At 42.3% G+C, this 72,089-nt stretch overlaps 1 protein-coding gene across 2 annotated transcripts; it reads right to left on the bottom strand.

Annotated features, from left to right (window-relative positions):
- Positions 1-37,671: 37,671 nt before the first annotated feature.
- LOC147628326 (zinc finger CCCH domain-containing protein 28-like) lies at positions 37,672-66,602 on the bottom strand. 2 transcript variants are annotated; one of them, XM_086813416.1, is made up of 12 exons: positions 66,205-66,602; positions 65,697-65,789; positions 65,163-65,226; positions 64,964-65,065; positions 55,048-55,146; positions 54,857-54,946; positions 54,641-54,739; positions 46,944-46,985; positions 46,602-46,704; positions 39,432-39,529; positions 39,149-39,338; positions 37,672-38,961 (listed from the first exon to the last, which is right to left on the bottom strand). In XM_086813416.1, the coding sequence occupies exons 1-11, from the start codon at positions 66,474-66,476 to the stop codon at positions 39,156-39,158; spliced, it is 1,245 nt and encodes a 414-aa protein (XP_086669542.1). In that variant the 5' UTR covers positions 66,477-66,602; the 3' UTR covers positions 37,672-38,961; positions 39,149-39,155. The 2 variants fall into 2 exon arrangements, with proteins under 2 accessions (XP_086669542.1, XP_086669541.1); XM_086813415.1 differs by having other exon boundaries at positions 37,672-38,958; positions 66,205-66,601.
- Positions 66,603-72,089: the final 5,487 nt, after the last annotated feature.

The following is a 72,089-nucleotide window of genomic DNA, read 5'->3' as shown; positions in this document are numbered from 1 at the left end:
ACAACCCATTGGGTAGTTTATGGGTGTTTTTTGACTTTGTAAAGCGCATGGATATTGGACAACAATGGTGGACAACCCATTTGTGTAAGAGTTATAGAAAATTGCAATTGTAGACTTTAAAGTGCAAGACACTAATTCCCAAACCATATTTTGGGAACTGCTTAACCCAAGTCGTGGAAGAGTACCCCAAGGTTGAAGTTAGGGGATTTATGGTCGAGGCCCAAAAAAATTGGCTTACAGTTAGGACATTATTTAATGATAGTACAAATTGAGGGAAAAGAAAGGCCATGCTTGTTTCATCAGGAGAAAAACAGACATGTAAGTAAGTGTGTTCCTCCACAATGGTAAGAGGAGTTCAAGATGCTATGCCAAAAATGGAAAAATACTCCATACCATGAGACTGCAAAGATGGAATGAAGAGCTAGTGTATATGGTTTTAAAAATGGACATCATGCAAAGAAGGCAGACATTCTTTTGTTTGAAACATGGATAGTTTGGTGATATGCACATGAGTAGTACACTAGGGATAATATATGATAAAAGTATGTTCTATTTTATTACTAGTAATTATTGTTTTAATGGATGTTCAATTGATAATTTTCTCTAATAGAGGCAATGGAGACTAGTGACAAGTATTTAATAGCTAAATCTCTCAGAATCAGTGCATGGAAGTTGGTTGGCATCTAAAAATGTTGTAAAGTATACCATTGACATGAAAATCTCTTTACTTCACAGTGCCAAATATCATGAATTTGAAAGAGAGATATTTGGAGTGCAATCCAAGTTCCAATGGAAGATGTAAATGATTTCTTAACATAAATGGAACTAAACCTATACACTAGACGATGAACGGATAGGTGTTATTTTGCTTGCTTCTTGGGAAGTAGGGAGCTCCTCATCTCACTCTCTAGAGAATGGATGCATAAGTGAAGTGCAACTGGCGACACGCTCTAAAAAACTTTAGCGCATCACCAAGCACTTGCACATTAGATGCCACCTCTATATCTAGGCCCACCACCAAGGTACATGCTAAGTCCATCATTTGACTCCAATAGGTCTGTCTCCTTAGCAATATAACGTCGCCATTAACAATCAAAACTAGTCAGAGGGTTATCTGATAGGATTGGGAACTGCTAATGGTCTACATGTTAGCTCTGAGGACTCTTACACGTCAAAGAGAATCGGCTAGGATCAGCTAAGGCCAATAGGGGTCAGGAGTGGTTTTGGTCTCTTTGTGTTGAAGAGGAAAGTTTTGAGTCAAGTCTAACAGTCACAGTTGTGAGCAGTCAGGAAGTATCGAAGGGAAAAGTATTTCTGAGTCAAAAGACCATCTCACAATAGCCGTTACACAAATGTGAGTATAGGGAGTTGAGTCCTAGTGGGGTTTGAATGTTGTGAGAGTCAGGGAAGGTCAGAGGACACGGAGTGAAGAATTCTGATCTAGTTGGGTCTATTGGGTCAGTTTGGGTGGAACAATCAAAATACAGTCTGTGGGAGTCAGTAGAGAGTCTTTGGTGTGGTATCTCTTTGAGATTGGAGCAGCTTGAGAGTCAGGGAAGGTCAGAGGACTGAGTGAAGATTTTTGCTTCAATTGAGAGAGTTGGGTCAGTCGGGTCCGTTTTGGACATCTAGGTCTATCTTAGCCAATTCAATCAGAAAGGTGTCTATTGTGTGTCACCGACAAGGAGTCTGGGAAGGCCCTGGGGTCGTGGATATAAGGTTAGCTGATGTTGGAGGGCTATAGAGGATCCTGGAGGACACATTTTGGAAGGAAGTGAACGTCAGCATTCAAAAGGAGGTATACAGTCAACATCTGATCTGTTTGTGTCAATTGAGATTATTTTTGGTCAGTTGATATAGTTAGCTATGGTCAAGTCAAGGTTATCAGGGAAGATCAGGGCCATTGGAGATTAGAGCTGACCTAGGAGGACGTCTGGAAGAGAGCCATACATTTTGAGGAGTTTTGGAGTGTGTTCAAGTGTCCGCTTGTGTCAGCCAGAGATCAGGGAACGTCATGTGAGTGTACTAGTGCCTTCATTTGGTGTTGTTTGCTAGTGTTGTGGTGCTGGTGTGGTAGTTCCCTCCTCACGGTGGTGTGTTTCGGATGGGCTATAGAGGCAGGTCTCCCTAACACATCATTGTTTTGGTTCCCCCACTGAGGAGGGCTTTGAAGCACTCTTTTAGTTTATTTGCAGGTCTAAAAGTTCTCAGTAGTGCAGATGGCAGCCATGATGACATATTCGGTGTTCCATGGATATGTTGGAGAGGATCCAGAGGATTTTTTTGCGGGGATGGAGTTGGAAGCTTTTACCTTTGGGAAGGATAGAGATGAGAACAAGTTGACATTATTGTCCATGTTGCTGAAGAGAGATGCCAAATGGTGGCTACATCAGATATGAAGAGCTCAGCTAAATCTAGGTCAGGCATATGAAGACATCAAAGGGGCCTTGGTGTGTAGCATTACAAACAGGGTGAATCCCCATATGCTTTGTGGCAAGCAATTCACAAACTGGAAGCATAATTTATCTAATTTGTTTGACAGATTTGTGGACCATTTTGAAGACTTGTGGGTAAGATGGGACACTGCTTTGGGAACAAAGTATCTGCCTGTTCTTCTTAAGAAAGATATGTTTATCTAGTCTCTTCATGCAGATTTGAAGGAGAAAGTGGAGTTGAAGAGACTCAGAAATTTTGAAGAGGATTTGAGGATAGCGGGAGAGAAGGAGTGGAAGCTATAGAGGTTGGCTTAAAAACAGCAAATTCTGAGGCATAGCCACCATTGATTCTTGGAAGGCCATGGCTGATTGTCGTGAGGGTAGGGCAGGACTAGCGGCTTAAAAACAGTAAATTTTGAGGCATGCCTATTGATTCTTAGAAGGCCATGGCTAATTGCCATGAGGGCATAGCAGGGCTAGTGGAGAGGACATCTAATTTTAGGTTTGGACCAGAGCTAGTGAGAAGACAGATCACATATGACATGGCTAAAGGAAGGGTGTTAATTCCAGAGAGTAGTACATCAGACAAGGAAGATGAAGAGACTAGCTCTACAGAGGATTTAGAAACAGAGGAGGTTAGTTCAGAGGATGATGGGGAAGAGGTCCAGCTGCTATGATTCTGACCTTATGTGTATGTTAGTACAGTTATGTACAAAGAAAGGGGAGAAGCTGATTTCTTAAGATGAAGTACAGTCAAGTGGAGAGGAAATCTTACAAAAGATGCTGACCAAGGATCTAACTGAGGCTCAGAGAAGGGAGTATATAAGTATGTTGCAGCAATTTCTAGACCTATTCATCTCCTCTTATACACAATTTAGGGGAGTGTCTATAGTGTAGCATCAGAGCCAGAGGCTAAGCCATGTGTACAGAGGTTGATAAGATTGAAGGTTGTACAATAGCAAGTGTTGAGAGAGGAAGTGGATAAATTGCTTTTTAAAGCAAGATTTATATATTCAGATGATATTCCTGAATGGGCTTCTCTAGTAGTGATCACCCCAAAGAAAAATGAGAAATGGAGAGTCTATGTTGATTTTAAACCTTTGAATGCAGTAACCAAAAGAGATCATTACCCCCACTGCCATTTCAAGATGAGATCCTCGATAGTGTGGCTAAATATAGTGTATGTGATGGGTGGTTATTCAGGATACTTTCACATCTCAATTGCTCCAGAGGATGAGAGGAAGATAAAAACCCTAGATTATCAAAGGAGATAGCTTGTTGGTCATTAGACAGCTTCAAGCTGTTTGGAAAGCTAAAAACCCTAGATTGAAAGAATGGAATTTTCAAATAAAAAGGATGCTACCCAAATTTCACGAAGTGCAGATACATGTGAAGAGGGAGCAAAATCAAGCTACATATGCATTAGCAAAGGAGGGTTGGGCAAGAACTTGGATATATATGCCATCACAGTACCCCATCCTATAAGTTGGAAGAGAGAATTTACAAAAAATTGAAGATTTTCTACACACATTCTTTGCTGTTATGGCCTCCTACCATGAAGGGGTCTATGGAAGGAATTTCACCCTGAATCTGACACTAAGAAAGATTTTAACAGCTGGATATGTATGGCCCAGTTTGAGAAGAGATGTGTATCACTGGTGCAAGAGCTGTGAGCCTTGTCAAAAACAAGGCAGAAAGGTTTTGCAATATGAATTGAGGAAAAGTATTGTATCATATGGGGCTTTTGAGAAATGGGGATTCAATGTAATTGGTCCTCTTCCCACAACTGCTAGGGGCAAGACCTATATTTTGACTGGAGTGGATTATCTGACCAGATGGACTAAAGTTAGATGTGTGAAAATGGTAACTACTAAAGAAGTGGTCAAATTTGTATTTGAAGACATATGTACTAGATTTGGCATTCCATTGGAGCTCTTGACAGACCAAGGGCCTAGATTCAGAGGAGAGGTTGTACAGAAGCTCATGGAGAAGTTACATATCACACATAGGTTCTCTACTCCTTATTATCCACAACGCAATGGGCTTGTAGAAAGATTCAATGGTGGAGAGTTGTGCACTATGCTGACTAAGTGTCTAGAGGAGCATCCCAAGCAATGGGATTTTCATGTTTCCTTAGCACTGTGGGCTTAGAGGATAGCTATCAAATCAGCTTACTAAGTTTTCACCATACCATCTTGTTTTTGGGAAAGAAGCTATGATGCCCATTGAAGTTGAGACTCCCAGTTTACAATTTCTTCTGAAGCATCAAGATAGTGGTATGGATGAATATAAAGAGAGATTTGCTAGATCTACAAGAGTTGTAGTTAGTCAGAGAAGAAGCCTTGGACCATTATATTCAGCTAAGCAATAAAAGAGCTGAGCATTTCAATGAGACTATCAAGGACAAATGTATCAAAGAAGGACATCTGGTGCTCAGATATGATAACAAGCTGGACAACAGCTTTCAGAATAAGTTCCAGATCAAGTGGGAGAGTCCCTTTTCAAGATTGTACATATATATGAAAATGGTACTTATCAGCTAGCTGACTTGGATGACCAATTGTATTCCAAGAGAGTCAATGGATATAGAATAAAACCATATTGGTGCATAATAAAGACAGTTCAAAAAGATTTAAAGATGTTAAATACAAGCATGCGTGTGGTGCTGATACAGAGGTTCCAATTAATGCAGCAGATACACTTGTTAGGATTTGGATGTACTTTTCTTTGAGGATTGTCTTAGGGAGACAATAGCATGTGGTTGAGCATGAATCCTCTAACCATGGGGATTGGGTAGACTATGATACGTTTTTTTGTGCCCACCAATAGATATGTCCACCCCACCCCAAGAAATCAAAATAAATCTTTGATGTATGGTTAGAAACCTTAGGAAAGGATAATAGGCAATTAGTTCCACTGTTTCTAGCTTGTCCTTCCTCATGGACAGCTATGCTTGTGCCATACCTTGAGTAATTAATTAGACCGTGGTTTCACCCCCCAAAAAAAAAATGTGTGTGTGTGTGTGTGTGTGTGTGTGTGTGTGTGTGTGTGTGAGTGAGTGAGAGAGAGAGAGAGAGAGAGAGAGAGAGAGAGAGAGAGAGAGAGAGAGAGAGAGAGAGAGAACGAAAGTAATATTAACGTCTACTACGAAAGACCCAAGGTCTATGAAACAATAAGTAATACAATGGTACCTATTAGCATATATCATCTCCTATTGGTGGCTTTTTTGGTGTTTACGTGGCCATTTCTATGCTCAAGCACTCCCCATATTTTCCCTTATTTTTCCCCTATTTTATAGGCCTTTGATGTGGGTTGCCCACCCTTTTATGGAGTTTGTCACCTATTTTTAGGTTGTCTGATAGGATTGGGCATTGCTAATGGTCTACATGTTAGCTGAGGACTATTAGAGGTCAGAAGGGAATCAGCTAAGATCAGTTGAGGCCCAATAGGGGTCAAGAGTGGTTTTGGTCTCTTTATGTTAAAGAGGAAAGTTTTGAGTCGGTTCTGACAGTCAACTGTTAGCAATCAAGTAGTATCAAAGGGAAAGGTATTCCTGAGTCAGAATACCGTCTCGCAGTAGTTGTCAAGCTATGAGTATAGGGAGTTGAGTCCTAGTGGGGTTTGAATGTTTTGAGAGTCAAGGAAGGTCAGAGGACATAAAAGTGACTTATGATTCAGTTTGGTTTGTTGGGTCAATTTGGGCAAAACATTCAGAATACAGTCGATGGGAGTCAACAAACAGTCTTTGGTGTGGTCTCTCTTTGATATTGAAGCAGCTTGAGAGTCAGGAAAGGTCAAAAGACCCGTGAGTGAAGATTTCTGCTTTTCAATTGAAACAATTGGGTCAGTCGGGTCTGTTTCGAGCAGTTAAGTCTGTCTCAGCCAATTCAGTCAGAAGGGTGTCTTCTGTGTGTCGGCGGGCAAGGAGTCCAGGAAGTTCCTAGGGTTGTGGATATAAGGTTAGCTAATGCTGGAGGATTGTAGAGGATCCTAGAGGACACATTTTAGAAGGAAGTGAACATTAGTATATTCGGAAGGTATACAGTCAACGCTGATCTGTCCTTGTCCAATTAAGAATATTTCTGGTAAGTTGTTGGTAGTCAGTTGAGGTCGGCTCAAGGGTTATAAGGGAAGATCAGGGCCATTGGAGATTAGAGCTGACCTAGGAGGACGTTTGGAAGATGCAATGATACAGTTTGAGGAGTTTTGGAATGTGTTTAAGTGTCTGTGTGTGTCAGCCGGAGATCAGGGGACATCATCTGAGTGTACTGGTGCCTTCATTTGGTGTTTTCTGCTAGTGTTATGGTGTTGGTGGTAGTTCCCTCCTCATGGTGGTGTGTTTCGTGGTGTGTTTCGGATGGGCTATAGAGGCAGATCTCCTCAACACATCATTGTTTTAGTGCCCCCACTGAGGAGGGATTTGAAGCACTCTTTTAGTTTGTTTGCAAGTCTGAAAGTTCTCAATAAAGCAAATGGCAGCCATGATGACATATACGGTGTTCCATGGACATGCTAGAGAGGATCCATAGGATTTTTTGTGGGGATGGAGTTGGAAGCTTTTACCTTTGGAAAGGACAGAGATGAGAACAAGTTGACATTATTGCCCATGTAGCTGGAGGGAGATGCCAAACGGTGGTTGTAGACATGGAGATGTCAACTAAATCTAGGTAATGCCTATGAAGACATCAAAGGGACCTTGGTGTAGCATTATAAACAGGGTGAATCCTCAAATGCTTTGTGGCAGGAAATTCAAAAGTTGAAGCATAATCTGTCTGATGTATTTGACACATTTGTGGACCGTTTTGAAGACCTGTGGGGTAAGATGGGACACTGCTTTGGAAACAGAGCATCCTTTTCTTCTTCTAAAGAAAGACATGTATATCTAGTCTCTTCATGCAGATATGAAGGAGAAATATGAAGGAGAAAGTGGATTTGAAGAGACCCAAAAATTTTGAAGAGGCTTTGAGGATAGCTACAGAGAAGGAGTGTGTTAACCCATGACGGACATTGAGACGTACTATGTTTTACGTCATTTATTTAAATATTCTGAGTCATGGGCCGGGCTTGTCGGTACCATATGTTAAGGATAAAGGGATTGGGTGATCGCCGATGAGAGGCGCACCTTGAATATCAGCAGGGTAAGGGTTAGGATCGGCCAGCCATGTATGGGCGCCCAAGTGTGAAGGGCCAAGTCACCTATAAGAGTCAAATGTAACCCTAAAATCCTCATTCTCATGTGTTGTGAATACAAGAGTGCTCTTGCCTTATCTCCTTGGTTTCCTTCTCTTGCGTGTGTGAGAGAGAGAGAGAGAGAGTGTGAGTGAGCGATCGAGCACTGTAGCGGCACGGCGGCGGCGGAGAGGCGGTAGAGCGGCGACGGCGGCTCCTTCTTCACTGCGACACAGGAATCCTTCAAGGCGGCGGTTGAGCGGTGAGTGACACACCCTTTGCATTCTGTTTGAGCTTCCTTCCCTGGTTGTATGCTTGCAGCCATTTGGGGCTCGCATACGGTGTCCGTCCAGCTACGACCTGTGCGGCAAAAGTGCACATTTTTGGCGCCGCTGCCGGGGAGTTGCCCTGCACCAAGCTCCAGTTTGCAGCTCAGGCTGCTGCTGCGTGAAGTTTAATTTACACTGTTGGAAAGCGACTGTGTGTTTGTTGTTGAGGTGTTTCCGTGTTTTGCAACCTGTTTCTGCAATTTGTCTTCTGCATTTCTGTTATTTTTTCACTCCGCGTGTGGGCGTGCGTTTTGCTATCTGGTTTTCTGCGTGCGAGGGGGATTTCTGAACCCATAGACCTGTGCTGTGTGCGAACTGCGCCGCAGCCAAGGCTGAAACCTAGAAAGAAACCCTAGAAAACTTTTCTCAAAAAATAAAAATAAAAAATAAAAAAATCTAAAAAAGTAAAAAATAAATAAAAAATAATAAAATTTTATTTTCAAAGAAAAAAAAACAAACGTGTGGAGAGGAAAGATTTTTTAATTGGAGAAAAAAATTTTGAAAAGAAAAAACCCCAGTTGACCCACGACCCCGGCCTCGGTCTCGTCTCGGTCTTTTGATATATATATATAGGAGAGTGAGCCTCCATAGCTTTCTTTCAAGTGGGAGCTTATGGGAAGTCATGCCCTATATGTAGCCTACTTCCCAAGGAGTAAAGTGAGCATGTGGGATAAAGCCCTCACCCTTTCCTCCACAAGCAAATAGGCTTTCGCCCCTTCCCCCATAGGAAAACGACTGTTTTGAGGACCACGAGAGCTCCGGATAGGCAAACACGGTGCTGTAAAGCACGCTAGGACTCTTTGAACGATACGCTCGTTTTGAGCTATCACACGCCCTAGTCCAAGTTCGACTGTAAGTAAGGGGGTCAAAAACGAGTCAAAAACAATCTAAAAACAATCTAAAAACAATCTAAAAACGAGGTGCGAAATACCCAAGAAACCACTTGTGTGGGCTTCAAGGGTAGTTACCAACGCACGTGGGGTAACCACGTCACATGCATCTACGCTCTGGTCGGGTGCTAGAGTCTGAGCCACTAGAAAGTGTTTCAGTTTACGCAGGCTCACACCATCCCTCCACGTTAGCGTCTTGGCCTTCGGCTGGAACCCAAGGGAGTGCAACCCAAGATCCACGAATAGTGGATAGTGACTCGTCCTCTGAGAAGCCATGGAAGGGCACCCTACCAAGAACCCTGAGGAGACAAGCCAAAACATGCCAGTTTGGGCCCCACAACCCGGATCTAGCATGTTTAGTCGTCTAATAGAGACCTTTAGTAGAGCTACACGCTCTGAACATGTGACAAGCGAAGTAAATGAAGAAGGAGGGGTAGTGGATTCGCCATTCACATCTTATCTAGACCCTACCCTCCCAAAGAGTGTCCATGTGGATATTCTACCCACTTCGTTTAATGAGGGCCCTACTGAGCTACCACCTTCCGATGCTCTTCCTAAAGTGGAGGTCCCTAGAAGCCAATCCATAAGAGGTGACATTGCGTCCACTTCAAGAGAACCGTTTGGCACACCAAGTCTGGATGGGATATTTCTCAATGAAAATTGGGAATATGATCTACACACAGAGACTCTAACGGACCTATACACGGGTTACACATACCATGTAGGTTGGTTAGAAGTCCTACGATCTACATCTAGCGCCACTAATCTAGAAGAGCAATAGCAAATGATATGTGAGGTTATTCATAGAATTATCCAAATTGAGAGGCAAAATAGGGGAGTGAACTTAGGTTCCACTGGCCCTATGAGATTTTTGGATACAGGCAAGGCCAAACAACCAACCCTGTCACAATTGGAGACTCCCTCGGTGAGTCCCATAGACCCTTCATATGTTGTTTCGCCTGGAGTCTCAATGCAGGTTGAGCCCACGAGTAGTAACTTTAGCTTCCCAACCTTGGCTCAACTTTCCATTAAGGAATCCACAATGCCTACCCCAATGATGAGCATAACGGAAAGTGCACCTGTTACCGCTGTAGTTAGTACGATGCCGCTACCTAGTGGAACAGTGCACCTGTTACCGCTGTAGTTAGTACGATGCCGCTACCTAGTGGAACAGTGCACCTGTTACCGCTGTAGTTAGTATGACGCCGCTACCTAGTGGAACAGTACATACAACAGTGCGCGCCAGTGCCTATCAACCATATGTACCTATCGCTACTCATGCTCATGTAGCTCCTACGCCTCTTAGTATGCCAATGGCGTATGCTCCACGACCGCCTTATCACAACCCTTATCCAAGAGGAGCTAGGCCTAGTCACATATCATATCCTACGTCATTTGCCAACATACTCAGACCAACGCTAACTCCTATCAACCAGGCTATCCCAGAAATGCCTCCACCAGCTATGCCTGCTCACCTAGGTGATCTCGCAGCGTTTGCTCAGACGATCGGACGATCTGTTGCGAAAAACATGCGGGGCATACCTGAGAGAGAACCTAGAAGCAAGGCAGTACAAGTGGCTAAGCTCACTCAAAACTTCAGTGGTAACGAGGATGTTAGAAAGCACATTGAAGTCTTTGAACACGTGTGTGATTCCTTGGAAGAGCACAATGAGCTGCATAAGTGTAAAGCTTTAGGCTTAACCTTGAGTGGGAAGGCCGGAGATTGGTATCGAACCTTAAGGGTTGAAGAGCGCACTCACTACCCCACTCTCAAGAGGTTGTTCTTGAAAGAATACATACGTGAGGGTGTGCTTTGGGGGGTAGCATCTCAACTCCAAAAAGCTGAACGCGAGGAAGGGGAGTCAGTGAGAGACTTTATAAGTCGATTGAAGTATCTAAATTCTCGCTGCACTCCCGATGAACGCTTCAATAACAACCAACTCCTCGATAGATTCATCCAAGGATTGCGCCACGAGGACATTTACAATGGCCTAGTCATTAGAGGTCTTACAACGTGGGAAGCAGTCACTGCCAATGCAAACCAGTTAGAAGACAACTTGATGATTGCAGGTAAAAAGGTGTCTTCGGAAACAAAATCCGTTAGTTCGCAAGTATTTGGGCACGAGCCAATGACGGTGAAACCTATTGCCAAGGAGCCCAAGATATCTGAAATGTTTGTGATGACCGACCTTACTAAGGCTCTCCAAGAATACTTTAGGGGTAATCGAGCTCCTCAGAATAGCCATATGTACCCAAGAAGAGAGCAACAATGGTGTTCGGTGTGCTTAGGACCACATAGCACGAGTGAATGTCCCACATTCAGAGTCAAATTCAATGGAAATTGCAATGCATGTGGTAAGTACGGCCATCAATCTAAGGATTGCCTAGTACTTAAGCGAATGTTGGCAAATCAGACACCACTAGCCTGGTCAAACACACCTCAAGTACCCACACTGATGCCTGCACAACCTGTCGAGCAACCGTCTCACAGCACATAGTTCCAAGGAATCCAAATGTAGTCCAGTCTGTGCCGTTACCACCGCCAGTGCTAGGACCACAACCTCCACATCCAAGGATTACCCCAATAAACCAGATGGGTTGTGAGTCACATAGTGCGTGTGGGGATTATGAAGAGGAGATAGACCCCACTGCTCCATATGGGATTGATACGTTTGAAATGATTCCCCAGTACTACATGGAGGATCATTTCGGGCAAGTCAAGCCTGTATATCAAGCGGCTGCTCTCGCCACAAGAGGGCAAAACCTTAATACCTTGGCGAGGAGACCACCTCTTCAATGCTACGAGTGTGGTGGACCGCATCGTGTAGCGGAGTGTCCTAATAGGCTACAGAAGATCGCTACTCAGATGCAACCAAATCAAGGGAGCACATCGGGAATGCCGGTACTTACATGTAATCGTTGTGGCATAGATCATTTGATTGCTCAATGTCCACATAATCCTAATGCACCCAAGATTACGACATTGAATTTGGTTGAGGTCACCAACCAAGCACGAGGAACCACACCCGTTCTACCTGCAAATGTAGTTACACAGTCAATGCTTCAAAATCAAAACTACATTCTTGAAGAGAGGGATACTGCGCTCAGGCAAAGAAAAAGAAAACACGGCGGAAGAGATCGCTTAATGCCACGAGCTCCAAGCCCAGTTCAAAGACCAACATAGGGACAGGAGACGACCCGTGTATATGAATGATCCTGAAGATGATTCCGATTCAATAGAAACCATGGGGACCAAAGCCACTACCTTAAGGGAGGAACCCACTCGGGAGCTCAATGAAGGAGAATCAAGCGAGTACATAAATAAAGGGAAACAGAAGGAAACTTCCTCGGCCCCACAACCAAGTCAGTTAATGCCCTCTCGACCACCCAAATTGACTGAGACTCCCCAAGACAAGCCACGTGCACCAAAAACCCTCAAGAAAAAGATTGGAACTTACCCGAATCCAGTTGAGGAAATTGAACAAGTGCAACACTTAAGGGGTTTGGTGGAAGAAACACAAAGGGAATTGGAGCCAGCAGACCCTAGAAGAATCAAAATTCCAGACACAGTGTTTCCTACGCAAGTTCAGCCTCACAGGAACCATAAACCGTTAGCTATACCTAGTATCATTCGGGAGGAAAGTGAGGATAGGACATCCGAAGTGGGAAAACACCCTTCTTGCTGGAAAGAATGTTTAGTGAGGGAATGCCTGACCCCATCGAAGAGGAAGTGATTCCATCTTCACCAGTCCCTAGTCAAGGGGCGATGTCTCGAAAAGCACCGTTGAATGTGTCTAAGCTAATGGATTTCATGTCCTCTGAGATCAGAACCACGATCATATCCAAATTATACGGAGATCCTGAGCTATTCTTAGCTCTTCGGGCATTTCTCAATGGAGAACTAAAGGCGGGGCTACCACAATTTGCAAATATGGATAGACCCGACACGCTTCAAGATGAAGGGGGACATTGGGATCTACAACCCAACCTAGATGAAGACTCGGTCGTTGAAATACCTGTGAACAAGTTGGGACAGTACTTTGAAGGGGACGAATCTAATGCCACCCTCCCCATTACTACCAAGGGATTAACTCTAAAGGGAATCCTTGATGGTGGTGCTGGAGTGAGCATTGTGACTAAAAACTGTTGGGAATCTATGGGAAGACCTCACCTGGAAGTCACAAACATAGTGGTTAAAATGGCAAACGAAACTATTGCTAAACCTATTGGAATGTTAAAAGACCTTAAGATCAAGGTTCTGGGGTACAAGGTAAGACATACCTTCATTGTAATGGATTTCTCCAAGCATTCTATGTCATATCAAATGATCTTAGGACGTCCTTTCATGAGGGAAGCACAAATGGTGCATGACTGGTCGAAAAACCATGTCTACCTATAATTCCAGGACTCTGTCATTCGAGTTGATCTTGAGAATGGTCGTGCACATCCTTTAGGAATCAAGGTTATTATTGATAATCGATCGGATACCACTATTCACTCCGCCCCATTAAGGTATTGCTATATATGCAAAAAAGAGACTGATGATGGGAAAGATTCTCCTTATATGGATGTCCTACCGAGTATGACTGAGTCGGATAACGTGGATTGGGTACACCTAGCGGCAACCATAGACACATGGGAAAATAGAGGCATAGAGATATGCCACCGTTAGTGCCAATAAACATGATAGGTGTTATGCGCTTGACTCCTGATGGCGAGAAAGTGGCAAACTCCCTTGACAATGACAGTAGCGAAGACTCTGACCAATGCAACTCTGAGTCGTCTGAATCTCAAGAAGAAACTGACTCGGAGCCTGATGGGAGGGATGAATCAAATATTCACCCAAATGTGGAAGCAAAATGCTCAAGGCCTAGGACAATGACCTCCTACAGTTCATCCGAAAGTGAGGGGGGCACAAGTGAAGATCGACCAAGTGAGTTTGAATCTGACAAAAACAAAAATCAAAAACTTGGTAAGAAGAAAACGAGACATAAGCGCCAACGCTATCGAGCTAATGTACGCACTGCAATAAACAAGGAGAGATCCACCGCAGAATGGCTTAGTTATGTAGGAGCTATTGACGCTCATCGGAAGTTAGCAGATAATTGGGGACAATACCTCCAAAGTGTCATGTGGTGTATTCCGCAACCTCATGATGTCGCCCAATTAGAAATCGAAGAGAAGCCGAACTAAGTCGTACTGCAAGAAGGCGGCAAAACCAAGAGTTGGCTCAGCAACAAAAGGAAGCGGAATTGAAAGAAAAAAGCCTAGCACAACAAGAACCAGTAGACTTACACCCTGCACCCGAGCATTTCAAATCATTTACCACAGGGGAACATAAAGTGGTCTACACAAAAGCCCAACGAACGCCTACCAATGGGAGTAGCGGTGTCTACGATGGCCCTGCCGGTAGTTAAGGAGATAGACTTAGCAGATCCAGGTGAGGAGTCTAAACCAGTTTTTATTGCTCAAGACCTCACCAAGGCGGAAGAAGCTGCACTTACGAAGCTTCTTAAAGAATTCAAGGACATATTTGCTTGGACATAACATGATATGAAGGGTGTTCCACCCTCTGTGGTGCAACACACGATTCCAATGATTAGCACTGCTAAACCAGTCCAGCAACGTCCCTACCCAATGAATCCTAAGTACGCAAAGATTGTACAAGAGGAAATTGAAAAGCTTGTAAAATGTGGATTCATATACCCTATTGAGCACTCAGAATGGGTTTCTCCGATAGTCATCGTACCAAAGAAGAATGGGAAACTCAGAGTGTGCGTTGATCTCAAAAAGGTTAATGCAGCCACCAAAAGGGATCATTACCCCTTGCCATATTCTGAACATGTTCTTGAAAGAGTGGCAGGCAAGGAGGCATATAGCTTTTTAGATGGGTACTCGGGTTACAATCAGATCACAATTGCAGTCGAGGACCAAGCTAAAACAGCATTTATCATCACGGAGTTTGGAGTGTTTGCCTTTCGCGTCATGGCTTTTGGCTTGACCAATGCACCTGCAACATTCCAATGATTGATAAACACGGCCTTTAAGGAATATCTAAGGGACTTCTGTGAAGCTTTCTTAGATGATCTTTGTGTTCATTCCTCTTGGGATGAGCACTTGATGTGTTTACGAAAAATATTTGAAAGGTGTAGATTATATCGCATCTCCTTAAATCCTTTCAAATGCCAATTCTGGGTTAAACATGGAGTTATCTTAGGGCATATAGTGTCCAAAAATGGGATTTCCACTGACGAGAGTAAAATCAAGGTCATTCTGGAGTTGCCCCCACCTACCAACTATAAGGGAGTCCAACGGTTTATGGGCCATGTTGGTTATTATCGAAGGTTTATCCTATTCTTCGCCGAGATAGCTCGACCATTGTATAAGCTTCTCATTGAGTTTATTTGGACCGAAGAATGTGACCGTGCCTATGAGCTATTAAAGAAGGCCTTGGCGAGTGCTCCAATCTTGAGAATGCCTAACTGGGATTTAATCTTCCATGTGCATATTGATGCATCAAACTTTGCTATTGGGTGTGTGTTAACTCAACCTGGAGAACACAAATTAGACTACCCCATTAGCTTTGCCAGTCGCCAGTTGAACGATGCTGAGATGAACTACACCACTACGGAGCGAGAAGGGTTGGCAAAATGATATATGCAGTAAGGAAATTTCGTTATTACCTCTTGCCACCAAGTTTGTTTTCTATGTGGATCATCAAGCATTGTTGTATCTGGTAAACAAACCATGCTCCACAGGAAGAATCACACGATGGCTATTGATTCTTCTTGAATTTGATTTCACTGTTGTTGTGAGACCTGGCAAAAAACATGTTATGGCTGATCATTTGTCTCACATACCTAATGGTGAGGCTCCTACAGGGGTTGATGATGACTTACCTGACACTTCCCTGTTCATGGTGGAGAAAATGCCTGAATGGAGTGAGAAGATTGTTAACTTTTTGGTTAATGGCTTTCCACCCAAGGAGCTTCGTAAAGATCTAGCTCGAAAGCTGATCAAAGAATGTGAACCTTATTGCCTGATAGCCGGGACTCTTTATAAAAGAGGAAAGGATGACGTTCTTAGGCGTTGTGCCCAAGAGGATGAGTATCTATACATTTTGCAAGAGGCACATATGGGCGTAGCCGGTGGTCACTTCTCAAGAGACTTAACTGCGCGAAAGATATTACAATCAGGGTATTGGTGGCCCACTATGTTCCAAGATGCATCACTCTTTGTGAAGGGTTGCGATGAATGCCAACGATACAAGAAACCCCAGAGGAAAGATCAGATGCCCCTACATCCAATCAAAGTAAACCAACCATTTGAAAAGTGGGGTTTAGACTTTGTAGGACCAATTAGCCCAGCGGCCCGCAACACACAATCTCGCTATATTATTATGGCCACTGACTATATGACCAAATGGGCTGAAGCGAAAGTGACACGTAAGGCAGATGCAAGGACAACAGCCAAGTTCCTGTTTGAAAATATAATCACACGCTTCGGTTGTCCTTTTGAACTTGTGAGCGACAATGGTACGCATTTTATAAATGAAGTGATTAAGGAGCTCACAACAAATTTCATGATATCCCATCATAAATCTACTCCTTACTATCCGCAACAAGCGAATGGCCAAGCTGAGAGTACCAACAAGACCTTAATCTCTGTTTTGACAAAGACAGTTGAAGCTCATCGCACGGATTGGGATCTGAAGCTTACAACAGCTTTATGGGCCTATCGTACTGCGTACAAAGTGGCTATTAATTGCACACCATTCAAAATGGTATATGGCCAAGAAGCAGTCATGCCGTGGAAATTTGTCATTCCTAGTTCTTCGTGTTGCTACTCAAGAGGTTTGGGATGGTAATCCCTTAGTAGAGCATCTATATATCCTTGAGCGGCTAAACAAAGAAAGACAATTGGCTGTATACAATGCCCTTGTGGAGAAGGATAGAAGGAAAAAATGGTTTGATCGCCACCTCAAGGACAAGGACATCAAGGTTGGGGATAAAGTCCTGATGTATGGAGTGCGTAACGAAAAGAAGAAGCTCAAATATGCTGGTAAGGGACCGTATAGAGTATGTGAAATTACCCCGCAAGGTACCATCAGAGTGGAGACTCTCGACGGAGTTGAAACCATTGGATTCCTTAATGGGAGTAAATTCAAAAGATACTATGACCCCCTGAGCCAAGAGGAGTTACATGCAATCCATCAAAAGAAGGCAGCTAAAGAACAAGCTGAGCTTAAAAAGATACAAGCGAGAGTTGAAGCCAAAGAACGTCAACAGCGTGCTAGGCGACAACGAGAAGCCAACTTGGGAATTACGCAAGTATTTTTCGAGGAAGAAGAGGAGGATGCACTGGAATCTGACCCGCCTCTAAGATACCCAATTGAGTTACAGAGTCCTTACGGGGAGGTGCTGTATAATGCATTATTGGATACAGGAGCTCAACACAATTTGCTATCATATGGCGTGTGGTGTCAACTGGGAAAACCACCTTTATCCACAAGAGTTCTATCCAAGTTCAAGGAATCAACAAGAAGAAAACCCCTGTCTCAGGAATTATGCACACTCCGGTTGCCTATGACAAGGGGACCGTAATTCAAAGCTTTTTGGTTATGCTTGCTGGTACCATGGAAGGGACTGTAAACTTAGGGCGCAAATGGATGATGGCCACCAAGTGCAATATCGATTGGGTAACTAGACGAGTCACAACGCAAGAACCAACACTAGGTCTGACCGCTCAAAATCCCGCTCCTAAGCCATCGACTCTGGACAAAATGTTGGATAACGAAAAATCACAAAGTCCAGTGGCAAAACCATCTTTGATTGTTTGCCACCCCTCTAACGCTTCAACGCCAAGAGTGGAAACATGCAAGGTGGTCTCTAAGGTTCTGCTTACTATGCCAAAGAGTATATACAAATGGGTCCCAAAAGCTTCGTTAACAGCTATTTCCCCTACTCAATCTCATTCAGACAAGAAGCCTCGTAGAAGGAAAGCAGCTACCCACCCAAGAAAGGGCAATGTAACATCACGATGGATCCCTAAAAAATTATTAGTAGCCCAAGGGTACTACGAGGGGAATGACCAGATTTTGGTCCCTAAACATAAGCTGAATCCCTCTACATCACCTGTAAAACCTTGCAAACCAATTGTTGCCACCCCAACGACAATTCAAGACCGTGGTAAGGGAAAGGTAATAGAGTGCTCCGCACCACTTCTTCCAGAGTTAGTTTGGATTCCCAAACGATATCGATCATTACCACCTAGCTCAGGAAGGGGGGAGCCACATGAAGCTTCTAGCTCCTCATGCCAGCAGGCACACACTCATATAGAAGTTTCTACATGCTCTACACCTACTCTTGTCAACACCCAACAAAAAACCGATGAGTCTACGTCTCCCCTTGTAGTAGTATCGTCGGAAACCATTTCCTCCATTCGTCAATGGAAGCGTACACTACCATCTCTGCAATTGGATGTGGCCACAAGGGTCATAAAAAGCTATCTGCCCACATCACAACCTATGACCCACTAGACAAATTGGTTCCAAGAGACTGCAACATCATTGCAAATAATATGATTTACCCAAAGAAAGGGGGAGCATGTACTCACGCTCGACAATCTAATGCTTGCTCCTTATAACCTTCTCCCCTGACCATGTAATTGCCAAATTCAAGGGAATGTATATATATAGCTTCATACATAGAAAAGCAAAGAAAAGAAAAACAAAAAATAGTAAAAAGAGCAAGAGCACAAAAACAAGAGAAATATCCGTATACAATCAAGAACTAGATTGACCTGTCATAAGCCTAATGATGCTATATCTGTGTTTGCAGATATGGCAGATGCACGATCATCATACACTTCATCCACTCCCACCTTTGGTGAGAGGTATCATCTATACCTTTCTCAGATATTTCACATGTGCTATCCTGTTATTGAAACTGAATGGGATCATATAGATATACTAGCCAGAGAGGAAAATGTTGAGGGAGCTAATTCGCCTATTGACCATGACTAACCGCTAGAGGACATATCCCCGATAGCCCAATGCTTTCCTTTTCCACAAGATGACTATCCTCGCATGGTTACATTCTTGATGAGTTTATGTGGATGGGAAAAGGAAAAGGAAATATCTGACAATGATGAATGGCCGGATGAAACTCATGGCACTACTGAGGTTGACTTTATTTGTTTGGATGATGCGGATAGAGGCTTAGCCTTAGGGCTAGAGCCAGGACTCTACAACATCCTCTTACCGTATCCTCAGTAGTAGTGTGGTGACTGGTAGGTAGGTTAGTGTTTTCAAGTTTTTTCTAGTTTGGATTCCTTAAACGAGTCTTTAATTTTTCACACTGATGTGCCTCTCGAGGTATAGTGCTTGTTAGTTGATTGTACAGGTTAAAAAGTTTGAGGTGGGTTCGCTTTCAAGTCCTGAGACTGCCGCAACGTTCATCAAAATATATCTACATCAAATTGCAAGCTGTCTCATCAAATCAAGGAGATCTCCAATGACAGGTGTAATTCTTCCATACCCACTCTCTTTCGTTTTTACTGTTCAATTAATTTTATAAACTATAAGGCATGACCACATGGAAATTGTCAATGTACTACTTAGTTTTTGAAGTTGCTTGCATGCTAGTGTAAATCATTAATGAGCTTAACTTTATTGGAAATATTCCTAGGCAGCATGACGTCTTTAGTTAACCTTGGAATACGATTGTCTTAGGTCTAGGGTCAAACCATCTTAATGTTTGGCACCTGGCCATGTGTGTGTTGACCTCTAGGACATAGCTATTACCCCTTTGTCGAAAGGATGCAAGACAAATTATAGTTCAGGAGCGAAGATCAAAAGAAATAGATTTTTTTTTTAAAAAAAGCCTACAATAAATGGCAATACAAGTCTACAATAAATGGCAATACAAGTCTATGATGTGCTTTAATGTTGGCAAAAAAAAGCCTACAATAAATGGCAATACAAGTCTATGATGTGCTTTAATGTTGGCCTATCGCCTTATTGATCCTTATTGATACTTGGTAGGCGAGGAGTATTCTACTCCAGACCGATGCCTTGGTTGGTAGGGGGTAGCCTTGCCTAAAGTGAGCTAATAGATTCCTGGAAAATGCCTTGTGTTAAACATGGTACCAGGATCGATGTTAGTTTTGCCTTAGGAAGGTCGCCATTGTGTGTAAAAATTGTCACGTGCATAAAAAAATAAAGGCAAAAGGCTCCTGTAACTCTGATATTTCTTGTGTCCCTAGGCTCGTGGTATTAACTTGTTCTTAGAGTAGACACAGTGTGGTCATCTATTTATTTATTAAGCTTGGTTATTTTCCTTGACTTAGGCCAGTTATAAACCTTGATTAACCTTTGACACCTTGCTAACTCTTGATTTACTTTCAATAATTTTAAACTCCTGTTAATTTGCTACACTAGCCCATTCATGTAACCCTTAAACTAAGTTCTCATAGTAGCAACATCCATTGTGGTCTAACATGCTTGAATTTATACACTTTATATCTTTTGAATTCCAGCATACTTTCACTCTACTTCCCTGTTTTGCAGACGGTCCACCACAACAACCCTATCGAGCTTACCATACCATAGCTTCCGAGGACGGAATCTACATCAGGAAGGGGGGCATGTTAACCCATGACGGACATTGAGACGTACTATGTTTTACGTCATTTATTTAAATATTCTGAGTCATGGGCCGGGCTTGTCGGCACCATATGTTAAGGATAAAGGGATTGGGTGATCGCCGATGAGAGGCGCACCTTGAATATCAGCAGGGTAAGGGTTAGGATCGGCCGGCCATGTATGGGCGCCCAAGTGTGAACGGCCAAGTCACCTATAAGAGTCAAATGTAACCCTAAAATCCTCATTCTCATGTGTTGTGAATACAAGAGTGCTCTTGCCTTATCTCCTTGGTTTCCTTCTCCTGCGTGAGAGAGAGAGAGAGAGAGAGAGTGAGTGAGCGATCGAGCATTGTGTAGCGGCACGGCGGCGCGGCGGAGAGGCGGTAGAGCGACGACGGCGGCTCCTTCTTCATTGCGACGCGGGAATCCTTCAAGGCGGCGGTTGAGCGGTGAGTGACACACCCTTTGCATTCTGTTTGAGCTTGCAGCCATTCGGGGCTCACATACGGTGTCCGACCTGTGCGGCAAAAGCACACAGAGTGGAAGCTACAGAGGCTTTGATGAGGATAGCTAGAGAGAAGGAGTGGAAGCTACAGAGGTTGGCTCAAAAACAAAGGAAAGTTTAGACGGAAGGAAGGTCAACTATGCTTGGGGAGAGAAGAGTACAAGGAGCTGCTCCAATGGCCCCAGTTGTTTCTGATTAGCTGATGCAGGGTATCAACCATCAGACTCTGTAGATGGAAAATTTGAATCTGAATCTGTTGCAAGGGGACAGAAATGCTTCTGGGATAGGAGACAGAGATATTAGTAGAGGCAGGGGAAGAGGAGACCAAAACATGAATGTGTAGTGTTTTAACTATATGGAAAGGGGGCATATATCTCCTCAGTGCCCATATCCCAGAAGGATGGGAGGTGATGTGTATCCTCTGGCACCTAGGAGGGAGGAGAGGCAGGATGTCAGGAGGGTAGAGGAGATGCCTAATCAGCCTATGCCACAAGTTTAGCAACAACTAGTATATGGAACTAGGCAAGGAGAAGTAAATTTGATTGGAGTGGATGAAGAAAAAGAAATTTTAGCAATAAAAGAACTAGAGGGGCACGGAGAAGTAAATTTGATTGGAGTGGATGAAGAAACATACATTTTAGCCAATTAACGAACTAGAGGGGCAAAAGTGGAGGATAAACCAGGTCCATCTAGGAGGAAGAAAGGAAAGCAAGTAGAAGATCAGCCCAAGGATGGTAAGAAGAAGACCAGGTTCAAAAGACAAATTTGCATGCGGGATTTTCCTTTGGGTGTCCAAGAGAAAGAGTATGACTTGATAAAAGACCTTCAGCAAAAAGGTCCTAATCTAACATGGCCCTAACTTTTTTAATTGTGCCCCAAACTTAGAAGGACATGGAGCAAGTTGGTCAGCACAAGACGTCCCAGAAAAGAGAAGAAGGGAGGTCATATTAATATAGTGCATGTGAAGGGAGACAATGATTATTTGCCAGATATGGATGCTTGGGTAAACAAACACATAATCCCCAAAGTATATAATGATGGTGGTGCACAAGTTTGTGTAATGACCCAACAGACAATGGAGGCATTAAGACTAAAGGTTGGAGCCGCATCAAAATTTAGAGTTAGAATGGCAAATAGTGCTAAAATCAGATGTTTGGGAATTGTAAAGAATATGCAGGTAAATATTTTGGGATTTGGAGCAGAATTAGATGTTCATATGATGCCACCAAAGTCTAAGGTATACCCATTGACTCTTGGAATCCATGGCTGATTGCCATGAGGGCAGTGCAAGATTGGTGGAGAGGACATCTAATTTTGGGTCTGGACCAGCTGAGAAGACAAAGTCACATATGACCTGGCTGAAGGAAGGGAGTTAACTCCAAAGAGTAGTACATTAGAAGAGGAAGATGAAGAGACTAGAGGATTCAGAAACAGAGGAGGTTAGTTCAGAGGATGATGGGGAAGAGGTCCATCTACTGTAGCCTTATTCTGACCTTATGTGTATGTCAATACAATTATGTACAAAGGAAGGGGAGAAGATGAAGTACAGTCAGATGGAGAGGAAGTCTTAAAAAAGATGCTAGCCAAGGATCTAACTAAGGCTGAGAAAAGGGAGTATATAAGTATGTTGCAGCAGTTTCCAGACCTGTTCACCTCTTATACACATGTTAGGGGAGTGTCTGCAGTAGTGTAGCATAAGATCCGGCTGAAGCTAGAGGCTAAGCCATGTGTACAGAGGTTAAGAAGATTGAAGGTTGTACAATAGCAAGTGTTGAGAGAGGAAGTGGATAAACTGCTGAAAGTAGGATTTATATATCCAGTTGATAATTCTGAATGGGCTTTGCCAGTAGTGGTCACCCCAAAGAAAAATGGGAAATGGAGAGTCTATGTGTTGATTTTAAACCTCTGAATGCAGTAACCAAAAGAGATCATTACCCACTGCCTTTTCAAGATGAGATCTTGGATAGGGTGGATGGACATGAAAGATATAGTGTATGTGATGGTTATTCAGGATACTTTCATATCTCAATTGCTCTAGAGGATCAGAGGTGTTTTTCTTACAAGGTTATGTCCTTTGGGGCTAACAAATGCCCCTGCAACCTTTCAAGGGTTTATGAATTTGGTGTTTGAGCCCTACCTAGGGTCCTTCATCAGAGGATTTATTGATGACTTTTGTATATACAATGGCAGATGGATCCACTATGAGAAGCTAAGGTTGGCTTTGAAGAGATGGATGATCTAGGTGGTCAGTTAAATCTTGATAAATGACATTTGGCTCAAGCCAAAGTGACTCTTCTTGGTCATGTGGTTTCAGAGAATGGGATTGAAGCAGATCCTGAAAGGGTGAAAGCTTTGCTTTTATTAGAAGCTCCTCAAGATGTGAAGCAGTTGACTTTTATCCTCAAGGTAAGATATCTTGCCAGGTTCATCTTTCTTTTGTCTCAAGTTTTATATCCATTACAACAAGCATCTCAAAAGGATCCTTTCAGTTGCCAAGACAAGTAGGAAGAAGACTTTATATAGGTGAAGGAGATCCTCATGCCTCCTGAATGGAGCAGAGAATTTCAATGAAAGTAGCCCAAAATCTTGCTTCCATAAGGTCCCAATGGCAAAGGAAGAGGGAAAGATATAAACCATCCTCTCCTAGATACTTCTTATAAGAAAACACATTAGGAAAAGCACGACCAACACAATACAAAGCAGTGAATTGCATAAGGAAGTGGAGAGTAAACAATATTACTACTTGCAAACTTTGATTACAAACTAATGGCTATTTCACCCACACGTTGATAGGTTTTTTTTGTGCCCAAAGAAAATGCCCAATTGACATGTCCACCCAACCCCAAAAAAACAAAATAAATCATTAATGTATAGTTAGAAACCTTGGGAAAAGATAACTCCTGCGTGGCCACTTTCCAAAAATTAAAATTAGTCGTTGTTGCCACCCAAGCCAAAAGAAGGAAAGAACAGTTGTATGCAGTAGAGGAGGGGAGATTGCGAAGAGAAAGGCAAAAGATGCGAGAAGCGGTGGAGAGAAGATTGGAATTGGAGATTCTTGGAAAAAAAAAGTGTAGAAAGAGGAGATTGGATTGTGTGTGAGGTAGAAGTCGAGAAGAGAGTCAAGAAGAGGGTCGAAAGGAGCATAGAAAAAGAAGAGAGTCGAATGTGAGTCGTGAAGAAGCAAAGAGATGCTTGGATGAAGTAGTTTGATGGAAGTTTGTTGCGGACTGCTTTGTTTGAGAAGAAGACGCTCCACATGTTTTATTTGAGTAGACTTGAGCCTAACCACCAGGGTAGAGGTTGCAAAGGTGAGAGGGTCTTGTAGGAGGTCGGTTCCCTAGGACCTTTGAGCCTACAAATCTATTGGAACTTGGACCAACTCAAAGTCTTATTCAATTATTCTCTGCACTGTTTGTTGGTGGCTATCTGTAGAGTGTAGCTGTAGCTATGGTTGTTGTTTTTGGTTCTTTTTAAACTTGAGAATACATGGTTTTGTTGGGATAATCGTGTGGAAGTCCCTTGGTTTTGTGGTGTTTCTCTCTTTTCACTCTTTGGTGATTTTTGGTGTAGCTTTCCCATCCAATAGCCACTTCAACCATTTAGGATATGGCCCCTTATGTTGTGTTGCAGACTTCTCTTCTGAATTAAAAGTTGGTAATGCCACTACTGGCTATGCTTATTGAGCTACTTCTTTGTTGAAAAATAGTGTAGATGTAGCCTTCTCCTCCACTTGATGAGGCTATCCCTCAAACACCACATCATGGGGGCTGACAATTATCTTCTTTGCCTCTAACTCTTTGACTCCATATTGTACTCCAAGAAGATACACTTCCTACTCTTGGAATCTCACTTAATCACACGGATGAGTATGCAACACCATGCACAATAGTCACATCAAAATGCCCTGAATATGTAATAATTGAAGGTTTCACCAGAATAAGATTCCTGAGGTGTCATGCCCTTCATCACTGCCTTTGTGTAACTCCTATTAAGGATGTGCACTATAGTGTTAACTACCTTGACACAAAAAAATGTATTCCTTTTCCTTTGAGCATACTCATCACCATCTCCACAACTGTGTAATTCTTGCACTCTATAACACTATTTTATCGTGGAGTATGAACAATTGTCAAATCTCTCTTGATCCCATTCTCCTTGTAGTAGGCATTGAATTGACTTGGTGTCAATTCTCCTCCTCAATCTGTTCAAAATGTCTTCAACCTATTTCCTCTATCACTCTCTACCAAGCTATGCCATATTTTGAATTCTCCTCCTTGATCTATTTGAAACTTCTACAACCCCTTTCATGTCTCATTCTCAACCAAAGATATGCCATATTTTGAATTCCCTAAAGCTTCAACCTTATCTTGAAGAAAATATACCCACATATTCCTACTAAAGTCATCCATTAGTAACTAAGAAGTAGAAAGAACTATCTAATGCAGTGGTTGGCAATTTATCGCCAATATCTTCATATACAAGCTCTAGAGAAGCCTTTGCACAATTCTTACTATCTTATGGAAATGCATGTCGGTGTTGCTTAACAATTGTGTAATTCTTTCACTCTACAACACTATTTTATAGCAAAGTATGAGCAACTGTCAAATCTCTCTTGATCCTATGCACCTTGTAGTAGGCATTGAATTGTCTTCATATGAATTCTCCTACTCAATTTATTTGAAACTTCTTTTAGCATCTTTCGTATCTCACTCTCTACCAAGCTATGCCATATTTTGAATTCTCTTCCTTGATCTATTCAAAACTTCTTCAACCTCTTTCATGTCTTATTCACTACTAAGATATGTCATATTTTGAATTTCCCAAAAGCTTCAACCTTATCCCAAAAAATATATACACATCTTCTTACTAAAGTCATCAATCAGTAATAAGAACTAGAAAGAAGCACCTAATTCAATGACATGTACAAATATCTACATGCATAAGCTCTAGAGAATCCTTCACATGATTCTTACTTTCTTGTAGAAATGTATGCCGATGCTACTTGTATTGCAGCATGCAAGCTTCGCACACATCTAAGATCTCTAAAAATACTATTAGATTTGCCACAATCCTAGACCTTTACATCTCTTTTAAGAATAGAAAGCTCAGATGCCCAAATCTCACATGCCATAGCTTGCTTTCTCAAGACATGGGCTCGGGTTGTAAAGCCTGACAGCTTATACAAGTTGTTACATTGGATTCCTCTCCTAACACATTGCCGCCCGCTAGCATCTATGATAACATAGAGAATCTTTAAGTCATGATCACATGGCCATAACCGATAACAGATTCCTCGATGTCTGGCATATAAAGAACATCGAACAACTTCTTGATATCACCATTACTAGAAACAAAAGAAATGGTACTTAAACCCATGGTTAGGCATTTGGCATCGTTTATGACTACTACTAGGATGGACTCCCCCACAACCTTGAGGGAGGTATACTAGCCATTTTGACTAGACATATGTCAAGATCCTCCACTATCGATGATCTATGAACCATCAACAGATGTTGAGAAATATTCTACCTTTGCACATATTTCTTCTATTACTACAAAACAGCTCCAATTTTGCTTTAGCACTAGTCGTAGACTCCTAAGGCTTCCAATGCCATTCTTCTCATCTTCTTGCTTTAGTCTACATGATTTGACCACATGACTAGGCTTGTCACACTATAAAGGCCTTTGATTTCTTCTTCTTCTTAGAAGCATTTAGGTTACCAAGGCTTTTTCTATTTTCAGAGAATGTACCATCTCTGTCTTTAAAATGAATTTTCTCCTCCACCACCAACTCCTCAAAAGTCAGAGGTTGATTGTGTACTTGCATGTTTAGTGAGGTCACCAAACTATCATACTTTAGGGGTAACACTCTAATGCATCTTCATGTTAGTTCTTCCCTAGTCTTAGTGATCCCCACCACCGCCATCCGATCTTGCAAATTCTTTATCGCGATGTGAATTTCTCGGCTACTTAACCTTTTGAATTCCTTTCTATAGCAGCAGATAGGTAGCAAGTTGATTCTTAAGGTTTTAAATCCTTGTTTGATTCCTCATCTCATACTGGATCTTTAAAACTTACCATGCTTCACAACCTAGTAGTATGTTAAATCAAGGTCATCTCATGAAATCAGTGATGTTGTTGATGATGGCACATAACATATTTGCATTCCATGACCTCTATGCCAAAGCAAAAACATGATCTAGTGGTATGGTCTATAATAGGATCCGGTTTTGCATTAGCCCCTGTTTTACGACTTTTCACAACTCATATGAATCAAGAATAGACCTAACCTTGAATTTCTAGAGAGTGTAATTTGTCTCATATTTTCCATCACCAAATGGTGGAGGATGGGCATGAGCAATTACGTTATTTACAGGTTGAGCCATCCCTCCCAATTTGCCTTGGAATAGTAAACTACTAAAACAAGCTTTGTTTAGAGCCTATGCTTTGATACCAGGTAAGAAAACCCCATAGTGAAATCAAGATGAACACAATACAAAGCACTGAATTATAGAAAAAGAGTCCTAAAAGATATAAGAAAGCGAAGATGTGATATATGAATAGAACAAAAGATAAAAATAGAGTAAAAAACCAATAGATATAAATAGAGAAAAAATATATAAATCTTAAAAAATTTAGGGTTTTGAAGAAGAAGAGAGGAGAGGGAAGAAACAACAAAGAAAAGAGAAAGGAGAGGATAGGAAAATGAATATATACAGAGTGAGAGAGAGGAAAAAAGATAGAGAGACAAAGAGAGTGAAGGAAGGGTTGGTCAGTGAGAGAGAGGCAGGGAGAACCATGAGAGAGAGGAAGAGAGTCTCTGAGAGAGAGGGAGAGAGGGAGGAAGGGGTTGTCATTTTAGTTGAGGAAGGGGGGGAGAGACAATGCGTGAGGCGTTCACATTCAGGGGGGGGAGACGCTTTCGCGTTTAAGGGGCGAAGAGGGAAGCGGTTTGTGTTTAGCATTTAAGGAGGAGGGAGAGACGTTCGCATTTAAGAGGGAGGGAGACATTTTGTTTAAGCGTGAGGTGTTCGCGTTTAACGAGGGGACGAGCGCATTTGCGTTTTGGAGGGGAGGGTAAGTTGTTGTCCGCCCCCCACTAAGGGTAACGGTCGCCCTTAGTGGGGGGTGGGGGGGTGTGCCACCTCACCCTCACTAAGGGCGACCATTTCCCTTAGTGAGGGCAAGCCTCGCCCTACCAAGTAAGGAAAACGGTCGCCCCCCTTAGTGGGGGGTGGGACACCCAAACTAAGGGTGACATTCACCCTTAGTGAGGAGAAGGCTAAGGCCCTTAGTTGGGGGGGGGGTGCCACCCCTCACCCTCACTAATGTTAAATTTGCAGCAATGTGATGAGCTATGGTGGATCAAATGCTAGAATCAACATCATTGACAAAGAGATTAGATGATGATTAAGATGTGATTAGTGAGCAATTAACTGATAGCTTAATGTAGGCATGGATAATCAAAAACCAGCAAATTCTCATTAGGCCAATGCCTCAATTTATAGAGTTTACATCCAAGCATCTAATCCCACTGATCTCTCCTTGATTCACTCCACCTCTTTTGCTTGATTCTCTCCACCTCTTCCCAAAATATCTCCACACATCCTAAATCTTCTCATGCTACCCTTTATTCTCTCCCAGTAGATACCTCTCACCTTTTCACAGCTTCTCACTCATTTACAGATTCTCTTTTACAGCCTCTTGCTAAGGGCTTGTTCCCGCACACACCCTATTCACTTGTATATTTCAACACCTCCCCTCAAGTGAATAGTCCTAGCACACCTGGACCCTATACCAAGTTTCCCCCTTACTTGGTAGTCCGTGACCAGTGCCTCAAGTCCCTAAACTCATAGTCCTTGACACACTCTCTCTCCTCTCTCTCTGTCCAAGGCTACTACAAGTGCCCGTGACCTTGACTAAAGTGGTCACACATACATCTACCACATGGCCTACATCATCGGTGGCTCAAAGGTGGTTTTTCTCTATTGGGGCAGGTTACATTGGGTTGTGGGGTTCTCTCTCTCTCTCTCTCTCTCTCTCTCTCTCTCTCTCTCTCTCTCTCTCTCTCTCTCAGAAAAGATGATCTGACTTCACTTCCTTAGGAGCCTCCATGAAGTTTGCCGATGTCATTCCTTCTCCACCATTGGGTTTGTTGTAGCAGTCTCTTGCCATGTGTCTTGGCTTTCCACAGTTGTGGTTAGTGAAGGTCCTTCCTCCTACTTTGCCTCTTCCTCGTCCTCATCCTCGTGAGAATCCTCCTTGGGTGAAGAATGCTTTTTCCTCTCCAGTTGTTGAGTCCAGCCATTTCTTCTCCTTGACCTTGGTCTCTTGCTCCTTCTATCTCATGCAGTTTCAGTTCAGGTATATTCTTTGAGGTTGCTACAATGTTTTCATATTCACCTTTGTCCACACTCTTTAGAAGCACTGCAAGTGCCTCATCATCTTCTACCTTCTTGCCAATGGCTGCCAGTTGTTGCTTAATGCTTTTGTATTTATTCAAGTGTGTGATTAAAGGTTCACTTTTCTTCATATCAAGTTTGTAGATTTACATTAACAGATTTATCTTCGAATTTTTTGCTTGAGTGCCAAATAATTTATTAAGTTCATTCCATGCATCTTTTGCCCATTGTATCCCTGTGATGTGATGAATGATTTCATCATTTAAACTGAGTGCGATGAGTCCTAATGCTTTCTCATTCCTGCTCTTCCACTCATTTTCCCCACTCACCTCTGGGCATTCATCTCTTCCCTCAACTAGCCCCCATAGATTTTTCCTCATGAGCAAATGCATGGTTTTTGTTTGCCATGTATAAAACTGCTCCCCATTAAATTTTGCTATCTCTTGTGCCATGCTCATGAATGATGTGAAGGGGGTCTTACCTCTTGATCCAATTTCAAGATTCAAGGGCAGTGTCTACCCTTTTGCAACTCAATTTGGTGTTTAGGTGATGATTACAACAGATTTATCAGCATAAATTCACCAAAAATTACATAAAGCCAAGGGTAACAAATATGTACTAAATGGTTGGAGTATCAAACCATCCAAAATACAATGATTAGTATTGATTAATCACTAATTAGCAAAATAATCCTCTATTTTGTGTGCAAAAAATAGAGTGCGAGGAGGCCGGATCTGGGACCTTAGAGTTCAAATGAGCTCAACTTCTTTCAAAGCCATCAATAGCAGTTAGTCTAGTCTAGTAGAGGATTAAGCCAAGAAATACAAGATTTGACCAAACATTGAATGCTTAATCTCTGTTTTACCAAAGTTACCTGTAAATTTGATGATGCAGAGCTTGATTCCACTTCTCCTTGAGGAATTTCACAAATCTGACATCACCAGCATGTAGAGCACCCTTGAAAACCCTTGGGACCAAGAGGAATAAGACCAATTATATATGTGGAAGAGAAGATCTCAATTTTGCTTCCAGAAACAAGCGCTTGAGAAATCGCAATTTTCAGCAGAGCAGTCGACGGTTTGACGATTTGAGTAGACGGGCTGGTGCGTGGGAGGCTTGGCTAGGTGGGGCTTGAAAGGTTTGGGCCAATGTTATGGCAAGAGGGAGATCAAGCCCCTCCACCAGCTGGGGGTACAGAGGCTTGAAAAAGGAGCTAAAAACTTGATTATTTTCTAATCCTAATTAACTAGGTGATTATAGCAAGATAATGAGCTCATAGATTTGATGGATTCTAAGCTAGGCTCTAATACCATGTTAAATTTGCAGAGCAATGTGATGAGCTATGGTGGATCAAATGCTAGAATCAATATCATTAACAAAGAGATTAGATGATAATTAAGATATGATTAGTGAGCAATTAACTGATAGCTTAATGTAGGCATGGATAATCAAAAACCAGCAAATTCTCATTAGGCCAATGCCTCAATTTATAGAGTTTACATCCAAGCATCTAATCCCACTGATCTCTCCTTGATTCACTCCACCTCTTTTGCTTGATTCTCTCCATCTCTTCCTAGAATATCTCCACACATCCTAAATCTTCTCATGCTACCCTTTATTCTCTCCCAGTAGATACCTCTCACCTTTTCACAGCTTCTCACTCATTTACAGATTCTCTTTTATAGCCTCTTGCTAAGGGCTTGTTCCCGTACACACACCCTATTCACTTGTATATTTCAACATCTAAGGGGGCGACTGTCACCCTTAGTGAGGGCAAGGCTAAGGTCACCCTTCGTTGGGGCGATGTTCCACCCCTTAGCCTCAATAAGGGAGACCATCGTCCTTAGTGAGGAACCTCACTAAGGTCCCTTACTTAGTGAGGACCCTCACTAAGAGCGACGGTCGCCCTTAATGAGGATGAGGGGTGGCACCCCCCCTGTCACACATTTTATCTTAGTGGAGAAGTGTTAGAGATACTCTTAAATCTAATCACCTATCCTCTTCATTCCACTTTAAGTAATTCTCTTCATTGGGTGTGTTATTGGCCTGCTCTCTCTTTATCTTCTCTTTTTTATTTAATTACCTCTTCAGTAGTATAAAAGTAAACTTAGCAATGTAGAAAATTAGACTAGTAATGGACACTTAAAAACTACACAAGGGTCTATACTCTTTACTTGGGATTAAAACGAATGGATTAAATACTATACAAAGATACAAAGAATTAAAACGGATCAATTAAGAACTCTAATTGGGGGTGGGACATGTCACTTCGGGTTAAGATCAATGGTTGAAGAACTATACAAGGGCATGTACTCTTTACTTGAAATAAAAATGGATGGAATCATAAAAAGAAAATATCATTAAATGGGAGTTAGTTATGGAATAATCATTAAATGGGATTGAAGAATATTTTATGTTTGTCAAAATATTAATGACACTATTTATAATGATTGAAGAATGTTTTTATGTTTGTCATAATAATTTCTGAAGAGACGGAGGAGCCCCTACGAGAGGAGTTAAAGAATAGAGTAGCCCAAAAAACCGCATAGATATAGGAACAATACTTAATTTCAGTAGCCCTTATAAGTACATAGTTGTCTTTAGCCCAAGATGATGATGTAATAACTTTTATGGAATTAAGTGGTCTCAACTATAGATCGCCTTGTCTTTTGTATTAATTACCTTGTCAAATTTTTTATTTTTTATTGTTTTGATTAATTAAATAAAATTTTCGATTTGTTGTCATGATTTGAATACCAATTATGATAGAAGAGTTGTATTTCAAAGTTGTATGTGAATGAGCTTGGTTTTGTTTGTAATTAAAATCGTTATTTTTTATCCTAAGGATTTAATGTCGTCATGTTCTTCTCTCTCTCACTCCCTCTCGTTGTCTCTCTCCCTCTTCTTGTCAAATAATTATGCCATGATCCCAATCATAATTGAAAAATTATTGACCTTAATAAATTTACATTCTTCATTGTTTCTTATGAAAACAATACGCAAGACATACTAGATATCATGCCTAGAATGAAATTATCTTGTATGTATAATTGTACTATTTCTTATGAAACAATACGCAAGGCATACTAGATATCATGCCTAAAATAAAATAATCTTGTATGTATAATTTTATACATTATTCACCTTGTCAATTGTACTCGCATGCAAAGGTCACATGAAAAGGCTTCAAATGAGATACAATCACATGCAACACTATGCAAATGACATGCAACACTATGCAAAGGGCAAGAAGTACCATCATGCAATGACATGCACACATAATAACATCCAGATGCAATGCCATGCCATGCCATGCCATGCAATGTATTGTAATGGCACATACGTGCATTGACATACAAAAGGATAATAAAAGAGAAGGCAATGTCATGAAAATGCAAAATAATAAATGTAGAAAACTAAACTCACATGCAATGCTATGCAAAGTGTCATGTGAACTGAGAGAGAGAGAGAGAGAGAGAGAGAGAGAGAGACGAGGTGAAAGAGAGACAGGGGAGCAAAGGGAAGGAAGAAGAGATTATGCATCGGAAGGGCGGGACAAGGAGAGAGAGAAAGAGGGAAAATAGTGGGAGAGGAGAGAGGGAGGGTGGGAGAGTGAAATGGAGGAAGGGAGAGCGAAATGAACGAGAGAGGGAGAGGGGGAGAGGGGGGGGAGGGAAGAGGGTGAGAGGAGAAAAAGGGAGGATGGGAGAGTGAAAGGGAGAGAGGGAGAGGGTGATAAAGGAGAGAGGGGGGGGGAGGGGGGTAGGGCCAAAGAGAGCAAAGGATATAGAGAGAGTTAGCAAAGAGAAGAATAGAGAGAGTGAGAGAGTGATAGAGAGACAGAGAGAGCGAGAGCCAAGATAGAGTGAGTAAAAATAAGGATAGAGAGAGTGAAAGGGAGGGAGGGAGAGGGAGATGAAGGAGAAGGAGAGAGGAAGAATAGAGAGAGTGAGTAAAGAGAAGGATAGAGAGAGTGACAGGGGGAGAGTGAAAGGGAGAAGGGAGGGAGAGGGAGATGAAGAAGAGTAAGAGAGGGGGAGGGAAAGGGTGGGAGAAGGATAGAGAGAGGGAGGGTGGGAGAGTGAAAGGGAGTGAGGGAGAGGAAGGGACGGTGGTAATATTAGATAGAGAGAGAAAGGAAGGTGGGAGAGCAAAAGGGAGCAAGGGAGAGGTAATAGATAGAGAGAGAAAGGAAGGTGGGAGAGCGAAAGGGAGCAAGGGAGCAAGGGAGCAAGGGAGAGGAAGGGATGATGGTAATAGATAGAGAGAAAAAGGAAGGAGCAAGGTTGGTGCTGTGGGCTAGGCTGGGCGCTGGTGGCAATAGTTAGAGAGATATTTTTCAAGTAGAGAGAGAGGGCAGCCAAGAAAAGCTCTCCAAAGCTCCCTCAAAAATCACACTTTAGCTTGTACAAAGAACAAGCTATCTCTGTATAGAAAAAATAAAACCTACCAGTAGCCAACATGGCCCATGAATCTTTAGACTCCCTTGTAGTTTTTTGGTAGGGGTAATTCCAAAATAAGTTTGTCCTTGCTCTGATCATTGAAAGTCCCATTCTTGGACACTATATGTCCAAGAATCACTCCGTGTTTTACCCATAATTAGCACTTGTAAGGGTTTAAGGATATTCGATAAAGTTTGCATCATTCAAATATCTTATGTAAGCAAGATATCTTATGTAAGCAAGATAAGTGCTCCTTTCCATGACAAATCACACAAGTCATCTAAGAAAGCTTCAAGAAATATCCTTAGAAAATCTTTAAAGGCAATGTTCATAAACCGTTGGAATGTGGCTCTGGTGCATTTGTCAAGCCAAATGGCATAACTCTATGAGCGTAAACTTTGTGTTTTGTAACAAAAGCAGTTTTAGCTTAATCCTCCAAAGCAATTGAAATTTGGTTATATCCTAAATACCCATTTAAGAAGTTGTATGCTTTCTTGCCAACTACTGTTCTAAATACAGCAAGGGATAATGATCTTGTCTTATTATTGTATTAAACTTTTTGAGATCAACATATACTCATAATTTTCCATTCTTTTTTGGCACAACCACAATAGGTGACACCCAGTTTGAATTTTCAATATCATAGATGAATCCACAATAGGTGACACCCAGTTTGAATTTGGTTATATCCACAAGTCATCCACAATAGGTGACACCCAGTTTGAATTTGGTTATATCCACAAGTCATCCACAATAGGTGACACCCAGTTTGAATTTGGTTATATCCACAAGTCATCTTATGTAAGCAAGATAAGTGCTCCTTTCCATGACAAATCACACAGCTTATTTGTCTCTTCTTTAATAATTTTAGCATACTTTGGATTCATTGGATAAGGTTGCTGATGGGAATAGGTTTAGCATTTGGTACCATGGCGATTGTGTGATGTACAACGTTAGCAGGTAATCCCTTCATATCTTGGTAAGTCCATTCAAAGCAATCCTTATATTCCTCAAGGAGGTCAATGAGTTCGGCTTTCTAACTCTGGGTGAGATCTTTTGCTCTATAAAGACTAGTTTAGGGTGAGGTCTTTTGCTCTATAAAGACTAGTTTAGGGTCTTCTACTTCTTTGACTTTTGTGGGTCCATTCATAGACTTCTCCACCCTCACTATCATGTTTGGAGTTTTCAAACACTAACTCGTGATCTCAAACCATGTAAGACATAATGTTCAGGTGTTAGACACAAGTCAGATTCTGGTTCCTTTTCTTCATCTGCCTTGGTTGTTGCATCCTTAGCCTCTCTCTCTTTTTGTGCTAGCCCATAGTTTCATTTGCTTCTCGTGCCAAATGACTAAGTGTTGGTTCATCGACGACTTTCACTTGGGCTATATCAATCGAGGGTGGTCTACAATACATGACCTTTTGTAACTCTTCTCCACCACAATCATCTATAACCTTTTGATGAGCGTCCACTATCCCAATATATTGTAGTCATTGGACCGTGGTTGTTCTTCCATTCAATCTCTAGTGTCTGTTTGTCTTATAATGTTTTCTTTTCCTCTATTTTCTCAATGATCTCATGCTTCGTTGTTTGAGAAACTTCCTCTTTTGGTTTTGTTTTAGTTTCAGTTGTGGTAGTTTCAACCTCCAATGTTTGTTGTGGTCTCATTTTGGTCTCACTTTCAAACTCCTCATCGAAGATGTACTAATTAGAGGTGGTTGAATCAAAGTCTTCCTCCAAGCTTACTATACTCCCTAATTTCCTTAGTGCTTGGGTGTATGGCACTCATCATTCACAATGGACAACCTTAGGAAGTTCCTTACCATCAGGAGGAGTCACCCATGTTGTTCCTCGCTTATCCCACGTGTCTAATGTGGCCATCATTTGAATCAATCCAAATTATCTCCCTCATCTATGGCGTGTGGCTTGTAGGTTGAATCTTTCTATAGACTTGTGTGCCATTATTCTTTTTGCAAGTGAAGTAGCATTGCAATGGAACAGAATGGATTATGGTATCAGATTGATTTCTAAAAATCCTACCAGGGATATATATGGCCAATCACAAGATCTACTCTAAGTATTGTGAGTCATCAAATTGCAAGTAGACCATCTTAGCTTCACGCATAAAAGGTCATCCACCACTACCCATAGGATGTACATGGCGAATCACAAGATCTACTCTAAGGATTGTGACTACTACTACTACTAAGGTAGCTTGGAGTAGATCTTTTGATTTCTGCTACCAAGTAGCTTGGGCTTCTATGTTCTCTTCTACAATTGGTATGTTTTGAGCCCCATAAGTCTTGTTATTGCATTTACATACGGGTTAGGTTCCTTAAGATTGTTTTCTGAGTTTGGCTTCTCACCACAATCATGTTGAGGGGCATGATGCTGGGACCATTTTGCTCATCTTCAATGACTATCCTCATTCGGCAATCCTTGATCATCTATGCCACAATGATTCATGCTAGAAGACGCAACTTGAGGGACTATTGTGTGCTTGTTAGGACATTCAATGATTCTGTGTGGTCCTTGACAATGATACAATTAAAAAGGAATTCTCTTAGTGGTAGTGTTGATGTCTCGGCCTCTTCCTAACACACAGCTAGCTGATACACTGGTTTGACTGCTCCTCCTAGCATCAACTACATAGTCAAGGTAAAGATGGGATATTTTTTATTGAATCAATCATCCACACTCTAGTTATAGATTATTGATTAAAGATGGGATTAAGCAAAATGCTCCGTGTTAAGCCAAATGATTAAAGATGGGTTGGTAGTGATGGTTTGAAGCCCAAATGATTGAGTTGTCCTTGTTGCCACATATAAATCTCTTTCCTTCATGTATGCAAGAAAGTTGTTGCTTATTAGATAGCCTATACGTAAGATGCTCTCTCCCTACTTCTTTTTGTAAGCATTTTCAGCCAACTTTAAGCCTTTGGAATCATCTTTAGGTGGTTGTCCACATTTCTATATGTTTTGGACAACCTTGTCTTTTCCCTTATGCATGCTAGGATCGATTTTGTTACCAATGAATGTGCAAGTTCTCGATGGCAAGAGCGAAGTTTGTCAATTGTGACAGTGTGCTATATGAGCATAATTGTCTATCATTCATTGAAATCATTTATCCACTAAAGTTAGCAAGGCTTTTAACAATTTTAAATTGATATTTATTCAGAACCATTTTGTTTAATGCTTCAAATTAAAGTCAAGGCCTCTGAGCCTTAGTAACATATTCAAATTAAGTTTAAATTTTTTAATTGTGAACAGTTACTGGAACTATATGCCGTATAGGTACGTCAAACCCATTATCTCCTTGTGGGGTAAGGAAACTACCACTAAGAAGCTAAAACGAATTCGTTGCTATTTTTAGTCCAATAAAACTATTACTGTTAAATTATACCTAATTAAATGCAACTCACTTAAGTCTTTAATCAATCTCTATCGTAGGTCCAAGAATTTACTGAATGGAGCTTACCCTGTGTATTTTATTGTCCACCAGCTAGCCTAAATCCAAATCTTGCAGACATAGCCAAGGCTTCTTGAACCTTATAAATGTTAGCACCACAGAATAATTTCCAACCAAGAAATTGGCTACGTAATCACAGAGCCATTATATCATAACAAGAGCATGAAAATATCCTTACAAACTCGAGCATCAGCAAGGACTTTTGGACTACACATGGTAATGTGGACGAGAAGGAAAATTTGAATATTTAAATCATAAATTCACATGTTTGAGCACAAAAACACACTCAAAGAAGACAGAAACCCTTAAAGGGGAGAGAGAGCGAGACTTTAGGTTCTTTCTCATTTGGTGTAAATACTAACATCTATGAACAAAAAACAATCACAAATTTTCTGACCAGGGCAACAAAAGAATTTTCAAGCCATCTCAAAGTTGTGGAGTACAAGGAACAGTTGTCCATTCCATTTACTTCATCACTCATTTATCATCACAACACAATCATTTTGGGTAAATATCAACTAGTACGTGAGGATAAATGAGTGTTTTTTGTGGCATGATGTAAATGGAATAGTGGTCCATTCCATTTACATCCCACAAAAATCATTTATCCTATCACTTCGGGGAAATATCAACTAGTAAGTTTGCCCCTACTAGGATTGTCTCTCTGGATGGGTGCCATTTAACCCTAAGAAACTGGAGACACCTCATTACACCCAGCTGCATTAAGGTTCTGTGTGGTGTCAGATAATACAATGCTTGCATCATGCCAGCCATTCATGGCAAGGAAGCCAATTATAATCATATACAAAAGAAAGAAACCATTTTAACTGGCGGAGGTAAACCAAGAGCAAATCCTCTCTCCAGTCAGAAACACAATCATGACCAGCAAAGCTAGCAATCAAACGCTGTCAGCAAAGGGGCTTTACACAAAACCCCCACCTGTTAAAAGGGGAGATCTCGCCAACCCATCTAGGATGGGCGGGGGATCACCCCAGCCCGGGAAGGAGAAATGCCTGGCTTTACACACATAACCCCGACCACTTAAAGGGGAAGAGCTCTCCTGTCTTTCTTTCTTCTTCTTCTTTTTTGGGGGAAGAGGGGGGGCATCCAAGCTCCACGCTATGGGCAGGGGTAATGTTTGTAAAGACTTTAAAGAGCATATAGATGTATGTATTGCCTCTGCAGACCACCCACACATTTATACACACCTCCTGCATCGGTCTCATACTTGACCTACTGGAAACCTAAAGATTGTAAAGACTAACTTCATCAAATGCCACTACTATCATTAAGTCCAGACTTCCAAGCAACTTGAAAGGAGATGGGCGTAAGCAATAGCCAGAGCAGTCTTTCATCTAAAATGCTGTGTATTTACCACATCAACAAAAACACAATCTGTGCCGCGCATTTAGCAGCTGCATTTGCCAAAGCTAGCCATGCAAAACAAGGGCAACCTTGTACTAGCAAGAAAACCCCAACCAAAAAAAAACCTAATGTCTGCCTTGTATCCGACTTGCAATGGGCAAAGCATGGCTGCAAGCTGTGCAGGCACCTAACTCTATCATCCATCAGCAGCAACACAAAACCAGAGCAACCTCTGGATCTCAGCAGCTCGTCCCCGGCAGCAACACAGGAAACCAATCAAGCAGATTGCGCAGTATAAGATGGCAGCAGCCTGCTGTAGCAAATACGCAGCCAAGAGCAAGTAAAAAGCTACTTACCTTAGAAAGAAAAAAAACAAGAGTAATGCAGCATAAGAGCAAGGCCTTAAGCACAGGCCATCAAGACCTAAAACAGGATAGCAAACCACTCTGCTAGCCCTACCTGCAAAAGCACGTAAACAGCAAAGATAGAAAACCATATACCTGCCAATCAAGTGTCCGGAGATGACGCTTCGGAATTCTCCCAGTTCTCTGTGCTTTGAGGGCTCATATTCCCAGTACCATTTTTCAACTGAGAAGCACGTTTACTAGGTGGGTGATAAAAACGGCACCGCTCCCGATTGCAATGTCCTCGCACGGAGTCCCGACACACAGTAACATAATTATCCACCACCTACAAATCTCACATATCTCAGTACACGAATGAACAAGCATAGGGAAAACCCCTGTATGGCATAAATAAGATGTGTAAATATTCTGCTCTTACCTGTACTTGAGAATCGGGATGAATGAATCGGCACGAGGCTGCTCGAGAGCAGTTGCCTCTCAGATGAAAGTCTCTACACACAGGTAGCCTGTCCTCATCTGCATAAGGTGTAACCCGCACACTAAGTTCTAGCACAAAGAACATAGTCGATAACTTAAGAACCAAATCAACACACTCACCTCAATTGGATTATACACCTACAGTCATGGAACTAAGCATATGTTGCATCACTGCTCACTTGTATCTTTAACCAGTTTACTAGTGATGTGACCTCCCCACCAGCTACCCAGCTTATAGCCTGCCTACCCATCTTATAGCCTGCCAATGAACTTGCATTTGACCTAGACTTGTGCACCCATCGCCTGCTGGTCACCATGGCCCATGAGTGACCAAGCCCTGCGCTGAGTTCCTCTCTCGCCATAAGCCTGTCGCCTTCTAGTCACCATGGCCTACATACGTTTGACCTAGGCTTGTGCACACATCACCTGTTGATCACCAAGGCTGCACACCCGTCGCGTGCTGGTCACCATGGCCAGTCCTGTGTGATAGAATGTGCAGCGGAAGAAGGAAAAGTGGAAACGAGAGAGAGAGAGAGAGAGAGAGAGAGAGAGAGAGAGGAAACATAGGTGAGAACCTGCTCTCAATATCATCATCCAAAGGAATACATGTCCCGGGCAAGAGGGGAGAAAACCTCGTATGTGAGGGACTGCAGCAAACAATGCTAAGCAAGCAGTGAAGAATGAGGGAGGCAAGCCAACTATATATATGCCCATATGTAGACAGCCGACTAGGGAATAAATCCTCCACGACTGTGGAAATATACCCAAGACTCCATAAAATGGGGAATAATATGGGAAAACATATGTGAGGGGTGACCAGCCCCTCTAGCTAACATGGTCAGCCCTAGAGGCTCAAATAGGACACCAAACAGGAAGCCAGCAAGAAGGGGATGATGTCTAACACCCCCTCTCAGCACCAGATGCTGAGTGAACTCCAAGAAGCCAAAGACGCCGTCCTCGATCAAAGATAAAAGAGTGTAGAAACAAGTACCAAGAAAGCTCCACAAGCAATCTCCTCAGCAACTCACCTACAAAAGCAACAGAACAAGCTGCCAGGTACACCGCTCCTCTGGATGAAAGCAACCATATAGGCTACGACGTGCTGCTCCAAATAATGGTTCCAAACCCAAGTGTAAGAACACTCCCCGAAGTCGAATGTCGTGTATCCAGCTTGGAGAAGGTATAAAAAACCTCGTAACCAACCAAGATCAGATCCTGTAGATAATCTATCCTCGGAGAAGCAAGATGCTCCTCACTAGAACCCTCAAAAGAAAGAGTCAATATACGCCAACTCTGTACCAAGACTCAAGAGTAACCCAATGTTGTACAAAAGCATCCTCTGAAAAGGTCAGCATCACAAGATGTAAAGACTCTATAGAAAAGATGGGGTCCATCTGCTCAAACTCCATACCATGAGTTGCCCAATGCTGTACATAAGTACATGCCACTGAGGTGGGCATCGCAAGATGAAAGGACCCCACATCCCCCTCTGAAAACAGATGTCGTCGAGCTAGTACAAGACCAACCTGATTCTGATCCAAATCCAAAAAACTATGGAAGTACCACTGTGCCCCAGGCATGGTTAGCAACCACAGATCCAAAGCATCCCACTGGGTCCTAAAATCCATCCTCCAAAACAACAAACCTGCAGAACTGGCAAGGAGAGGGGCATCCATCACAAAGAGAGGTAGAGATAGACTCCTCACAATGAGGAAGGGAAGTAGGAATATAAACTGTAGTGGTAACAAAGTCCTCAAAAGTATCACTGATAGCATAAGACTGTTCCATAAGTAGAATCAGATCCCAAGAATCAACAACAAATAAATGATCCATGTGAAAGAATCACACCTCAAGGGCAAAACACCCTCCTTGTCCTACAAACATTGCAAAGAACACAGGCTCAGACAAAATAAACTCTGCTCAAGATCTCAGAAAAGATCACTACTCTTCTCCAAAATCTGTAAACTCCTGTCACAGAAGAAAGTCTCCACATAAACAAAACAACTCCCGAAACTGATCCTCAAGTGAAGTAGCTGGAGATGTAGAAAACTCCTTTGGGAAGCAAAACGCAGCCAAAACACTGCTGTCTAGCAAAAAACAGCACTCCACCACCAACAGAAGGCAAAGAACCTGAAGAAACTGGGAAACCATGTAGGCCAGGAACAAAACACAAGTATAGATGCTCCAAAATCAGCAAAACGCTAACTGAAATCAGAAATTCAGTATCCTCCTCAAGTACCAAACTGCCTCCAAAGCCACAATCCAAACAAGAAACCCCCTCTGCAAGTAATCTGTGTCCACTGGAGAAGAAAACGCAGCCAAAGAAGAGGCTACAAAATTGAAAAATCAGGCCAACCAATGTCCACACCTCCTATGAGGAAAAACGCTGAAGAGAAGATACCCAAGTGAAGGTAGAGCTACCAACAAAAATCAGTCCAGAAAAACGCAGCAACCATGGCTGCAAATCTGAAAACGCAGAGATATTCGGAGCAGTAGAAAGGGCTGAATCTGGAAAAGCAAAAGAAATAGGTACACCCAAGCCTCAGATCAGCAAATCAGCATCAGAAACCTGTAGAAGAAAAAAACACAGAAAATATGTTGTTGCTGGCCTGTACAAAACAGGCGACCAGCACTAAGGGGGGGTATGAATGCTGAGAACTGCTGCAAATTGGTGTAGACAGCCACTTGTAGAAAAACGCAGCAAACTATGTGCTGCTGCCCTGAAAACAGTGCAGAAAACAGGTGTTCTCAGAGGTCAAACTGATGAAGAAAGACCACGGGCTGCTGAGAAGAAACGCCTCGAAGAGGCAGGCGACCAGTAGCAACTTCTGAGAAAAAACACAAGATCTGTCCACCTTGCTGAAAACGCAAAAACACAAAAACACAAGAGGGAGAGGAGGAAGCATCCAACACTGAAGATCACCGGCGCTCTGATACCATGATAGAATGTGCAACCGAAGAAGGAAAAGTGGAAACTCAGGAGAGAGTGAGAGAGAGAGAGAGATGGAGAGGAAACACAGGTGAGAACCTGCTCTCAATATCATCATCCAAAGGAATACATGTCCCGAGCAAGAGGGGAGAAAACCTCATATGTGAGGGACTGCAGCAAACAATGCTCAGCAAGCAATGAAGAATGAGGGAGGCAAGCCAGCTATATATATGCCCATATGTAGGCAGCCGATTAGGGAATAAATCCTCCACGACTGGGAAAAATACTCGAGACTCCATAAAATGGGAAATAATATGGGAAAACATTTTAGGGGTGACCAGCCCCTCTAGCTAACATGGTCAGTCCTAGAGGCTCAAATAGGACACCAAACAAGAAGCCAGCAAGAAGGGGATGATGTCTAACTCTGTGCACACTGCCCACACACCCCCCCCCTCTCGCTTGCTTGAGTTTGTCTCTCTCACGCCATAAACATGCATGCTGCCCCTCTTCCTTCTTGTGTTGCGCCCTGGGCTCCCGCCTGAGCCTCAATGTTGATTTTTCCAACCTGCCTGCTATTTTTCTCTAATTTTCTTCTTCACATACCCATTCTTAGATTTGGCCAAGAACAAAGAAAAACCAAGAAATTGATTAACACAATCTTGTTTCCTTACCATTTTTCTTGCAACCACCCCCCCCCCAAAAAAAAAAAATCAAAACATTTAAAAAAGCAAAGGCAAGTCTAATCTCTCTCTCTCTCTCTCTCTCTCTCTCTCTCTCTGTATAAAATACTAGGAATGCTGAGAGCCCCACCTGTACACCATGCTGAAACAGTGTTACATGGAATGGATACACATCTCAAGAGACCAAGAGTGTATCGACCCTCATTCCGAAGCTTTTCACAGGAATAACACCACCGAGCGACATCCTCAAGCAACAAGAGAAAATAGACACAATGAGGCAAGACTACAAGATGCAAGCCCAAATGTAGAAAGAAGCCACATGGAAGGTGTTAGAAAAAGCAAATAACCATCCATGTTGTGAGGGTGAGCCAGGGTCCTCAGTTTTTGGTCATGTTATTTGTCTCACATGGGAGTCTTTTGATGTAACTGTTTGGTGCCTATATACAGGCCACTTTTCTAACGGAGAAGTGACTAAGTCTTTTGGTCATTTGCATATGATGTGCAACTCTCTCTCTCTCTCTCTCTCTCTCTCTCTCTCTCTCTCGTGTTAATCACATCATCATTAGTGTTAATTATCTTATTAATCATGTTGCTTTGTCTTCACTACCATCCACCTTAGCTTTTGCAACTCTAATTTTGACATGGTATCAAAGCCATGTCCATCCTAACCTAGTCCTCTCTATGAATCATAGGCATCACTAACCTTATCATTAAGCTTTTCTTAATATCATATTAACATAAGCTTCTTATTAAGCCCTCTTCTTCCCTTTCACAAAAAATGTAGCTTTCAGCTCATTGTCATTAACCAGGTGCTTATCACTAATTACCTTGAGGTTTTTTAGTGTTTCAAGCTTCAAATCATAAGTACATGAGTAGTTATTATATGCCAAATTACTTTTTTGCAAAAGTCCCTTGATTTTGATGCATGATCCAAAAACAACTAGTTTTCTGCCCATCTTTTAAGAGGGAGATATGCACTAATCTTGATTAAGGTGCATCATTAAGCATTAATCACTATTGTCAAAGGATTAGGCACTACCCTACTAAGCATAACCAAAGGGTAAGACCTTCCTCCATATCAAGAATGCCGGCCACATTACTATCACTATGCCCGTGCTATGGGCCTTTTGGAGTTCTTAAGCTCCAATATGCACCTCTGCGGTGAAGGAATAAGAAGAACACAACCCAACAAAAGGAGTTGGGTACCATGAGCATTCAAAGCAAAGACATCATGTCCTTGGCCATTGAGCTTAAGGAAAAGAACCAAACAAAGGTCAACAACGCAAGTCTACATCAACAAATGAAGTTGTGAAGTTCACTAAGAGGAATTCGACCCACTCACATGGGTGATAAAGTATGAGGATCAAAGATGCCTGAGCATGAGCTTGATGGAGCTCAAGCAACACACTCATCAATAGCTCATCATGGCATATCTCATTGATCATCTATTGATTACATGTACATACAATTTTTCTTTCAATTTTCCATGGCTCTATATATCCATGGTACCATTGTATCACTTTTTGTCTGATAGACCCTTGGGATCTTTTGTAGATGTTAATCTCTCTCTCTCTCTCTCTCTCTCTCTCTCTCTCTCTCTCTCTCTCTCTCTCTACACACACAACCACAAACATACGAGACCAAAAAGAGTGTCAATGGCATGGCCTTCCGCACAAAACACCCCCCCCCCAAGAACACCCCATTCTTCATCCTCTTGTTAGAAACTGCGTGCGCGCCCTTGGAGAGAGCCTCAAGGATGTCACACTAAAGTTACTGCCTATTGACCATACTCGCATGCAACGGAAACGGCAACAGAAACGGATGATGTACCTAATGGCCTGAAACTAGGTATGCCTAGGAAATGGCGTGTCTTTTAACATTTTTTAGTAGATGTAAATAGAAATGATGAAAAAGTTGACAGAAATAGAGAAGAGACTTACATCATAATTTTAAAGAGAGAACAAAGAAAATTGGCAAAAACTTAGCAGGTCCTAACGTGAGATTAGGAAACAATAAACGGAAACGAAAACGAAAACGGAAACATAAACGGCACCTCTGAGAAACAAAGTTTTTGCAATTTTGGCTAGGAAAAAAGTTTCATGTTACTATGCTACTGACAGATTGCCAAGGAGCACACTCCAAACCACAAAAAACCATCAAAAGCAAGCTGCTAACATCACAATGGATTCAGGGCATACGCGCTTGGTTCAAAATATTAGAATGCAGAAAGGTTACTAGACCAACTATGAAGTTGTAAGTTCTATAACTCCATCTGCATGTCCTCTTGCTCCATCTGCATGTCCTCTTGCAAAGTAGAGTCAAAGATTGAATACTTTGGTACACAGACATCTTACATAGGGGGCGCTTGTGAATGAGCACACCTTAAAACAACAATCCTTCCGCATGCATCACTTGATTCACATTAGATCTCACCATCTTGAGTTTGGAGTTGAGCCTAGAGGGGAGGCACAGGGAAATAGACACTGCACACTGCATGATATGCAGGAAATGGAGACTGAGGAACACACACTCCTTGTTTCCTCAGGTTATGCAAAAATCATACAAAAGTTCACAGAGGTTTTGGAGGGATTGTCACTTTGCCCGATATGTTCAGCAACCAAAAACATGTAGCAGCTATGGGCTCTTACTTTTCCCACTCACATCAACTCGATTCACATTAAATTTCACTGCACACTGCATGATACGAAGGAAATGGAGACTGAGTAACACACCTCAGGTTTCCTCAGGCTATGCAAACATCATACAGAAGTTCACACAGGTTTTGGAGGGATTCTCACTTTGCCCGATATATTTAGCAACCTAGCAGCTATGGGCTCTTCCTTTTCCCACACACTCAACCTCATCAAGACAGCCTGCATTAACATGGCTCAAATCAGACGTGAAATTTGGCCAGCCAAACACATGCTCGTAATTTGTACACTCTGCAACCCATGTGTATAACAAAAACCTTTGGTACTGCTGCACAGGTCCCATAACACCATATCTTTGTCTCCAAATAACTGTAATGCAATCATCTCATCTCATCAAATTAGTCTTTTGAACCATCAGTCCGGTGCTGTGGTTTTTTAAAAACCATAAGCAGGCTAGATCATGCCCATCACATGATTACGCTTGTGTTTACAAAAATCAACCCATTGTCCAGACTTTTTCATAAAGAGAAACCCACGCATATTTTCTACTATCTCCTCAAAGCTTTTCCATTTGTCTGCTTGACTGCTTGATGCATTCAGATTCTCACTCGTACAAGGTTCATTAACACTAATAATTCCGTGAGTGTAAGCTTTCAGAGCAGCTAAAACTAAATCTTCTCTGAGAGCCGGGCAGGCCAAATATCTTGTAAACTTAAACAAAAGCAAGAGAGTCTTACAACGAGCAGTGTATACAAAAAAGAATCATGAAATTAAACAAATTGACTCTGTTTAACATTAAAGAGAGGTGACTGTGCACTGTATCAAAGAGACATGGAAGGCATGAAACATACCCTTCAAGGCTCGTGGGGGAGGTGACGGCATAACTGCAGGTAGTCGTGCTGGTGGTAAGGGTGTAGGTTGATACAAGGATGCCCCTTGCCCTTGACCGTAATACTATGACACAACATGTGCATAGCTAGTAAGTCCAGCTACTAAGAATTAAGATCAAAAAAACCGTAATACTATGACACAACATGTGCATAGCTAGTAAGTCCAGCTACTAAGAATTAAGATCAAAAAACAAAGCATAAAAAGTTGACCCAGACCATGTTAGACATCAACATGTTGCACATGCCGCCCAGGGTTACAAAGCTCATATCGTGAAGAAAAACCATGGTTGACAGGTCACTTACATGACTAGAAGGGTAATCATCAACACGCATGTGCTTTGAACTCTGACCAAAAAGAAAGAAAAACAAGTTATAGACCTAAAATCAAGCAAAGAATCAAACTTTCAAAAAAAAAATACATCCTTAACTACGGATTTGAACAAGCCACAAAAAAAAATATTTACATCCTTAAACCAAGATTTGAACAACAAGCCACAAAAATGTCACAAAAAAGATCCATATCTTTGAGCAAGTAACAAGAAAAAGAGACCTCAAAGGGAAAGGTTTATGTCAAAGCTGGAATACAGTTTCGAGGTGGCTAACTAAAAGCCAATATGGGGTGGTATCCTTCTCAACCATGGAGTACCATCTTATGGCAAAGAAGCCTACTCTTGTGTCACCTGTGGAAGTTTTCCCTGTGCATGATCTCCCTTATTGTATCCAGACGTGTGTAACTCTGTGAGCAATGCACAAGCAGGTCTTCAACTCTGGTATGATAGAGGCTAGCCAAGCACAGTGGACAAATCTACTAGAGCAATGAGAGGGAGAAGTATTTTTGCCTTCTGCCTTAGGCTCACTTGGAGTCATGGACACCCTGTTAACTGAATCCACTAATGTAACATCACTCAGCCCTAAAACCACAGGTAGAAGTATTTTGGCCTTCTCACTTGGAGTGATAGACACCCTGTTAACTGAATTAACTAATGTAACATCTCTCAGCCCTAAAACCACAGGCAGGCCGGTAGGCCACCCATAAACCTGATTCAGCCTGGTCAAATCCTAGGACAAGCATGCACCTTGCCAAATGGCATGGTCGAATAGAGAGAAGCACACTAGATCATGTTTGAAGAGTCAACATTCAACAGTAATTAAGCCCCATGCATGCAAGTAAGAGAAACCAAAAAAACATTGAGTTTCGATATGATGTGCATCAAGGAATTTATACCTCACATATATTTGAGAAGATGAAGGATTTCTTAGTAAACGGTGTGATTAGTATACAAACTACAAGCCTTCCATATATGAAACCAATCTGTATAATAAAGCCATTTTACATACTTTAGGGCAGATATGAGAAACAAGAATTGGTACACCATGTGAAGGAGTTAGCTTGGTTGTTCAACAGTAGAGAAGGTCTTACCTCCAGCTTGTTGGGGTAAAGGCATAATGCCCACCCTTATAGTGTGTACAAGCCCATAAGTTATAGTACATAGTACACTTAGTACTTTTAATGTACTAAGTGCACTATGTGTACTAGTGCAATATACATGTGTGATAGGGGAGTCACACACTCATATCTTGATAAGTTGACTTATCCCCACAACTCTCTCTCTCTCTCTCCCTTGTTCTCTCTGTGTATGTCTCCCACATGAATCTCTAAACCCTAATTCTATCCTCTTTGATGGCAGGGCGTTTCTGAAGAAACTCAGCATTCGTGAAGAGAAGACAGCTTGGGGAATGTGGTAGAGATTGCAGGACTTGTATGCCCAGCAAAGTGCCTCAAGCAAAGTGTATTGGTTGAAGAAACTCATAGGTCTTCAGATGAAGGAAGGGGCGTCTATGACAGCCCATCTAAATGAGTTTAATGGTATAGTCAGCCAAGTTATAAATCAAAAATTGGCAATGGACGATGAGTTCAAAGCCACTTTTCTGTTATGCACTTTGCCAGAGAGTTGGGACACATTCAGGACAGCCACTAGCAATTCGCATGCTATGCTGTCATATGCAAATGTTGAGGGTGCTCTTCTTCAAGAAGAGATGAACAGGAAAAACAACTCTGTTGGAAAGTCCAATGCAATGAATGCACGTGGGAGATCCCAGCAAAGGGAGGAAAGCCAAGAAAGGGGAAGGAGCAAGTCTCGCTCCAAAAAGGATTTGGAATGCCATTATTGTGGCAAGAAGGGACACATTAAAAAGCAATGCTACAAATGGAAAAATGATCAAAAGGAAAAGGGAAAAGGCAAAGACAAAGAGAAAGATGAAGCCAAAGATGTAAAGCCTAAGGGCAAAAGTGGAGTCAAGATTGAAGAAATCAATGTGTCACATGCAGGTGGCAGTGAGGATGAGGTCCTATTTACGTCTTCACTTGATGCCCATTCACTTCTTCCAGGTGGTCATGGTATGCACTCATGGATCATTGATTCAGGTGCCTCCTTTCATGTCACAGGATGCAGAGACTTGTTTGTCAGGTATACTGCTGGCAATGAAGGAGTGGTTTATTTGGGTGATAACCATGCATGCAAAATTCTTGGCAGAGGTGATGTGAGGCTTGTATTTTCAGATGGCTCACAGCTTATGCTCCATGATGTCAGGCATGTGCCTGAGATCAAAAAGAATCTGCTTTCTACTGGACAGCTTGATGATGCTGATTATGTTACCACATTTGGTCGTGGAAAGTGGAAAATTAGTAAGGGCTCACTGGTTGTTGCCAGAGGCTCTAAAGTGGACACTCTTTACTTTATGCATGCAGGTGTTTGTCACCATGCTAATGTAAATGCAACCGAGCTGCCGGAAATCTCTATGTGGCATAGCCGGTTGGAACACATGAGTGTCAAAGGAATGGAGCAATTGTCTCGTTTGGGTTACTTGCCTTCTCTAAAGTTTTCAAGTTTTCAGTTTTGTGAGCATTGTATATATGGTAGGCAACTACAGTGTCCCCACAAGAAAGCTCTTGGACAGAAAGATGCTCAGTTAGAGCTTGTGCATACAGATGTATGTGAGATGCCTCAGCTTTCTTTGGGAGGGGCAAAATACTTTGTGTCTTTTATTGATGATGCCACACGCAAGGTGTGGGTCTATCCTCTTCGTTTGAAGAGTGATACATTCTCAGTGTTTCAGAAGTTTGTTGCTCTTGTTGAGAATCAAACTGGCAAAACACTGAAGGCTTTGCGTTCCGACAATGGTGGAGAGTATATGTCCAAACAGTTTCAGGACTTTTGTGATGCTAAAGGCATCAAGAGGGAGCTCTCTACTCCTTATGATCCTCCACAAAACGGGACAGCAGAGAGAATGAACAGGACCATTCAGGAGAAGGTCCGTTCTATGTTGTCACATGCTGCATTACCTCATGGTTTTTGGGCTGAAGCTGTTATGACAGCCGTTCACCTTATAAATAGGTCACCTAACACGAGGCTTGGTGCGAAAGTACCAGAGGAAGTATGGACAGGGAAGCCTCCGTCATACAAGCACTTGAGAGTGTTTGGTTGCGTTGCGTACGTGCACATACGCAAGGAAATGCGCACCAAACTTGATCCTAAGTCTCACAAATGCATATTCCTAGGATATGGTGACAGAGGTGAAATGGGGTATAGACTTTGGGATCCCGTGAATAGAAAGATTATACGCAGCAATGATGTCATTTTTGATGAAACATGCATGTATAAGGAGCCTGCAAGGCAACAGGAGCCTGGCAGAGTCATCTTTGATGATGATGGACATCATGGACAACAACAAAGGGCTGTAAATCAGCCATTACAGCAGGAAAACCAGCCCTTAAATGGTGCTGAAAATGGTCCAAATGGACAGCCAGAGATGGCAGAAGATATCCCTATGGATATACCACAGTTAGAGGAGATACCGGGCATGATTTTTCAGCCTTATGGCATGGAACAGGAGCCACCAATGGGTGATATGCAGGCTGGACAGCAACCTGCAAATAATGGTCATTGGGTACGGAGGTCCACTAGACCCTCCAGAGCCCCTGACAGGTTTGTTCCAGGAGTTGACTACTTGATGCTCACTGACTGTGGGGAGCCCTCATGTTATAAGGAGGCTTTACAGAGGGCAGACAAGGCTCTTTGGGAGCGTGCCATGAAGTCAGAGATGGATTCTCTGCATAAAAATGGAACTTGGAAGTTGGTGCATTTGCCTGCATGCAAGAAGGTTTTGCCATGCAAGTGGGTTTACAGGCTCAAAGTTGCACCAGATGCAAAGCCAAGATACAAAGCCAAGTTAGTGGCTAAGGGCTTCAAGCAAGAATATGGTGTGGACTTTGATGAGATCTTCTCTCCAGTGGTCAAAATGACCACACTTAGAGCTGTGTTAGCTTTGGTTGCACATGATGATCTGGACTTGATTCAGATGGATGTGAAGACGGCTTTTCTTCACGGTGATCTCCATGAGGAGATATATATGCAGCAGCCAGAGGGTTATGCAGTGAGTGGAAAGGAGAAGCTTGTATGCAAGCTGAAAAAGAGTCTTTATGGGCTCAAACAGGCACCAAGGGAATGGTATCATAAATTTGATACATTCATGAAATCTCAGAAATTCACGAGAAGTGACATAGATCACTGCTTGTACACCAAGAAAGCTTTGGATGGCAGTCTATTGATCCTCATCTTGTATGTTGATGATATGTTTTTTTTTCCCCCCCGAGAAAAGATCCTTTCATTAGTTATATAAAAACGCCCGAAGGGCTACAAAAGATCTCTCCTGCTCCTAAGAGAGAGAAGAGCAGCGAATACATCATGGCAGCCCGGGAGACTCTCCCTAGGTGCTGCAAAATACAAGCATCAGTATAAAGAACTGAGCGGCTAAATCATACAATAGGGGGGAGGAAGAGCCAAACAGGTGGCCTGTAGTGCCAACGGGGGGATCCCGTGTGTAAGGTGTAGAACGGGCCACAGCACCAAGTGGTGTGAAAGGCCTGGCGCCGTAAGATCGCCTCATCCGAGTCTCCCCGGATGCGGTCGTACTGTCCTCGCAGGGTGTGGATCAACTCCTGCCAAATCCCCCGCACAGTCTCTGCTGGTGGCTCCAATCTCCCCTCAAAGGCCGTAAAGCACCGGGCCCTCCAGGTGAACCAGATGGTGAGGCTGCTGAGGAGCTCCCATCGTAAATCCCTCTCCTGTGTCCAGCTGGCGGACGAGAAATCCGATGCCGGAACCAGGCGAGGCTGGCCCCTAATAAATCTGATGGCCTGACTGCCCTGCTCCATCTCATAGCCCATAGCAGGCCCTAACGAAGTCGACCAAGCAGCGGCACCCCACGTAAACATACCCTCTGGAGAGAGGGGGGCCAGAATACGCAGCATCCGCAGCCAAATCTGCTGTGCCTGAGGGCAGTCCCAAAGGCAATGTCTCTGTGTCTCCATAGGGTGGCCGCATCGAACGCAGGCCGCCGGAAGACCACTGTAAACAAGCCAAGTGCCCACTGCTGAGTCCAGGAACTCCTGTGAGAGTCCCTGCAATCGCCAATGCCCCGCTGCCGCTGGAGAAACCGTCCTCCTCGCCGTCAAAATATGCCGTCCCAGCCGAACAGTATACTGGAAAAAGGTGATCTCTGTGGCCTCAAGGGATGCATAAGGATCATGCCACTCGTACTCCCCGGGGTCCCACTGTAGCCGGGCCAAGGGGCGCGCTGCATATGCCCATATGCGCCAATCCGGGAGCACATCAGCAGGGTCGGGGTCAATATGCCACCTCCGAGAAGCGGCAGCCACTACCCGAATCCTCTGAAAGGTGCACTCTGCAACCAAAGGCGACTCCTCCTCCACTCTCTGGAGTCTGCCCTCATCCTGAATCTCATAGTAGAGGCATCTGCCATCCTCAGTGCTAGCTCTGACAGCAATCAGGATCTCCAACTGTGTAAAGGCTCCCATCCACCGTGGGGCCACTGTCTCAAGAGGTGTGAACCACTCCTCTGTGAGTGCCTCCTGAATATCATCCCTCATAATCAACCCCCCTCTGAAGTGACTCAGCCTCTCCACCTGGATCTCCTCTGGTAGACTGCAGAAAGCCTGCCAGTCTCCAAAACTACGAGCTGGGCCTGCCGCTAAAGGTCCCCAGGCTAGACGAGGCCGAGAACCCAGCATATGACCCTGCTCCGTACGAACCGCTGGGCTCCAGATGAGCGGCTGTCTGGCCCGCTCCTCAACACAAGAAGGAGGCCGCTGAGAGAGCCCCGGTCTCAGCAGCTGATGATATGTTGATTGCCGGGAAATCTCGTAAAGAGATGGATGCCTTGAAGCAGAGGCTGCATCAAACCTTTGATATGAAGGATTTGGGTGATGCAAATCACATCTTGGGTATGCGGATACTTCGGGACAGAAATCAGCATGTGTTGTATTTGTCTCAGAAGGAATACATTGGCAAAGTCTTGCAGAGGTTCAATATGGACGGGGGGAAGAAGACTAGTACTCCTTTGCCTCCATATGTGAAACTCAGTGCTATGGACAGCCCACAGTCAGATAGAGACAGGGCTGATATGGCCAAGATTCCGTATGCTTCAGCTTGTGGCAGTCTCATGTATGCCATGGTTGCTACTAGGCCGGACATTGCTTTTGCAGTGGGAGTGGTTTCTAGATACATGGCCAACCCTGGCAAGAAGCATTGGGAAGCAGTGAAAGGTGTCATGAGATACCTAAAGGGCACACAAGATATGTGCATTTGCTTTGGCAAACAGGATGCATTAGTGCATGGTTACACGGATTCGGATTATGCCGGTCATCCAGATAACCGGAAGTCTACTACCGGTTATGTGTTTACATTCACAGGAGGTGCTGTGTCATGGATATCCAGGATGCAGAAGTGCACTGCCTTATCTACTACAGAGGCCGAGTATATTGCAGCCACAAAGGCTTGCAAGGAGGCATTATGGCTATCTCGGTTAGTGGTTGATTTGGGTTATACAGGGGATATTCCATTGTTGCATTGTGACAATCAGAGTGCCATCCACTTGGCAAAGAACCCTGTCTTTCATGCAAAGACGAAGCATGTGGATGTGAAGTATCACTTCATCAGAGAGGTGATAGAGAACAAGCAAATTCAGCTTGTTAAGATTCATACGGATGACAACCCGGCTGATCTGTTGACAAAGAGTTTGCCTCCGGAGCGGTTTGCTCATTGCAGACACTTGATGGGCATTGGATGAGGCCAGTTTCAGCCTTGATATGGCCTTGTATATTATCATGTACATGCTGATTTTTCTTTTCCTTCATTTAAGGGCACTTTACCTTTAAGTGGGAGGTTGTTGGGGTAAAGGCATAATGCCCACCCTTATAGTGTGTACAAGCCCATAAGTTATAGTACATAGTACACTTAGTACTTTTAATGTACTAAGTGCACTATGTGTACTAGTGCAATATACATGTGTGATAGGGGAGTCACACACTCATATCTTGATGAGTTGACTTATCCCCACAACTCTCTCTCTCTCTCTCCCTTGTTGTTTCTCTGTGTATGTCTCCCACATGAATTAACCTAACCCTAATTCCTGATTCTCCCACACACAGCTGTAGGGCTCACATGTCAAAGTGCGGGTAAAGGTGGAGGTTCCAAGTTTTGGCACTGCCTTCTCATTTGACCTTGGACACTGACTGCCTATAAACTATAAGGCGGAATGAAAAACAAGGCCTCTATATCAAACTATAGCTGGATTGGCCTCTAGGAGTTTTGATACAGAACAAGGGAAAGGTCGTTAACACAAGAGAGAAGGTTTGGATACTAGTACATTGCCACACAACTTCAAGAACCCGTCTTGGAGACAAACAAAAATGTGGCATCTCTTGCAGGCATGGAAGGTTCACGAGAACCTTAGCTGCTAGTGCATTGAAACTGCCTTAAGATACTGCCACAACCTGAGGAATACATCTTGGAAACAAAACAGTTTGGCTTTATAAACAACACCTCAATCCCAATTGCAACCCACCATGCAGATCTTGTAATTCATGTAAAAACATAAAAACACAAAGAAAACCTATGCATAATCACATATATATGCACCTGTTGATCATATAAGCTGCCACCATAACCATAAGCTCCTTCGAAACTTGCACTGTGACGCCCATGATCATCGTCACCTGGGTGAGACCCCAACAACCTCTGCACATTATTAAATGAAATTGCACCATAAGCATTTTCTGAAATTTGGCATTTCTTGTAATCCATCAGCTAGAGTAAACCTTCCATGTTGAAAACAAACTCAAAGACAATACCTACATCTTTTATTTGTGATCTTAGATGATTTGGTGCATGGAAATAGCGACACGAAATCCTCTCACATTTCCCACGCAGGTAGTCCTGACAAACCTGCGTGTATATTCAATCAAATATATATTAGGGTTTACAAATAAAGGGGACAAACGAAAATTTATGCAGAGTGTGACACAAAAGGGTGCAATGAGGTATACAATAGCATAGTCACCATCATCACTGTTAGGAATATGATGAGCATAACGGCACTCTTCTGCACGCCTTGCACAGCGCCCACGAACAAAGTCCCTGCAGACCTATAATCGCATAGCCCAAAAAAACACAGATCTGTTATTCCTTCACTATGATTCTCAATGCAACACATCTATCAAACTCCAAGATTTGCCCCATAATTTTTTTTGAATCTCTATGTAAACAGATTGCATCTCCTAGAAATCAGCATAGTAGACTTTAACCTGTAATCCCTCAGCTTTACAACCAATAAATGACTATAGGCTACATTGCATCAACTGCAAGTAGCTCCGAAAAATCCAGTCAAGTGAACAACTCTTTGAAACAATAATTATCAGCCCCCCACTCTTACTTGAATATGATGAGTGATGAGTGCAACTCAATATGCACAACCGAAAACCTAAAGAGCATAACCAAAGCTAACATGCGGGAGCAGAAACCTCAGAAAATGATGATGATGGTGGAGCATTTGTTTATAGCATAGCCATTCAATAACCACCCAAAGGTGGTCATTTCCCATTGGCAAAAATGCAATGCTTTTATTTTGAAAGGCCTTCCAAAAAACTATAGTAAAGATTGGTTATCCTCTGCCATCCTCAATAACATTCTCATTCTTTTCACACCCCCTCTTTCAGGACCCATCCCCCACTTTTGTATATATGCGTCCCTCAAGACCCCCTAGATCTGTCACAACCACCCTTCAGACTATGACCACTTTATGCATCAGTGGGGAAAGTGGTGAGAGTCCCAAAAGCAGTTGTGGAATCACAAGAGTCTTAGCTGTGTATATGAAAAGAATCTTCAATGCTATTAGGCGTGTTTGGACAGAAAAGTATTGCACATCACGGGAAATGTCTTCACCACATACAGAAGCAGTTTCGTTGCAAAAGCACAAAAGGCAATGGCCACAATATTTGCTCATCTGTCACATACTGTTTATTTCCTTAAGGATGTTACATAATAGAGGAAGGACCAACCGTCTAAGCCCAACATGGAGTTGGTGGATGTTTAATGAACATGGTGTACACACGAGTGGATTGGAGCTTGGAGCTTCCACACGAGCTTTAGCTTCCACAATCGCAATACCTATGACATAAGGAACCGCCTTGGTGTAACTTGAGGGTGGGAAGATCACTTGTTGTTGAGGAGCACAATGAGGATGAGCTTTTGGACTCTGAGCTTGCTCATGATACTGTTGTCAAAATCACGCAACAGCAGCACACGCCACCCTAGGGCAAGCCGTTGCCCCCCCCCCAAAACCCGGTCGGAGGAGATATCTGTCACCATTTGGCCACCCAATTGATCCACCCGTGCTTTCTTATTATGTATGTACATTGGACTGGTGTCCATGGCAATTGTATATGCCGGGAATTAATGCCACTCATGTGACTTGGCTTTCCGTTGGGACTTGTGCCTCCGTGTACATGCCCGGAAATGCTTGGTGGAATGGTGTTCCATTGGGTCTGGTACCTCGTGTACTTGCCTGGAGCACGTCTATTTTGGTATAGTCTCATGAACGGGGATTGTCCATACCAATGTTGCATTGCATAGCATCTTTATGTGCTTGTTTGCAATTGAAATTGCATGCTATTTTCATGCTTGCTTGACCAATGTGTAGTTCTGAGTAGGGACACCCACCCGCGAACCGTGCATGTGAAACTGTCTGCTGACATGGTTATGTGGCATGTGAGAGGTGGTAAGTATTGGTCATAAACTTGGCCTTAGGAGTTAGCACTAACTTATAAGTGAGTGTGTACACACTTCATTAAGTTTTGGGCGACCAAAACTCACTTATAAATTATGACCAGCCCGGTGTTCACACATAACCCAATGTCCACCACCCAGACCTTATCCCCTTTGTACAAAGGGAGTAACCAGCCATGTGTCCACTCTAGCTTGCTCCACAAAGCACCTGCCTGCCACCTACACTGGACAACTCACCACCTCTCTCCTCCTCCTCTCTCTAGAGATTGGTGCCTCCTTCATGAGGGCTGTTGGGCTGCACTTTTTCCTTCCCAACTTCATTTCCAAGCTTGCTAAAGTGTTTCTCAAGCTTCCAAGAGTGTTTCCAGATGCTAATCACTCTCCTACACACTCCCAATGACTGAAATTCAGCAAAACAGCTCTCTTTATTGCTGTAATTTCTGGTCTTTTTGCTGAAAACCCTAATTTCAGCCCTCCTTTCTCAAGTTGAACCATAGGGGATCCTTTTGGATTGCTTTGGAGGAGTTTTGCATGGCTACATGGGTTCTCATTAATTGGCATAAGTCAGTTGGTTTTTGAATAAGTGACTACCAAAGAGTCAATTGGGATGCAAAGCTCAAGTTTTACTTGGATTGATAGAGGTTGAATTGCCAGATATTTGGGGTGTCAAGTTGAGGTTGATATATCGCCTACACAATAGTTTGCACCAGTACTTATGAGCATTAGGAAGAAACTTCTTCATTGGAGTTCTAATAGATTGGATCTAGCCTCCAGAGCTTTGGTGGTTAACCAAGTGCTGCTTGACTCATCAATCAAAGCATTCCTCCTAGTTATTGAGCCTTGGAAGGATTTTTTTATGTTTCACGTTCCGATTGCACACCTCATGGTGGTAGAGATTGGATGCTCAATTCATGTTTCATTTTCATGGAGGCAAAGTATATCCCACCCTCTTCTCCACTTATAGTAAAGCTTAGAATAGCATGAGACCTTTTTTGAGATACCTACATCATAGGATGAGGCTGATAGACAGCCCATTATGTAGAATGACCTCATTAGAGATGAGGTTGGAGGAACTTTGGGTGATTTGGATATATGCAATGGCTTGGCTAGGAGAGATGTGCATTGACAGTTATTGCCCAAAAAACTTTTTAAAAGTCTCCCTATGGATCAAACACTTGTCTCTACCCAGCAACTTAGAGAGAGTATTAGACGAATCGATCACATTGATGCAACTATACCTCATGGGTGGATTACTTGCATATTTCACGATCAACATCATCCTAGGTGGCTAGGAGTTTTCTCCAGGACGAGTGCCATTACAGGTGTTAGCCTTGGAGATTGTGTTTTTTATTCTATTCAACCAAGATGGATGTGTGTAACATGCGGAAGCTTCAGGGAAGATCGGTAACTTCAATGCTCAGAAATTAGCACATTTGTCGCGACAGAACTAACGCACAAAACTGAATGTAGATGTGCAGAAAAATAGAGAGAGAGAGAGAGAGAGAGAGAGAGAGAGAGAGAGAGAAGCGGACACAGTATTGGGTCTAGAATACCCTCTGTAGGGCCCCCACCACGAATGGTGTATTTGCTTTATTAGAATGATGCAAATATGAAAAGAAAATATAGAAAACTTGACCTTTCTTGGCTGAGATAACTCTGCCCTTGACATGCAGTCCTTCACCCCTTCTGCGTTAGCTTATCCTTGGCTGTCCTGGCCCTTTGATCAGCTTTAGCTCTTGGTGAAATATGAGATGAAGGAACTGAAAAGAGGCACGGGTATTTATACCCCTCTAGACAACCAGTCGGCTGGTTTTCCAGCAGTCGGCTGTCTAAAATATTACACACGACTGACTAAATTCAGTATAAATCACATTAAATGCTGCACATGCTTTCCCACTTGGCCTGGGAACCTATGCGCATGGACAAAGCTGGCTGGGCACTATGCGCCTGCTGTCTTGGAGGCTGGGCAGCCTGTATGGGCTGCCCCATACTTGCCCTACAGCCAACTCAAGGCTGGATGTCCTGTCGGCTGCCCCTGGCATGCCCCTAGGGCTGTCCTACAGCCCTCCATGGCCTACCCATGGCTGGTGGGTACAGGCAAGACCTTCCTCGCCCTCATGGGAGTGGTTTTACACTGCCCCCATGCCCACACAAGTACTTGGGGTAGCCCTATGGACTAGCCCCTTTCCTATATGCAAACCCTAACTGGCATCCAGTACCATACCAGATACACAGAATCACTGAAATCATTCTAGAGAGAGACTCACAGCGCGGACTGGCACTATTTCATGTGCAAGACAATGCACACCTGACCTTGGACTCGTGTGCTGGACAAGCACACCTGACCTCGGACGACTGGGATGGACCACTCTGGCTGACTCGTCCCGGACTCGGCTCACATGGGGCCAGTTTACCATCCCAAGTCCTGCACCTTCTATACAGATATGTCTATGTGGCATCCAAGTGTGGGATGCGCGTGCCATCCCCTTCTGCTTAACTTGACGGAAGCTGCATAGCCTCCAAATAATCTGTCAATAACGCCGGATAGTCGTCGAAAAACTCTTTGTCAAGCCATGCTGCTTCGTGGGCCTCGGTCTCGAAACTTCGTGAGAAACTATCTGTCTTCGACCTGAGCCATGCTTGAAACAGTGCAGAAGGATCTATTCTAGAACCATAACTTCTGCTTCATCCACAATATCTAGTTTCGCCTCGTCTTTAACTTCTGAAGGGATCGAACCTGCATATAGCTTTAACCAACTGACGTGAAACACATCGTGCATAGTCCATCTCGGAGGTAGCTTCAACTACATGGAAACCTCATTGATCTTCTTCTGGATGGGAAAGGGTCACTTGCCCACCTGCTTCAACCTTTGCTTCATAATCCGAAGATAAACCCAACCCCCTTCCGAAAACTTCATATCCCTTCGGTCTTTATTGTCCTGTCGAGTGTAGGCCTCTTGCGCTTTGGCCAGCCTGTTATTTACTGACTCTAAAATCTCCTAGTAAGACTCTGTCACTCTGTTTGCTTCAGGTACTGAAGATGAGACCCTGGTCAAAAACGATTGGAATGGTCTTCCAAACGTTGCCTCATATGGAGTCCTGCCAATAGCAGAAGAAAAAGAATCATTCAAAACAGCTTGAACTAAAGCCAAATATGATTCCCACTTACCTTGCTGATCGTGGACATAACACTTCAGCACATCAAAGGCCAACTCGTTGTATATCTCTATCTTGCCATCCGTCTGTGGATGGAATGCACTGGAAAAATTCAATTTAGTACCAAAGTTATCAAACAATGCCCTCCAAAAATGACTGGTAAACTTGGCATCTCGGTCTTACGCTATGGTCCTAAGAATCCCGCCAATCAGGTATCAATGCCGAATAAACAACTAGGCAACATCCTCAACGGTCACATTGGCCCTACAAGGAATAAGCATAACAAATTTGCCAAATCTATCAACTATAGTTAAGCACTGAGTATTACACTTACTCGGACTGGGAGGCAGATTCGTGACAAAGTCCATTGAAATATCTTAGAAAGGACCCTCAAGAATTGGCAAGGACTGTAATAACCCTATCTTCTTTCCGCGAGGAGCTTTCACCTTTTGACAAATATCACAGCGTTGTACATATGTAAACACATCTCGCCTCATCTTTGGCCAATAATATTGACGTTCCAATTTCTCCAAAGTTGAATTCATGCCCCTATGACCACCAGTAATGGCGTCATGGGCATCATGGAGAAGAGCTGTCCTAAACGACTTCATTACACACAGTCGGCCTTTGTAGAAAAGCCAATCATCGTGTATCAAAAAGTGACATGGTCCTGTGGCATCAAATGCATGTTCCCACTGTGTACCGAAGTTCTCAGAATCCGCATACATGTGCTTCATGTCATCTAGTCTTGTACCAACAAGGTGGAGTTTAGTGGTCTGAATTAATTACTTGGATCTCAAATATCATGGAAATTCCTCTTTTTGCATTAAATTAATTTACCAAAAAATCCTCTTTTTTCATTTAAATACTTGATTCTCAAATATCATGGGAATTCCTCTTTTTACATAAAAATAAATTTATCAAAAATTCCTCTTTTACCATTTAAATACTGGATTCTCAAATATCATGGGAATTTCTCTTTTTGCATAAAAACAAATTTATCAAAAATACTCTTTTCTCTTAATCAATTAATTAAGCATAATTATTAAAAAAAATCTCATGAATATAATGAAAATCATGCTTTTTGCATAGATTGTCCAATCCTAGAATATGGTAGGAAGTCCTCTTTTAGCATTAGACATAAAAATAAGATATGTTGTGATTCGGAGTTCCAAGCATTAGACATGGCAAGACATGATCATCTTTGGTATAGCAGAGATTATGGACTGGATCTGTTCCGAGTTCATTGTTCGAGGCTTTTGGAATGTGATGTGTTTTTTGTCCACTATTGGAGATTATGGGCGCGGTGTGTCCAACAGCTCATCATCTATTCTTGGAGTTCACTGCACACTTGTGTGGAAATTCGTAGCCAAGCAATTCCATGTTGTTCATGGTGGCATTTTGTTTCGAGGAAACAAGTTGACGGGTGCTCTCTCCAAGGTGATTCCAGTATTCGCGGTACTAGAGGGTCCATGGTTGCATCTTCATCAACTGATCTTCTTCCGACTCTTGCACACTAGGAGCTGCGGAGAGGTGTTAGAATTTATGCATCTCGGTGTATTTTTCTCCTATTTTAGGAGTCGTGGAGCTGTCGGCCAGCTTTGACACTACACTATAAAAGGAGTCTCTCCATTGTGCACTTTCCCATCCATTCTTTGCACAAGATCAACATTCTCTTGCTAGCTATTGCCATTGTAAAGCTTCACGCTATTATAAAAGGTGATCTTGTCCACAAGCTCTCTCTACTCTCTCTCTCTAGTTTTGTTTATGCTTTCGCCTGTGCATTCTCCAACAACTTATATGCTTGTTCTCCAAGTGGGTTAAGGGACCGACTCTCCAACCTAAGGCTAGGAGATTGACCTACGTAGCTCGTGCCTGACATGTCTCGAATTGGGACTCACAATGGGGTCACGTCGTACGACAAATATTCCTAAAAAAGTTACTAAATTTTTGTATAAGTATAGCATTGTTGATGAGCCACTCCACCTTAGTGCATGGTGCATCAGCATGTGACACCACAATGTCAATCCATAAATCTCTATTCCATACTTTCATAAGAAAGTCTCTCTGTCTATGGAGAAGATCCATAATCCAAACTTAAGTACAAGTATAACAATCACATGTGTCTCCAAACTGCTAGCCAAATCAAAGACTAAGCTCAGACTAGCCAATGTAACAGCACAAATACCCGAAAAATGGGCACAAAAGCCAATCGCAAAAGTTTATGTTCCTTCATTCTCTTTGTTTTCTTGCACTTAGACAAAAAGGTGTTATAAGAACTCCTTCTCTTCAACTGAATAGAAACTTGAAGCTCTTTTATCCTTGTCTCGATGATCTTATCTTTCTTGCTTGGTTTTGCTGATAGTGAGAGGAAGGCTTGGATGAAAAAGCCTAAGCCATCCTTGTGTTCTTTAGAACGATTGTCTCATATCCCTATGCAAGAGTTAATTCTGTGTAAAACATATATATACCTAGATGAATCCAAGAACATGCCCAAATTCACCTGTTAGGAACGTGCATGTTATATACTCATGGTAGTCGACCCACAAGACTATATAACTATCAACTCCACTATGCATAGTATGGACTAGATACTACGACATCCCCACTAACGTCATCAGTGCCCAATAGTGGGTGTAGAACTCTGTATCAAGATATGCTCTCACACACGCACTCCACACACACACACACATAAGAGCATATATTCACACAAAGCCCTTCGTGCTGACTGTCAAACCTCCAGAGATGCATGCAGAGCAGACTCAACCACAATGAAGCCTATGTCATGTGCATGATCAATGCCATGGACAAACTTCAGACGCTGATCCAGAAAAGGCAGCCAGATAAAGACTTTGAAGAACCAGAAGTGGAGCACAAGAGGACAAGAGTGGATTTAGAGCAAGGCCTGGAGGGGCTTCTAGACCATGCGTGAGGAGCCAGATAGGGGGGTCGGCTAAACCAGCATTGGTCGGCTGAAACGGAGGAAGGCTGCAGCCGGCGCATCTTAATCAAGGGAATATTCTGGTCGGGCAGCGCTGAAAAGGAAGTTGTGGACTGTGGACTGGCCGACCAACAGTCGGCCAGTTGGCCAAGCTTGGAGAGGTCCTATAAAAAGGGACCATGTGCTCATTGTTAAGACATTCAACCCTCTAGGGGTTTGGGTCACTAGGAGTCCCATAGGGGGACAGTTTTGGGTGTTAATCACCTTTTAGGCAGCCTAGGGCTGTGTGTAAGAGTACCTTTTTGTACTATAGCAATATACTGAATTTCCAACATCTCTCTCTCTCTCAACTCTTTCTCCATATCTGCGTTTTGCATCAGCATGTTTCTAGGAGTGTTTAGGGCTGAAAGAAGACCCCCAGAGCTTCCGCGTGTTACAGCCTAGCACTAAGGAAAGTAGCAAATAGAACAAATAAGTAGTTGATAGGGTAAATGCATTGCTAAATATAGAAAGAATTAGCACAATATCAACTGGCCGCAACTCGGATGACAACTTCCGTGTAAAACATTGCCATCTCCAAACCTTCCACATAACAACACAAGTTTCAATCACAAAGGCTTTGAACTCGCCGGCATCTTGCAAGAACTCCTAATTGTAAAAACATTTCAAACATCTGTTACTCCCCCTATCTAATCAGCTCGTGCTTGTTCTCAACCATTTCAAGTATAAAAGTGAAATACCATGCTTTTGAAGCTACTCCAAATCCCTACCAAGTGTAATTCACATTCCCAAGCAGGTATGTGTACACTTCAAATTGTCACTACAAGGTGGCGACATCTCCATCCAAATAAATTGACGCCTAAAGTTCATGGACATGCATCATGCGTCATGCATGAGGATTGTCATTGGTCATATCAAAATCCACTCGTATTGTCTAAGACGTAAGACAATAGCAACACTTGCCTTTGTTGCCATCCATACACAATGCAAGAGACCAAAATCAAAGAGCACTATCGATATGAAAGTAGAAATCATAGCCCATCATAACGGAGTTACGGCCTCTTGCTATTCATTCGATACCTAAATCAAAGATGCATGAGCCTCTTCATCCTTAAAAGAAGAATCTACGATAGAATTTGAAGATTCCATGGAGCACTCACACTACAAAGGATAGCATGGAGCAAGACAAGGATGACAAGACCGAAAACTTCCCACACTACCTTCCAGGCATGATTACCATAAACAATTCGAGAGACACTACAAAAAATGATTCATAAGGTTTCAAGACCTATCTCAAAGAGAGCCTCTAAGAGAAATGCCTAGATTTAAACCTAAGGTATGCATGTGTATACATTTGAACATACTAATGCACAACCCACCAACCCCCACACACATGTATACGTAGATATGCGTATAGGAAGTTGGAACCAAAAAAAAAAATGATAAGGTTGACAAGGGATGCAGGAGATAAGTGAGAAATGGCTTAAGTATTTATTCATGCAATAAGTTTGAAAAAAGAAAAAAACCAATAAAAATATAAAAATTAGGGTGTTTGAAGGTTTCATGGATCCTTTTGTTACCATGTAATGTTTGAATAGAATTTACAAACTCTAGGCAAAAATACTCATCGAAATTAGACATTGTAAATTCTAAGATTGGAAACTTCTATATAGTTAACACTCTCTACTTCTATATAGTTAACACTCTCTACTTCTATATAGTTCAAACTTCTCTCTTTTAAGATTGGAAACTTGTATATAGTTAAAACTCTCTACTCCAAGCCTTAAGTTTTACAAAACTTCAAGATACATGAGCAACCATGCTCAACAAGCTTGAGGAAGCTTTCAGGAAGCTAAGAATGAGAGAGCCTTAAAGATGTTAGTGAAATATGTGGTCTTTTTGTTTTGGAAGCATACTTCAAAACCACGGAGATCCACCTCTGCGAGAGAGGCTAGTCCATCATCAACATGTACATATAAAATTGTTTGCTACTAAGATCTCTTATAAAAAGATTTCACGGATAACTTTTGAAGCAGCAGCTGTACATAAAGACTAAACAAGCCACAAATGGCAATCCTTACCTCCAACGTTGGTCTAGTTGTACCCTTCAATCCACGTGTGCTTGCCATTGGTAAAGACGAAGGTAAGGAATGTGTACCATAGAGGCCGTCAGAAGACATTACCTGACAAAGTGGTTTGACTATAAACTCCCAGAAAATTGTACGGCTCAGTTGTTCATCACTTGGGATGTAAGAAACATGAAAACCGCCCTTTACTTACTGGATCTACTTGATATGCAATAGGATTTCGAGCTCCCTGGATTCCAGTGGCTTCCTGCATCTTCCTGAAATTTTCACAAATACTAACTCTAAATCGACATGTGATGAAGTATTGATTATGGTTATCTAATCAAAAATGACGATTATTGGCACTCACAAAAAAACCAAAGAGCAAATAATTAGAATTAATGAGAGCTTCGAGAGTTGTAGGATAAAGGTCACAGCCCAAGATGTGAAAGTCATTCGTAAGTCGCCTCAATCAATGTATACGGTATAAATCTTGGCATCACTCGGTGTATACAAAATATATCTAGAACAAACTTTATTGCATTGTATGCACACAAGATGATCTTAAGCTTGCGATTTTGGTCTCTTAAGTAGAAGGCAGCCTCCCCATCGCATGGACATGTATCCCCACACGTTATGGCAAGCACAAGAGACAGCCTTAAGAATCAGCAACACTTGAATGTGTGCATTTGCCCATGCCCAACCAAAACTTTAGATGTCACAAAAAAGCATGGTCACAAAAACTTACGCACGCAAATGTGGGGGAGGGTGAAAATATCGGCAGCCATAGCCACGGGCACAACGATCACGTAGAGAATCATAGCAGACCGTCACCTCGTTCCTGAAACAAAGTATATACGTTTAGTCCTCCAAGTGGCAAGCTCTTCACAAGCTTCTAGGGAAAAAAAACCTTGATCATGTGTTTAAGCATGTATATATACTCTATGATACCACAAGGAAAGCATCAAGACTATTAGTCTGTCCATGTGAGCAGCAAACAAAGTGTGTGTTGTAAATACCAAGCCTAGCCTCTCCGCTGAATAAGCCAGACAAGGGATGCTAACATGTGAAACCGAGAGCAGCGAGCTTTTGCAACCCAACCCGAGATAAACGTTAAAGGCTTCCTCCCCCACTCTTCATTCAGCAGGCCATCATACCGGCTTCAGATCAGATTTCGAGGAGGGAAGGACGCTGGGGAGGAGGTCCTGCAACTGTTAAGAGGCCCTAATTAGTGGCCTGATGGGATGGTTTCTTACCCGTCAATAGCAACACTGCCAGGGGGGTGGGCGTAGCGGCATTCTGAGGGCGGTCTCGAGCAGCGGCCGCGGGTGAAGTCCCTGCAGACGGCTATGCTAAGGTCGTATTTCTTCCAGCCCCTAGCTTCGCCATCGCCATCGCTGTGTCCACGAGCAGCAGGAGAGCGAGAGCGAGAGCGGGAGCGGGAGCGGGATCGGGAAAGAGACCGCGAGCGCGATCGAGAACGAGAACGAGAGCGGCTTCGACCGCTGCCTTCAGGATCTGTCGCCATCACCGATTAGTTCCGCAGCCACCAAGAAGATTTCTGCTGCAACGACTCGGGGGAGTTCTCTGCTCTGCACTTTTACGAGCTCGGAGGGTTCTCATTAGTCCTCTTATAATAGACATGGCGCCCGCCCTGGCAGACGTTTCCTACTAATACCTTTATAGGCCGAAATTTTAATCTTTATTTGAAGAGTTTCTAATAGGGCCCCAAAATCGTTTTTTACGGTGCCGTTTCATCTTTAATGTGTAGGGTTTTTTTTTCATAGAATAAATCGTTTAGACAAGTCCCCTATACCCATTGCCCAAGATAAAAGCGAATGTTGTATGCTTTTCTTTTTCTTCTTCTTCTTCTTCTTCTTCTCTCTCTCTCTCTCTCTCTCTCTCTCTCTCTCTCTCTCTCTCTCTCTCTCTCTCTCTCTCTCTCTCTCTCTCTCTCTCTCTTTTTTTTTTTGAAATATGTACTCTACTATTTACATTATCATCTCTCTCTCTTCTCTCTCTCTCTCTCTCTCTCTCTCTCTCTCTCTCTCTCTCTCTACATAGAGTATGCCTATCGTCCTCCACCTCAACACAAGGATAGCGACTCCTTGTGTTGACGTGGAGGACGATAGGCATACTCTATGTAGAGAGAGAGAGAGAGAGAGAGAGAGAGAGAGAGTCAGAGATGATAGCGACTCTACGCCTGGAGCAAGTCTCTGTGAAGGAGTACTCTCTCTCTCTCTCTCTCTCTCTCTCTCTCTCTCTCTCTCTCTCTCTCTCTCTCTCTCTCTCTCTCTCTCTCTCTCTCTCTCTCGTGAAAGTCAAGATGTATTAATGTATGGTTAATTACAGAAACCACATGGCTACCCAACCACCCTCATGCAAAACATGTGAGGAAATATCTATGGGCTAAATAGCCCTCCTCATGATCCTTTCAAGAACATCTAGAAAGGGTTATACCAAATAGCTAAAAGCCAAGGATCTACCTTGGTCTGGTCTACCACATGCCCACAAACCATAGAAGAAATCTGCCAAAGAAGCAAGCCACAAATCCACCCAAGATGGCCATGTATGCCGGACGCAACATCAAACATAAAAGCATTTCTGGTCAACCATATGTGCCATGCGCCTGTCCATCTGAAGAAGTCAAAGAAGAGTTTGTATTCTGGTTTTATTATCCCAAACGGAGATCGCCCAAAAACCCAAGCAGATGAAGAAGCAGACATATGTACCACCCTGGACCAAATAAGAGAAATGTAATCCCATGTCCTTCAAGCCACCGGGCAATGTAGAAACAAATGTCGACTAGTCTTCATGCAAGTAGCACATAAAAAACAATTACCATAGGAAACCCTTCTCCTACTCAGATGGCTGCCCACACATGCAATTCCCCCACCACGAGTCGCCACAAGAACACTTTTCCCTGGTATGGTAATTGGGGGAATGCCAGCTTCTTTCCAAAGTTATTATCCACCATGTTTTGGACGGTCTCTTATGCCATTCTTTGTTAGCTTTCTGTAACCCATCGTTTATCTTCCACTAGCAAGTGGTAAACCGCATTGCCTGATATAAACATAAGGTCCCCAATTTTACACAACATCCAATCCTTCCAATCCAATCCTTCCAAGGAGACTCATTATCCCACCGTGGGAGATCCCCAAAAGAGGCCACTTAATTCTAGCCTTTGACCTAAGGTTACCATTTTATACATCCATTAATGTCTACCTTTAGCAGGCAATTAATGAGCAAGATGAAGGTTAACCTTGGACCTAAGGTTACCATCTTATCCATCCATCAATGTCTGCCTTCAGTGGGCATTAATTAAGATAAAAGTTAACCTTAGACCTAATGTTACCATTTTATACATCAATTAATGAGTAAGATAAAAGTTAACCTTAGACCTAAGGTTACCATTTTATACATCAATTAATGTCTGCCTTCAGCAGGCATTAATTAATGTGCAAGATGTTGTCTCTACACGCACCCATCGAGATGTTATCATTAATAATTTGTAACTTGGTCAAGTAGGCACTAATACACACAATTAAGACAATGGGAGCCTCTTTTTAGAAAGGGAGCTTTGTGTTGATTGTCCTTTTCTAGCCTGCTACCCATCCATTGTCAACCACTTTTGGCTACCCAAGATTGCCCTAGGTGGCATCCTCATCAAGAAAAAGAATAGTACTTACCATATCTATATAGACTATAGAGCTCTAAGCAAGATTATGAAATGAATAGTTACCCCATCCCTAGACTTGATGATTTATTGAGAATAAATTGAGAGGGACTATAGTATTTAGCAAAAGTGACCTTGATTCTACATACCTCTAAGTAAGAATGGCTGAGGAGGATGCGTATAAGACTATGTTTAGGACTTAGTGTGTCATTATGAGTCTTTGGTAATGCCCTTTGGGGACTTACCAATGCTGCTCCTACAACTTTTAGACATCATACGATGAACTGCATATTTCTCAAACATCAAGATTTTGATGAAATACTTGTCTTTAGCAAAAATATTGAAGATTATAAGAAACATATGGAGCTAGTATTCTCTATGTTAAAAGAAAATCAACTCTTTCTCAACTATGCGAAGAGTAGTTCCTATTGAGTACTTGGGCCACATAGTCTTAGTCGAGGGCATTCAAGTGGATCCAAAGAAGATCGAGTCCATTATCACTTGGCCTAGACCTCGTGACTTACTATCATTCTTACGATTTCTTAGGATTATGAAGAACTTTGCATATATTACACATCCACTCACAGATCTCCTGGTAAAGAAGGCTAAATAACTCCATTGGATTGATAGACATGATGAATGCTTTCAAGCTTTGAAAGAAGCTCTTACTCATGCCCCTGTGTTATAACTCCCTTACTTTACTAAACCAACATGAACAATGCCACCAGTGGTGGTGGCTATGGGATTAGGATAGTCCTCATGTAGGAGGATGGCCATCTCTTAGTTTATAAGAGCCACAAGTTGAGACCAACAATGCAACTATAGTACATATGACAAGGATTGACTGTTGTAGTACATGCTCTTAGGATTTGGAGAAAATTATATCGTGGGCTCTGAATTAATGTAATCAAGACTGATCATTAGAGTATTAGACACTTACTCTTTCAACCCTTGATTTGAGACAAACACATCAAATGGACATTTTATTTGGAGTTTATAGCCAATGATATAATATCAGCTTGGCAAGGAAAACGAAGTGGCTCATGCTCTAAGAAGAAGACCATCAAATGGGTGTCTTTTATTTAGAGTTCTTAGCAAATGATACAATATCAACCTAGTAAGGAAAACGGAGTGGCTAATGCTCCAAGTAGAAGACCAAGTATCAATCATCTCTCTGCCACCATAGAGAGTTTACCCATTGAAGAAGTCATGATGAAGGATTCCTATGAGCTGAATCCTAATTTTCTTCATGATAGATAACAAATGGATTCCTAATGGTGAATGTTGATAATAATGAAGGATGTCTTTTCTTCCATAAGAGATTATTCATCACACGACCATTTAGACAAATTGTTTTAAGGGAGATGCATCAGCATCCATAAATGGGTCATAAAGGGACATCTCTATATAACAAATTATGGCTAGAGAGCTCTTTGGCCAATGATGAAAAAGGATGTAGCTAGATATTTTGCCTACTATACGACTTATCAAAAGCTCAAGAGCTACAAACACAACACTGATGCCATTACCCATTCCCAATGAACCATGGGAGCAGATATCGAAGCTTTAGTATTGTGGGTCATAGTAGTGACACGATTGCAGTGGATCGCTTTAATAAGCAAACCTATCTTATTCCATGCAAAAGGACATAATAAGCCCCACACTTGTTTATCAAGAAAATATTTATACATTATGGCTTACCCTAGGTCATTGCGTCAGATTGTGATTCTAAGGTTTGTTGTCATTTTTAGACTACACTCTTTGAGAACTTAGGTGCTAAGGTGGATTTCACGATTGTATTCCATCCAAAGCCTATGTTTTGTCATTTTTAGACTACACGCTTTGAAAACTTAGGTGCTAAGGTGGATTTCACGATTGTATTTCATCCAAAGCCTACATTTTGGGATAAACATATTCACCTTCTTTAGTTTGCTTATAATAGTATATCTCATTCAACTACATGTCATGTACCGTTTGATATTATTTATGGGAAGGCTTTGCCAATTCCTACCTCTCTCGCTTTTCTCATAAAGTATAGGTTACTGAGAGGAGTTTACTCGAGATTTTGAGAATATATTTCAGTAAGTATGCTGATCTACACAATCACGGAGGGATAAATATCAGGAGGGCATGGATGCTAGGAAAATTAAACTCTTAACATTAATGAGAAAAATGTTGATACCAAATCTCAAGAAGCATATGCTAAACAAACAAAAAAGAAACATAAATCTATATCTTTTAACGAAGGTGATTTTGCTCTCTTAGGATGTCTCTCCCAAACAAGGAGAGACGTTTCAAGAGTGGTGTTGAGAGGAATACAGTAGTGAATTGGCACCAAGGTTATATGGATCATTTAAGGTCACCAAAAATATTAACGACCTTAAATATCAATTATCGATTAGATCTACCATCACACTAAAACATTCAAAATTATTTCCGCATTAGTTTGTTGAAACCATTTAGAGGAAAGTCAAAAGGCTAATGCAAGAGCAAGGTCTATTGCTTGATCATGTGACTTTTATGAGAAATTTGAAGGTGTCAACTACCCTATAAACTAGGAAGACACTTTACACTCAAAGTAGAGACACAGTAAATGCTGCTAAACTACCTCTCACAAACACTCTCATGGACAAAAATGGTAGTTGTGGATAGATTGGAAAAATTGTGTATGTTAATTATGAGAGAGGGGGGGGGTAGTATCAATACGATCCCCTTATGCATGTAAAGTTTATCCTTAAAGCTACATATTGGGGGCCGTATCGATACATCCCCCCTTAGGCATGCAAAGTTTATCTTTAAAGTTACATATTGGGGGTCATATCGATACATCCCCCTTAGGCATGCAAAGTTTATCCTCACAATGACACACAATTCCTTCGCATCGTACTTATGAAGAACCACATATAATTATTAATCAAGAGGAAATACTTGAGTCTGACATAATCATTAATCATCAACACACTACCACATGCACGAGAAACATGTACTTTTGACCTTCAAGAGTCATCCTATAAAAATATTTGATTAAGAGGAAATACTTGAGTCTAACATAATCATTGATCATCAACATAGTACCACATGCACCAGAAAGATGTGCTTTTGACCTTCAGGAATCATCCTATAGAAGATGCTTGATGGATGCCTAAGTAATATTTTCACAATTGTACATGCCTTATCTACTTATATAAGTAAAACATAATTGAGAACACTTGCAAACTCAAGCAAGATGGATGTTGGCTAGATCTTTTTATGGTAGATTGGGGATACCTAAAATCATTGCACCATGCTTGTAGTTGGTATCATGGGTGATTCCATATTAAATACTAATTGCTAGTGTTATCAGTGTATGCACATTTGGGGCCATGCCAGTGTTATTAGGAATGTGGGTGCTAGTGTTATTGGGAATGTGGGTGCTAGTGTTATTGGTTTTTATATTTGTATATATCATCATATGTGTTAGGATTG

This window comes from Cibotium barometz, chromosome 19, assembly GCF_041138505.1.
Source record: "Cibotium barometz isolate CiBa-2024 chromosome 19, ASM4113850v1, whole genome shotgun sequence".
Classification (NCBI taxonomy): domain Eukaryota; kingdom Viridiplantae; phylum Streptophyta; class Polypodiopsida; order Cyatheales; family Cibotiaceae; genus Cibotium; species Cibotium barometz.
Note: the sequence above shows the minus strand (reverse complement) of the source record. Positions and strands in the feature narration are given on the sequence as shown.

Excerpts from the sequence above, each read along its gene's own strand:
- LOC147628326 (XM_086813416.1), bottom strand. The coding sequence starts at position 66,476 with ATGGCGACAGATCCTGAAGGCAGCGGTCGAAGCCGCTCTCGTTCTCGT. Across the intron at positions 65,790-66,204 it reads GGCAGTGTTGCTATTGACGG|GAACGAGGTGACGGTCTGCT; the intron begins GTAAGAAACCAT and ends ACTTTGTTTCAG. Across the intron at positions 54,947-55,047 it reads ATGATGGTGACTATGCTATT|GTTTGTCAGGACTACCTGCG; the intron begins GTATACCTCATT and ends ATATACACGCAG.